This window comes from Lissotriton vulgaris, chromosome 9 (assembly GCF_964263255.1).
Source record: "Lissotriton vulgaris chromosome 9, aLisVul1.2, whole genome shotgun sequence".
NCBI lineage: Eukaryota > Metazoa > Chordata > Amphibia > Caudata > Salamandridae > Lissotriton > Lissotriton vulgaris.
In genome coordinates, this window is record NC_141697.1 from 130,044,098 (window position 1) to 130,116,186 (window position 72,089).

Consider the following 72,089-nt stretch of genomic DNA (forward strand, 5'->3'; position numbering starts at 1 on the left):
CCTCTGCACCCGAGGTGTCCATAGAATCTTCACAGGAGAGTCCTGGCTGTGAGGGGGCGACTGGTTCTGGCGGTTGCTGGTTTCGCCTGTCAAGTTGCGATCACCTGAGGGACAAGAATTTAAGAATCAATGCTGTGGACATGACAGGTTTGTTGTTGTTACATTAGAAATTTCTAGGGAATCAGGACATGGTTGTTGGTGTCATCATGTTGGTGTGGTAGACAGCACTGGGCATTATGGTGGTGTGGAGGTAGGGATACAATACTTGGATATGTGTGGTCCGGTCCTGCTATTGGATGGTGCCCCTGTGAAGATGGCTAACTACCTGTAAGTTTGAAGGGGGAGATGCACTGGTCAGCAAATGGTGGGCGGACTCCATCTTGCTCTGGGATGGGACATGGGGGTCTGTTGGGAGTTTTAGTGCTGGACCCATCCACCCTCCCTGTAGACATGGGGGCCTGTTGGGAGTTGTAGTGCTGAACTCTCACCCACCCACCCCCACCCTCCTTGTGGACATGGGGGCCTGTTGGGAGTTGTAGTGCAGGACTCTCACCCAACCACCCCCACCCTTCCTGTGGACATGGGGGCCTGTTGGGAGTTGTAATGCTGGACTCTCACCCACCCACCCCCTCCCTCCCTGTGGACATGGGGGCCTGTTGGGAGTTGTAGTGCTGGAACCACCACCCCCACCCACACCCACCCTCCCTGTGGACATGGGGGCCTGTTGGGAGTTGTAGTGCTGAACTCTCACCCACCCACCCCCACCCTCCTTGTGGACATGGGGGCCTGTTGGGAGTTGTAGTGCAGGGCTCTCACCCAACCACCCCCACCCTTCCTGTGGACATGGGGGCCTGTTGGGAGTTGTAATGCTGGACTCTCACCCACCCCCCCCCTCCCTCCCTGTGGACATGGGGGCCTGTTGGGAGTTGTAGTGCTGGAACCACCACCCCCACCCACACCCACCCTCCCTGTAGACATGGGAGCCTGTTGGGAGTTGTAGTGCTGGACTCTCACCCCCCCACCCCCACCCTCCCTGTGGACATGGGGGCCTGTTGGGAGATTTAGTGCTGGACTCTCACCCACCCTCCATGTGGACATGGGGGCCTGTTGGGTGTTGTAATGCTGGACTCTCACCCACCCACCCCCACCCTCCCTGTGGACATGGGGGCCTGTTGGGAGTTGTAGTGCTGGACTCTCACCCACCCACCCACACCCTCCCTGTGGACATGGGGGCCTGTTGGGAGTTGTAGTACTGGAACCACCCGTTCCAACCAACTCCACACTCCCTGTGGACATGGGGGCTTGTTGGGAGTTGTAGTGCTGGACTCTCACCCACCCTCCCTGTGGACATGGGGGCCTGTTGGGAGTTTTAGTGCTGGACCCATCCACCCTCCCTGTAGACATGGGGGCCTGTTAGGAGTTGTAGTGCTAAACTCTCACCCACCTACCCCCACCCTCCCTGTGGACATGGGGGCCTGTTGGGAGTTGTAGTGCAGGACTCTCACCCAACCACCCCCACCCTTCCTGTGGACATGGGGGCCTGTTGGAAGTTGTAGTACTGGAACCACCCCCCCCCCACCCACCCCCACCCTCCCTGTGGACATGGGGGCTTGTTGGGAGTTGTAGTGCTGGACTCTCACCCACCCTCCCTGTGGACATGGGGGCCTGTTGGGAGTTTTAGTGCTGGACCCATCCACCCTCCCTGTAGACATGGGGGCCTGTTAGGAGTTGTAGTGCTAAACTCTCACCCACCTACCCCCACCCTCCCTGTGGACATGGGGGCCTGTTGGGAGTTGTAGTGCAGGACTCTCACCCAACCACCCCCACCCTTCCTGTGGACATGGGGGCCTGTTGGGAGTTGTGGTGTTAGCTGCTTTGACAACATGTAAGCCTGGGAACGTAGGAGGCAACATTTGTGTTTGATCATGGTGGGTGCATTTGAGCCCTGGACTTCACATTTGGGTGACTGTGTGGTCCACATGCATGGATTGGAGCCTGGGAGATGTGTCTTGGCAGTTGTGCAAGGCAGACCATGACAGTGTGATAGTGGTCATTGGTTTGTACTTACCAGCCTCAAGTCCCTCTTCTATTCCTTCCAGGCTCTCAGGGTGCAGTATGCCCAGCACCTTCTCCTCCCATTCGGAAAATGGTATAGGCTCCGGGGGAGTGCCGCCGCCAGTGTGTTGTGCCCGCAGGGGGTTCTCAGCCCTGATGCCTTTCACCCTTGCCTTGAGGTCGTGCCACCGCCTCTGGATCTCGTGTTTGGTGCGTGGCACGGTCCCTGAAGCATTCACTCTGGTCACTATCCTGTCCCTCATGGTGGTTTTAGTTGCCAAGGTGGTCTGCTGGACTAGGATACCGAACAGATGTGGTTCGACACGGATGATTTCATCCACCATGACCTTCAACTCACTCTCTGAAAACTTGGGGTTTTTCTTGGGTGCCATGGTGTGTGATGTGCAAGGTGTTGGTGGGGTGGGGTGGGGTATGCAGGTGTGTGGTATGTAGGGATGGTGTTGTGGGGGTTTGTGAGGTGGGTGTGTTGGTGTGAAAGTTGTATGTGTGTTTGTGTGTGTCTGCTGTTTGTGCTATTCTGCCTCTTTCTTCCAACTGTGCTGTGATGCAAAGGATTGTGGTAATGAGAGGGATTCATTTTATACTCTGTGTGGTGGTTGTGTCCCAATAGTTGTTGCCAGTCAGATGTTCTGTGGGTGTGGTGACTTGGGTGCTCTTGTTTGTGGTGGGTGGGGGTGTCATTGGGGCATGTAGTTGTTTGGGGTGGGTGTTTCAGGTGGGTGTGTGTCCTGTTTTTTTTGTTTTCTATTTACTTCCGTCTGTCATTTTTTAATCGGTTTGACGGCAGGGGTGATGTTCGTTTGGTCCTTCCACAGTCATGCTCCGTTTGTCGGTGCTTTTTTTCCCCGGCGGTCGAGGAAGGTGGTGAGTTCCGTTGGGATGGCGGGGTTATCCTAATCGTGCGGCCGGACCCTCCGCAGGTCTGGCGGCGGTTGGGCCTGTTTCCGCGTTCAATGCGTCCGCGGCGGACGGTGTTCCTGCGGTACCGTCCGCTTGCGGCGGTCTTTGATGTGATCCATCCGCCGCGGTCGGTGTGTGATGACAGAAATATCCTAATCGCTACCGCGTATTATCAACGGTGCGGTTGGGAGTATTTTTGCCGTGACCATGGCGGACGGAACCCGTTTCCGTCCGCCATCCTAATAGGCCTCTTAGTTTGGGATTTTTCTTGCATTGAGTTTTCACTTTATTACCGGTTATGAGTGATGCATAAATATTTTACACATTTTACACATTGCCTTAGTCAAGCCTGGCTGCTTTTGTACCCAGCTACCAGAGGGTTAAGCACAGGTATATTTAGAGACTGTGGTGATTTAACCTAACAAGGATTGTTATCATTATGTGAGGTGAGTTCTCACACCACTCAACTAATGCTCAAATTTCTTACAGGGAGGATCGAATTAACTATGCTCACTCCAATCCTAAAACGAAAACAGGTAAAAACGCATAAAGCTGGCAGGCGTCAGATGAATTATTCTAACTCCACCTCAACTAACACTGGGGGGAAAGCATACAGGTAGGGAGGTCAGATTTACTATTTTAACTCTTATCAAACAAACATTGAAATTAAATTGGATAATATAGAAAAAGCCTACAGTCCAAATAACAAAACCCAGAACCAGGTATATTAAATTATAAAAAACAATACTGAACACTTAATATAAATAGAAAAAACAAACATTAAATATTTAAAAAGCTTTAAAATTATATGTAATATATAAATAAAAATATACATAGAGATATGTATATGTATATATTTAAATCTCTATTTATTACAATTTCTTTTAACCTATATTCAATGAAAAATTTTATATTAATAAAAATATTACATTCAATATTTTCTTTGTATAATCATTGTTTTAAAATATTTGAAAACAATCAGTTATTATATGTATAAAAGCAAAAAATATTTTCAAAGTTTAAAAAAATACTACATAAACCAAAATAAATGTAACCAATTAATTTATTTTAAAATGCATGCACAGCCTATTTCCCAATAAAACCCACAACCCCTTAAAAACAAACATTAAAATAATATTAGAATAACTTGAAATATAAGTAAATAATTTAAAAATTAAAATAAAGAAATGTCAAAAATATATATTTCAAAAATACTACCCACACAGCAAAGATTCCTACACAATCCAAAAACCTGAACAAAATGTAATAATAATTATTTTATAATAATTATTTTTTACAATAAAAATGTAATTAAAACATTTTATAATTATCAATTTTATATATTTAAAAAGAATTATAATTTTGAAATATTTTTACAACACTACCCACCCGAAATTCCTATAAAATCAAACAACCCAATTAAATTCGAACTTTATTACAAGACTTCAAAATATAATTATAACAGTTCAGAATTTTTTAACAAACTTCAACATCTAAAAATAATAAAACACAAATATTTTAAAGCACTACCCTAAAATTCTTTAAAGTACTTATACTAATATAACAAAAACATCACACAACTGATATTAAATACAGTGAAATTTGAGTAAACAATATTTAAAACTCAGATATTAATCTTAAAAAAGCAACATACTAGCTCTTGAATTCCACTCATAAATATTCTTGTTAGCCACAATATGTGACATTAATTATAAAGTGCCATTAAAATTCTGGATTCGATAATTGGATCTGCACACCATAATTTAATTTCAGTCCCTTCCTTGCACAATGTCTGCATGCCACTTAGTTTATCTCAGTGCAATTATTGAATAAGGCATGATTTGTATGTGTCCAGGTACAACCACAACTTCCATTTACCAAAACGTTAATACAGTTAAGTAGGATTGAGAAGGCTAGGGATTGGCACTGCAATCCCAGCTGCCTGTACCTTCCCAGTGTCCAATAGGTAGGGCCCCTCGGAGAAGAACAACAATTGACCTGCAGCATAGATGGACTGTGCCAAGTATCAAGACCAGTCGAGTACCATTCTGGAGAGAGCCAGAACAGTATAACTCAGGCAGTGACCTGGACTAATGCAACAGTACATCCAAGTAGTAAAACGACTCATTGGCTGCAGTAGCTCATCTTCTGTGTTTCTTACAGTTCGAGGACTTCCAGACCATGGAGCCCAATGAGATGTTCATTGATTGTCCTTTGATTGATTGTCCAATTGGTCTTTCCTTCAGTCTTGAGGTCGCTGTGTTTTCTTGTGGGAGCCTAGATCCCTGCTCTCCCTACATACACCAGAGCGTATACATTTTCAAAATCTTTGGGTAAGTAAATTAATTTGTGTATTGATGACATCAGAGGAAGTGATGTTGTGCAACCTACAGCCCTCCACCCCAGGCCTCCCCTACAAGTCCGCAGTACCTGATGTCACTTTTCAGACCTTTTGTCATAAGACAAGTTCAGATGCTGTGCCAAGGCTACATTAGGCCACACACACACACTTCAAGGGAGACATGCAGCATCATCTTGGAATGCCATTATATGAGAATGGACTGCTGCGGCCAATGAGGCCATACGAAACTCCACCCTGCTGGCCGGCACTGGCACTGCTCCTCAAGTAAGTCCTGCGCATCACGATTTATGTGGACGACCAAATAGTGGAATTTCTGGGACGCCACAGGGACAGACACATCACCGAACCGCAATGTTGGGCCCATGTGAGTGGCATAAAACTGGAAGGCGCAGGATTTGTCGACATTGATGTGGAGCCCGGAAAGTGTCCCAAAAGAAGTCAGTATTTGTGCTAACCCCTCCATTCTTGTTCGGAGGTCCATGAGGTACAGGATCAGAGTGGAACATAGAACCCGCCGCCTTTTCTCAATCTTGGACTCTTGACGAATACTTTGTGCTAGAGGCTCTATGGCCAGTGCAAATAAAAAAGGTGATAGGGGGCATCCCGGACAGCAAATGGGTATTGATGCCAGGCCTCGTCCATGATGTGAAATAGACTACGAATATTCAATAAGGTATTGCGTAGGGGGCATAAACGCATTAGTCCCCATGTAGCAATCTTGGGAGCAATTGAAGGAGATTTTACTCAAAATCTTAAATTCTGTATTTAGTAGCAATTGAGGGCTATACGAGGTAAGCTCTACAGTGGCTTTCCAGGCTTTATCAGGGAGATTACCAGTGCCTCTCTGCTAGAGGGAGGAAGCAAACCTTCCTATAAGGAGGAATTATATAACTTTTCTAGCCTTGGCACTAATCTGGTGGCGAATGTAAAGTAAAACTCTCATGGAATCCCTCTGAAATCGGTATTTATGTTCCTAGCAAGCTCTTTATCGGCTCCACGTATCGCCCCTGGGGATAGGGAGGCATCCAGTGCCTCTCTATCCTCCACCAGCACTCTAGGCAAAGTTACTTGATGCAAGAATGAGGCAATAGGCACTGTATAGGGAGTAGTCGCGGCGATGTACAAAAGGGCATAGAAGCCGCAAAAGCCCCGGTTAGTTTCCAGCTGTGTATCTACCATACCCCGGGTCTGCACATTTATACACAGAATAGCTGTCATCACTGTGTAAAATAATGAAATAATGCTATTGCACTGTGCAATTTTACTACGCTGCCTAATTTGCTTTTTCTTGCTGCATAATATTGTCCACCCTGCTGCATAATTGTGTCCTCCACTGCCCCATAATTCCAGAGGCCCTGCCTATGATGTCCCTAAAAAGCACCAGATTTGTAGTATGAGGGGTCCCTGTGGCTTAGGCACTGCGCAAGCTCTGCTTAAATGCAAAGATCCAATAGTGCATATGGGCAAGACAAAATGACATAGATGGTGTAGTCGCTCTGCTGATTCAGGACCTTTGTCCCTCCAATCCTCTTTTGATGTACAAGCATTACTATGGCAGGGAGAGCGAAAGCTGTGTTCAGACACAGCTACATGAGCATCAACCAGAGCCCATACCCAGCTGTCTCCTGCAATCATCTGCATGTGTGCATAGAGTCTATTTCATTACTGGCAGAGTTAACAAGCTCTTTAGACAGACTTAAAAAGAAAAAGACTCGGGCCGCAAAATGACAATCAGCACTGGAGGCACCCAGAGACTTCTAAGGAATGGGCAAAGTGAGCATTTGCCCAGGACCCCAGCCTCCCATGGGGCTTCATGGGAAAGTGAACTTTCTCTCTATCCCACATCTGTCTATTTCTCCATCTCATTGTATCATGTATTATTCAATATTGTTTGGCCTCATGGGGCTTGAATTAGCATAAAATGGGGTGTGAAGTACAAACCTGTTCTGAACAGGAGCCCCTGAAGTATATCTTGCCCTAGCCCCCCAAAATCCTACAGGTGATACTGGAGGCAATCCAAGCGAAAGAATAAGATCCAACCTCTTGCTGTACTGGGAGCTACTTTACACGTTTGCTCTATGTATTGTAGCAGGAGCTGCAGTTCAGCAGCAGATGCTCAGTTTTGCAAGATTGTGTGGTTCCCATCATTCCATTTATTTTTTATTTTTTTTAATTCTTTTTATTAAACACAAACAAAAAATAACACATTTACAATAAACGCACAGGGCTGCCACTCTGCGCAGTAAATCTGATCACATCCTCTTAGTGAATAAAGATCAACAATGATGTCTGTATTCGGGTTCAGGGATCCTCCTGCACTTCCATTGCCACCGGGGGAGTGCAGATTTCACCCCTATAAACATTCCAGGGTCCTCAAATCTTCCCCCATTTCTTGGGCCTACCTCTTGCATTTGTGTTTTATTTAATCTTAAACCGTCACATGGAGAATGGATTGGCACAATAAGGTAGGAAAACACTTCTAAGTATGACTAAAACTCCAAATTATCTCTTATACTCTATTCTGTTACTGACATCCACCATTCAACACTGGTTCACCTTTCCAGCATGCACTGTTTTCTGTATATCTACTTTATTTACTACAGCAGAACTGCTCTGGCCACTGGAAAAATAAATGGAGCAATGTAGCATTCTCTCACAGCATGTAAAACGGTGCAAATGGCACATCGATGAAAACTGGCACCTTCTGAAAACTGCAGTCTATCATCACCAGTGACTTTGTCTCTGATTGCGGCCACAGCCAGACTATTTACAGAAACAATCAATCATTGTCGAAACCAATAGGTTTGGCTTTGCCAATGCTTGTTTTGTTTTCTCATGGTTTTGAAAAAAAATTGGGGGGGGGGGGAGCTGCAGGGACTTCGTCAAGCTGAAAAAAGGAAAAGTATTTGCTGAAAGCAAAAGGAATCTTTTTGGTCTAAAAAAACACACACACTGCCATAGTAGTCTGGCTCTTAAGGGAAATGCTTTGTGTGCGGATGTGCTCCTTGTGGAAGGGCTAATGTTGTCACTCACATGAAGTTAGCCAATGGAAAACGTGGGCTGATCCACTGTCCCATGCTATGATGGGCGAGGAAAAATGTAACACAATAAAAGACAAATAGATGAAGCCGGTTGGCTGAAAGCCCTATCAGAAACTATGTTATATGTATCATTTTAGTAAAAATCTAAAGGTCTTGGCTAGCTTCGGACCTACAAATAATTACGTAGGACAGCACACATAAACTAGGCAGATAGTTGTAAGACGCTGAGCTAACACATGCTTTACTAGAAGAGCGGATTTCAAGCGTTTTTATCCCCTTACATAAAAAACATACGAGTTTCAGGACAATGAAGAACTTGCCGCTGTGGAAGGCTACATGGCTGCTGTAGGGCTCAGGGCCTACTCAACAACCCTGGGTGCCAATTATTAATCTCACTGACACTTTACCGACTCAGCATTACTTTCACTTCTGGGAACAGAAGGTGCAAGAAAGCTGCACTCCAGCGGCTGGGGTTTACTCATGTTTGTCCCCACAGGCGGTAATGATAGGAATGATGGAGCAGGTGAGTACATATGTACTTAGCTTTGCAAAATTCCAGGAGAATTGGAGAGAACCTGGGTTCACTGGGACTCGATGCATGATTTGTTTGTGTGTGTGTGTGTGTGTGCCTGTGTGTGTGTTAGCATTGCTGTTCCTTGTGAATCACAAAGGGCCATTCAATCTTTCTTTGCAATTCACAATCAACTGAATCAATGGTTTGCAACTTCTTCTGAGATCACAAACCATTCAACGTTTGAGTGCATTTGTAGGTCGGTGTGCATGAACGACTGCCCCCTGCCCCCTGCCCCCTGCCACCGTGCTAGTGGCAGAGTCTAGCACCAGTACAAGGACCACAATATACTTCCCCATTTGTCTTTCACAGTGCACCACCATTCATAGGTCAGGCCTTTGAAAAGCTTCACTTGTTTACTCACACTATTGTCTTTACAACAAATATCATACATAATACGCATACACAAGGGTAGGTAGGTCATTTATTGTTTAGTTAGTTAAAACCGTAACAAAAATAGACAAGATACAACAAATTTCTTGATTAAAAGAGATTTGAATAACATCACATCGCATTAGTTCCTTATGTGAAAACAGTCTGAACAGTTTACATTATTTAAGTACTCATAGTGTTTGAAACAAGCCGAAACTAGAAACGCAGACTTCATTTTAAATGTCGTACAAAATAGATATTTCATAGACGCGCGAGCGCGTCAATCAAGATGGCCGCCGCCACCGGAGCTCCGTAATTTCCAGGAGCTTTAAGCTCATTTAAACGACGATTTCCTGCACAAATCTCGGCGAAATTGCCAGCGCTAGCCTGCTGAAGCCTTCCCTCACCTGTGAGTCTTTTTTCCAGCGATTTTGTTCGATCGAACTTTTCTCCTCATGCCCCATGCTCCTGCTCCACTCTGCTCATTAACTTCCTGCCGAGATAGTGAACCTGGGGGCGGAGAGTTCATTAAGACAGAGGCTGGCTTGGGGCCTAGCTCCGCCTACAGCTGTGTTTAGCTGCTGCACCTGGGTTTTTTTTGATGCTTTTTACTGCATTGGTCCATATTCACAACAATTCTTCATCTTTTTTTGAGGAATTTTTGCATTAATCTGTTTTATTCATAATAAAGAGCATTTATTCTCCTCAGAATGGATTTGAAAAATGCTCCTACAAATAAAAGGAAGCAGCAGGTTTCCCCTCCTCCCACAAAATCTAAAGTGGTGGAATCGTCGGAACCTTCTTTGGCTCTGATTTTGGAGGAAATTAAAGCCTTGCGTTTAAATACTGACTCCATTGCCTCAGAAGTTAAAAATGTGCGTAAAGATATGGCTTCTATGTCCATGAAGGTGTCAGATAATACCATCAAAATCCAAGATAATAAGAATAAATTGGATGCTTTTACACCTTTAATGGCCAGAATTATTCCAATGCATTCCCAGCTGCTGGACTTGGAAAATCGCAATCGGCAATACAATCTGCGCATCTTTAATTTGCCTGAAGAAATTGAAGGGACCAATTGTCGGCTTTATCTTGAATCTCTTTTGCCTGGTCTCCTAAATATTAAATTTGCAGAAAAATTTGAAATTGATAAAGCTCATAGAGTTCCGTCACATCGTAATCCTCGTCATTCAAAACCAAGGCAGATGATATTTAAGGTCCTACGTCACCATCATCTGGTTCTTATTCGGAAAGCTGTTCGTGAAATACCGTCATTACTGGTGAATGGAACCAAAATCTTCATTCATCAGGATTTTGCTAAAGAGACTGTGGCTATCCGTAAAGAGTTCTCTTCTCTTCGTCCACAACTGAGAAGCCTTGGCTTCAAATATGGCCTATTTGATCCCTCTACAATGCGAGTCTGGAAAGACAATGTCTCTAAATCTTTTCAGCGCCCAGAAGACCTTCGTCTTTTCCTCGAGCAGCAGGTTCCTCCAGCAATGGATACACAGGACCCTAATTCTTGACTGCTTCTCGCTGATCTTTTGTTGCAGGTTCCTAACTAATTCTCTTTATGGGCTCCAACGGTAACTGGCCATGCTTGAGGAACGGGTGTGCGTTTCCATGTCTTTATTTATGTTGTATGTTTGTGCTTTACTCTCTCCTTTTTATTTCTCCATTTCCTATTTTTCAGTCAGAGTTACTCTCTTAACCTGTCTTCACTCACCTTCTTCTTGTTCTCATCTCTCTCTTTTCTTTCTATTTTATCCTAATGGCTAATGTTCATAATATTAAAATTGTTTCTCTTAATGTCAAAGGTTTAAGACATCCAGTAAAACGTTTAAAAATTTTAGATTATTTAGGTAATTCTAAGGCAGACATCTGTTTTGTCCAAGAGACACATGTTGATGATAAAGTTTTGAGTTACATGAACAAAAAATGGGTGGACTCTATTGTCTCTTCACCTGCTGCAGGTAAAAAGAATGGGGTCGCTATTTTCTTTGCCAAAAAGTTGCATTGTCAGGTATTGCATAAGATCTCAGACTCTGATGGAAGATATATTATAGCTAAAGTTAAAATTCATGACTCCGTCTTCTTTTTGATTAATGTTTATGGCCCCACGTCAGAGGATCCTGTTTTTTGGTCCACTGTCACGTCGGAAGTTTTAAAGCTGGGAAATGCTCTGTTGATTTTTGGGGGTGATTTCAATATGTTTGTGGACCCCTTATTGGATAGAATGTCCTCATCTAGATTTCGACCATCCAAAACTTTTTATGCCTTTAAGACTTTTCTTCAAACCACCAAGTTAGCTGACATTTGGCGCTTGCACCACCCAACTGGTAAAGAATTTTCCTTTTTCTCCAATCCTCATAATTCCCATTCCAGAATAGACTATTTTTTCCTTTCCCCTTCCCTTATTCAATTTGCTACTGACCCCTCCATTGGTACTATCGACATTTCAGACCATGCTATGATTTCTTTTGTTTTAAATGTATCCTCTTCATTTACTAAACAGTCCAGATGGCGTATGAATTCTGACATTGTCCTTAATGACACTCATAAGCCCAAAATACTCCAGGCAATTCAGGATTATTTCACTTTCAATCCAGAAGGGTCTACATCTATCATCACTCGATGGGATGCATTTAAAGCCTATATTAGAGGTACCACCATTTCTATCATGGCTCATGAAAATAAGAAATTTAATTCACAGGTTAAATCCTTAGAGAAACAAATAGCTCATTTTGAACGTTTATTTATTACTTCTCATGATCCCCAATATAAAGAAAAATTGCAAAAGCTGAGGTATGAATTCAATGCTATTCTCAGCACTAGAGCAGGGATACAACTCTCTAAATCTAATGCTAAATTTCGTTTTAACTCTAATAAGTCTGGTAGACTTTTAGCCAATTATTTACGTATTAAACGAGATAAAACTCAAATCACTTCCATTAAATGCCCTCAGGGTAACATTGCTTTTTCCCATAATGAGATTGCTAATGAATTTTTGAATTTCTATTCCACTTTATATAATAAACCAGATTATTGTGATGATTCTTTAATTGAGTCCTTCTTACAATATTCTGATTTGCCTCACATCTCATCCTCTGATAAAACTAAGTTAGATTTACCCATTAATACTGAAGAAATTCTTTTGGCCATTAAATCACTTCCCAAGAAAAAATCCCCTGGTCCTGATGGTATCCCTGCCGAATTTTATAAAGAGTTTCAACATCATCTTTTACCTTTTTTGGCTCAGATTTTTTCTCATTTTTCCTCATCAGGTACCATTTCTGGTTCTTTCGCTGAGGCCTTAATTGTTGTTCTTCCCAAACCTGACAAAGACCCTACCCTAGTTGCTAATTATCGACCCATTTCATTGATTAATCAAGATTGTAAATTATATGCTAAAATTATTGCTTCTAGGTTAGCTCCTATCCTTCACTCAATTATCCACCCAGACCAGTCTGGTTTTATGAAAAATCGATACTCTGCTAACAACACGAGAACGTTATTACATGTTATTGAGCAAAGCCCCTCTATCTTTAGCCCTGCTGGTGTTATGGCATTAGATGCTGAAAAAGCTTTTGATAAAATCCATTGGCAATTTCTATTTAAAACTTTGTTATCTTTTAATTTTGGCCCCTCCTTTATTCGTATGATTTCTGCCTTATACTACGCTCCCACAGCTAGATTATTTATTAATGGCCAGATTACTAACCAATTTTCCCTTTTCAGAGGAACTCGTCAGGGTTGTCCCCTCTCCCCTCTTTTATTTTTACTTGGTATAGAGCCATTTCTTAATTACATTCGGAAATGTGATAATATTCATGGAATTACTATCAATGACATTACTGTTAAGACTTTAGCATATGCTGATGATGTGTTATTATTTATTAGTAATCCGGTTTCTTCTGTTCCTTTTTTACTTGATATTATTTCTAAGTATTCTACTGTATCTGGTTATAAGTTAAATGTTACTAAAACTGAATTTTTTCCACTAAATATGCTGTGTACTCCTGATATGCTACCCTCATCAGATATAGTTTGGCAAAAGAGCAAATTGAAATACCTTGGAATATTATTTTCATCGTCCCTTCCTGCTACTTTAAAATTGAATTCTGATTTCCTTCTAGAATATGTTAAACAAAAAACATCCAAATGGTCCTCCCTTCACCTTTCTTGGTGGGGGCGAATGGAATCTATTAAAATGACTATAGCCCCTAAAATATTTTATTCTCTTGCAATGATTCCGACTCAATTTCCACTCAAATTTTATAAAGATATTGACAAGCTCTTATCGAAATTTTTATGGAATAATAAACCTCCACGTATTGCTTATAAAAAATTAAAAATCCCCAAATGTCATATTGGTTTTGCACTACCTGATTTTCTTCTGTATCATAAAGCGTTTATTCTTAAACAAAGTTCGTTATGGTTTAATATATCTCCTATGCTTACTACCCCTATCTGGTTTCATATTGAGACTTCCCTTGTCAAACCTTTTCCTTTATTATCCCTATTAACCATGTCCCCCGTATCTAAAATTGTACATTCTTCTGCCATAATTAAATCATCAAGATTCATTTTTAATGATATAGATTCCAATTTTGAATCCCCCTTACTTTCTACAGTACACTTGTCCTTGTGGCATAGTGCCTTGCTCAAATTAAATAGAAACATTTCCTTTTGGTCTTCCTGGATTGCTAAAGGTATTTTTTACCTTGGAGATGTTTTCAAAGATGATGAATTTATTCCATTTATACAACTCCAAAAGAAATATAATCTGCCTATGTCCGAGCTGTCAAAATATCAATACCTCTGTAATTCTATTTTAGATTCCTTTCCCAATGGCATCCCTTCAAAAATGACAACTGATTTACTGCTTTATGTTAATACTGTTTCTTTATCCTCTAAAGCGGTGTCTGTATTTTATAAAAAACTTACCGTATCCTTAGGTTCCAATGTTGATACCATTTCTAGTTTCTGGAACAATGAGTTATCCCTATCATTGCCAAATGATTCCTGGTCTTCAATATGGTCCCTTTCTATTTCTGGATGTTTACCAGTATCTATTTATCAAACTAATGCTTATATTTTATTTAACTCCTTATGGACACCATTGCGTTTATTTAAAGCTCACTTATTACCATCTAATATATGCTGGCATTGTAATTTACATCCTGGTTCCTTACGTCATATGTTATTTGATTGTCCGACTATTTTGAAATTTTGGTCTGAAGTATGGAACGTGATACAGAAAATTTTGCCTGTTTCTGATTTACCCTCTTATAATTTAGTTATATGTAAATCTGTTGCTCTGAGTGTACCCCTTGATGATATTGAAGCAAAATTATTTAATTTTCTTGTATCAGCTGCGTTAAAATCCATCACCTTTTGTTGGAAGGATGCTTCCTCTCTTTCAGTCCATGCTTGGTGGTCCTGGATTGTCTTTACAAGAAGAGGTGCACAATTGTCATTACAAGGTGTTCACCATAATTCTTCGACTTTTCAATCTTTTTGGTCTCCTATAGATTCATATGTACAGGTTTAATTATTGTTGTTGTATTGCTCATGTAGTATTTGTAACTCTACTTATTTAAGTATTTATGCTATGAATTGTATATTTCCATTCCCTTCTCCCTTCCCCTCCCTTCCTCTCCCTTTCCCTTCTTCTGTTTTCCTTTGAATGACAAATTTTGTTATGTTGCGATACATTTTATTGACGACTGTATTTTTATGATTATTCTTTTTCGCTTCTTTGTATTTTAATGAATTTTCATCGCTTTTTTGTATGTCTTTATCTACTACTTCCTTCTTAAAAAATTCAATAAAAACTTACTGAACTAAAAAAAAATAGATATTTCATCTAAGATTAATGTGCAATGTGCAAAAGTAAGAAAGCTGGTTCTGTGTGCAAATATGCAAAGTATGCTCTGACCTGATTTGCTGGGAGTATAAAGTGCATTTAGCTAACTCGAACTATCGCACATATTTATTTCTTACATGGCAGCTTAATAAATATGTCCCTTCTTTTAAACTATAGTAAGTGTGCAAAATGGGCGTGGTAACATTGCACTCCATTGTTAGTCTTAGGTGTTCCTAAATTATATGCAATTGCTTTGCCTGTGAAGTGTATTGCACCCTCAAGGTCTTTATTGTTTGGTTAGTCAAAACAATTACCAATTTTTTAAAACCATTGTACGGTTTTGCCTAGTTTTCTGAGTGCATTTTGAGTTTTTGCGATGTCCAATATGAGACAATTGATATTTAACTGTGTTAAAATAATAAAAACAGTGCAATTATAAAATGTTTTACGTTCAATGAGACCACTAGCTCAAAAGTTTATCTTTTAAAACATCAAGAGCATGATAGTAAAAAATGTTTAAACAATACCCTCTACCCCTACTGCGTTTGTAACTGTTTGTTTACTTGTTGGAGAATCTTTGTTGCCCTGCAAGAAAGCTGCACCGCCTGGCTATTCAGCAGAGCCATCCCGGCGGTTCGGCAAGATCTTATCTGAAGCGACCGAAGTGCCAGAACTAGGAATTGTCGTCTCAATTGACTGACGACTAAGCATGGGCGGAAAATCCGTTCCGCTCGCGGATTTTGTGGATTTTCGGTAAATTCGCAATCCACGAGATTCGCGAATTTCCCGCAAAATCCGCAAATTCACACGCAGCGGATTTTTTTTCTTGGTGATACAATTTTGCGGTGTGCGGCGTTCACTTACCGTCATTCAGCGTTTGCCGAGTTGTTTTTCTCGATATTTTTGCGAGTGCTGCGCCATTTTGGATCTTGCTGCGGGATCCCGCGGGAGTTTGGCGACGCATCGCGAGAGTTCGCAATTGCGAACATGTAGGTGCGGCGGGCAGCAACAATCTTGCGCTCGCGAAATTACAAAATTTGCAATTCTGCACAAGAAATCCACTAGCAAGCAGCATAGACCTTCTGAAAATGATGATTTTTATCAGAATAACTCCTCAGGTTGACATTTGCCTGCACTTTTTGGATTTGAGGCCTTTTGACTCTCTTTGGATCACTTTTGGATTAGAAATCAACTTTCATAAGTAAGTTTGTTTGGGGCATTACAGTTGCTGTTCTGCAGAAAGCACTCAGCAGGTGCAAAAGTTCACTCATCATTAGTAACCATTCCCTGTAGTACTTCCTGAGGGCCCCCTCCAGAGTTCAGTTGCCTATGTTTGTTTGGGGCATTACAGGTGCTGTTCTGCAGAAAAACGAATTTTCAAAAATGAAAGCACTCAGCAGGTGCAAAAGTTCAAACTCATCAATAGTAATAGTAACCATTCCTTGTAGTGCTTCCTGACTGGGGCCCCTCCAGAGTTCATTTGCTAGTTGCAACAATTGTATGACCCTGCTCTGACCCTCACAGCAGGCTCATAGAATAGCTACAAGTAGGCCACAAACGTCCTGCAAAAAAAAAGTTGCACTGCAACAGAAAGCAAATTACAGATAAGGAAGCAGGTGCCAGACTGGAATTTTAAAACAGTGACACATTAATAAACCAACCCCAAATTAATTCATGTCAGTTGAAGCAGGGCAGGTGTGCTTGCTTTTCCCCCCAATAATCTACAGTGATGATGAACCAGAGGGTGGCATTGATGTACCAGAGGGTGGCATGGGTGAAACAGAGGGTGGCAGTGGTTAAACAGAGGGTGCTGGGAACCTGTGATGATGAACCAGACGTAGAAACAACATAGTCGCGACCGTTGCGAGCCGACAAGTAAGTTCGCAATTGCGAACTGGTACCAAACCCTCGCGAACTGGCAGAAACCCTTGCGAACACACAAAAAAAAAATCCGCAAATTTGCGAGAATTCGCGGATTTTGCGGATTGCGAGTTCGCAAATACGCAAATTCGCGAACGCCAGATTCTCAAAATTCACCCATGCTTACTGACGACGGGACAAATGCACAGAAAATTTAGAACTGTCTCTTCCGTGCTCCCGCACCGTCGACAACGGTTATTTAGCCAAGTTTGTTTCCACGATGGAACCTGATCTTTTGAGGAAAAGTCTCCCAGTCCAATGAGAAGGAGGGAGTGCTTTGTTGTTGGCGATATGTGATTTACAAGGTACGTCTGCCCAGTTGAATTCGGGGAAGCTGATGTCAGACCCCATGCTTCGTTCAAATTGAGCGCGGTTAATGCTTGCTTGAGCACTGTTGGTCAGTCATACTTGGTTTGGGGCTGATTCTTTAATTCTGACCAGTAGAGTGCTGCCAGGGACTCTGGGGTTGCCCCTCTCGTTCTCCAACACAGTTTGATTATTGATGCTGACCTAACTGGCAATTGGTGAAATAGCCCAAATCCAGGCGGACCTTGCAAACCTGCAAGGGGCTTTTGGTTAGTGGGCTTCGTACATTGGTCTGTTTAATTGTCATTCACAATATATTTCCACCAACCGCCGCCTACTGCCTGGGGTAATGGGGCAGCCCATTTTACCCATTGGATCCCTTCATCTGAGTGACAACATAAAGAATATTTATTTTTCAATATACATTTAAATACTGTTTGTTTATTTAGTCTGTGCTTCGAGTGCCCAGTCATGTTATTTATTTTCCATCTCTTTTTTAGGTCTCGCGCCTAGCGTTGCAGTGCGCTGAAGTGCTCGCGCAGTGCGAGACCTCTTGTACGGGCTTCAGACAGCTACCCAGACGCTTGTGCGTGTGGTTTTGCTTTCCCCGTCGGCACGTGATTGGGCAAAGGCGGGTGCATGTCCCGCCTTTGCTCCGCCCATTCCCTTCTGTGTCTGAGACGCGCATTAGCTCGCAGCACAGACGACAGGCTCCCTCGCCCCCGCTCCTCTGTGGTGCACGTGCACCACTAGTTTCGATTTCCCCCCTCGCTCCTCTGCGCACCACTGGTTTAAATAGGGCACCTACTTCTGTGAGGTGAAAGGAGAGGTTTACCTCAGCGTGCATGGACATGAACTCCAGAGCCCCCGAACGCACTCAGCAAAAAGAAACTAATCACTGCTGGATAATCCCTCCAGCCTCACAAGCTCGATGGCAATGCCTGCCCACAGTATACAATAAACCGACAACATGTGAAAACTTACAGCAACAAAAACTTATCTCGAATTTGCTGAGGAATAATGTTTTTTAAAATTATTTGCACAAGTTCGAGCATCTAATGTAGACACGAGGGAACACCCCCTGCTTGCCTGGTAGGCAGAGACAAGCTGCTGAGGATCACGGAACACTGGACTTCTTGGCGCACGGAGCTTAAGTGCGTCAGGAATAGAGACTGTGACGCCAGGGATTGCCAGGTTGGATACTTTTCTCATGATAAAAGGCCTGACAAGTGCCGCATTCCTCGCAGCGCCCTCCGCCTTCCCCAAAGAAAGATATGAAAGCCTCCGTAGAATGCCCTCTGCTCCATGATGTAAGCGCTGAGGTATCTCAGCATATTTAAGGATTTCTGGCTGGGGCAGGAGGGTGTTTAGCTGCACTGACGGACCACCTTGGCTGCTGCCGGGCCTCCCCCTACTGGTATGCCATATTGTCCATGATATAACAGCGATACTATTATCATACCTATGTCGTCAGAGCAGTATGGCTTCAATAATAGCAGTGGCATCAGGTCACAGTACCCTCCAGCTGCCCTTGCCGCATAATCCTGCTAACACCATTCACAGTAATTCAATTTAACATGAAAAATGTTAACATTTTGGGATAAATGGAAATGGAGTAAAGCAGAAACTGTTAAGGTATATTCAATTTTTTTTAAAGGTACAGAACAATGTAATTACTAATTACTGGATATCAGATATGTATCATACAAGTTAATTTTTGTGGCGATGACTTCCTCTAACAATCTTTTTCCAGTTCAGAGCTCAGGGGAAAATGTCAAAGTCTGTGAGTCGAAAGGGTTGAGCAACAACACTTCTTTACCTACCGTATGGCCAACATTTTCTGTGTGAGGCCACCGAGTCATCCACACCAGCCTCAAACAGTGAGCCAAAGGAGGTGTCTTGAAAGTAATGGAGCAGTGCTCTGAAATAATGTATAACACTCCCACGAGGGCTAACAACCCCAACGGCTGGCCTAAAAATGCAGTGATCTTTAAGGGAGTGAGGTGCATTGTGCACACCTCAGGGTGGAATAATGTACGACCTAGGCAACAACGTGCTGTTTGCAGAATATCCCCCAACCCCCGAATCACACCAACAAGGAGCTATGCCAGCCAAAGAGGGTTACAAAAGCATGAAGAGGAACACCCCATTATAGTTTATTTCCTGCCCTGTAACCCTGTGAATGTGGTACACTTCTTTCATTATTGCATTATATTTATGTTTTCTCTTTCTACAGAATTTCCATACATCCTGATCCAAATAGATCTTTCCGCCCCACAACTTTGGCTGCTTAAGCGTCACAAAGAACATGGCCTGCCTAGTGATGTAATGCAAAAGGATGAGCCCCCTGCAGAATGTGATGAGGGGCCTCTGAGTCTCCCATATCTCACAGATATTTATTGGAATTAGCCTGAATAGAGCCCCTGACGTTTTGTGGCCTCTGAACGGTTCCTCCCCCCTCCCTGCAAAGGCCTGTGTTACGCCCCTGGCCATTTGCCACATTATGCGTTTGAACAATCAGTGTCATGAATTATTGTGATCACAGAATTTGAGGCTTGCATTCAGTGTATGAATACCCACCCCTGTTGCGTCTGTAAACACAATTTTTGGGAGGGGCACACAATGAGGTACAAAAGAGGGTGGTGATGGACGGCTCATCTGAACCAATCAAACACTCACACCCAGTCAATAGATCTGGGTTTAATCCACCACCGTTCTTTAGCCTACTCTGCCACCCCAGTTCAGACATGGCCGTATGCAAATCAGTCTGACCCTGTGCCTCATGGGAACACTTCAGCCCAAACTGCCAAGCCATGCCTTCGCTGGACCGGATCAAGCTTCCGAGGTCCGGTTTCTGGCATTTCAGCCGTCTTCAGCCCGGCTTTCTTGAATCCAGTGGCAAAGTGAGCAAGGGACACAAAATGAGCCTCAGATAAAACTTGGGGGAACATCTGCAAAAGGCACTCATGAAATGAGAGCGTGTATGTGACGTGCATGTATTTATATATATGTGTGCTGAAATGTTTAAATATGGCTTTGTACACCTACTACCTCAAGAGTCGTAGTATCTGCCCAAAAGCACAGCCATTTGTGCTCTGCAGGAGTTGCGCCTTCTAACATATGGGGCATTCTTTCTTCAGAAGCTATGTGCTTAAGCACTGATCTTTCATCGTGCCCAGAGACAAGGAACCATCAACCACGCAAGGTGACTGACAGCCAGGATCAGGCAATGTCAAGGGCTGATGCAATTTTTCTAAAAGAAGGTCAGCACGGGTCACCAGAGGCAGTGCCTATCCATCTCTGGTCTCAGAAATGAAGAAAGCAGTAGTACGAACAAGCAGTAAAGCAGGATACTAAGACAGCAGTTTACTTTTTGTCATTTCTACTCCTTTCCCTTTAAGTAGCTCCAATGCTGTGATGTCAAGGGTAACACACAGCCAGAGTCTGCCGTGACTAACCTGTTGGGCCTACACTTTACTGAAATGGCTTGTGTTCGGCTGAGTTACAATTTTTTTCTTATTATAGTTGATATTTTTGCATATTGCACATGCTCGCAAAAACACACAGAACGCTTGCATAGGCCAGACCTATTGTCTATGCCAATTCTTTCTCTTTCTGTATTCCCCACGCACCTTCTCCAGTACGCCACAAAGTCTAGTCTACAGCATGCTCTAATCCAGTATCCAAATCCTGATTAATTAGCCTAAATTTGATTCAACACTTCTGTGTCTTATTCGTCGTTGGAAACCTTCACACAGCTCTACCCCTGCACCAGAGCTCTGCCCAGCCTGCTTCATCCTCATATCCAGACAACTATGCCGAAGCACACTAATCCTAAAAACAGCACCGCCAGCTTTTCTAGCCTTGGGTCCCTGTCCACTTCAGTCGGAATAGGACTGGGCAAGGGTGGACCCTAGGTACATAAATACTAAAAGGAAATACCTCCCTAGTATATTTGACAACAATAACCAAAAAGCCACCGAATCAACGAGTAGTTCCAAATGAAATAATCATAACTTTGCTTTAGTTCTTGATCATTCTATAAAAGTAGTCTATTTAGTTCAATCTCGAAAGATAACCGGTAAAAACATTTTTTCCAGAGAAAACATAACATCTCAGCTGTGCCATACACATAAGATAGAAGGGAGAAAACCATAACGTGTGGAAACAGTGTGCTTGATTGCTGTCTAACTGACACGCTTAAGTGTGGGACACTGCTCTGTAGTGGTTGGGTCCTTCAATCGGCCGGCGTTGTGGTAACTGAGTCGTTATCCACCCCCATCTGGAGCTAGTCAGCACAGGACATCATGTGATGACCGGATATGCATTGCGGCAACTGAATCACTATCCAACAGCTCCTGAGCCAACTCAGTGTTCTTACAACGAATTCCGTTGCAACGCATGCCTTTACCACGCATGCGTTACAACGGAATGGGTTTTCTTTGCATAGCTTTTTCCTCTAATACTTCCGTGGTGACGTCGTACTTCGTTAAGAGGAAGCGGAAGTTTCTTTCCGTTTCCTTTTAAAGGACGCCGTTTGCCTGCACATCTTGACGTTTTTTGAGGTGAGTTTCTTTTTTTGGGGAGGAGACCCCCCCAAACCCCCCCTTTTTTTTGTTACCCTTTACAACACATGCCTTTACTACGTACCTCATAGTAATGGTATGCGTGGTAAAGGCTTTCGTGGTAACCACGCTTGCGTTGTAATGCATGCGTGGTTAATGTTTCCGTGGAAACGGCCGCGTTGTAGTGGCCGTTTCCCGCACCGACTAGGCTCAGAAGCAGGTGGATAATGTCTCAGCTACCAGGACGCTGACCAGTCGGAGGAACCTACTTCTGCAGAGCAATGTCCTGTACTGACGAGTTTCAGTCAGACAACGATAGGCAACAAGGAACTGAACACTGTGTGATGATGTCTCACACTATCTAAGCTTAGACACGAGAGGGAAATTACTCAGTTACGACGACACCTGCTGCCATCAAACGAACCTTTGGCAGATGAACTGCTAGAATTTGCTTTTTTATTTAAAGATGATACATCAACCCTTCCTGAGGAGGCCCTAAAGTCAACAACAGCCAAAAGGAGTCTACATCTCTTCATGGAGGTCAAGGTCACCAGTGATGAACAGACAGAGGTACAATATGAACTTTTGTAGATAGTATTGCTTCTAAGGATTTCTTTCGCCACCTTCCCCTGGTATTCAACATGATACAGTAAACAGCACAAACAAGCACCAAAATATTCAGTTGCATTGTTACCAAGCTGATTGACTGGTGTTCTGTACAAAACATTTTTGAATAATTTCGTTGAAGATGTGCATAGATGAAAATGTAATGGAAATTGGTTTAAAAACCAACCACTCACACTGCTCATCCGTTTGGTGAAGCGCTGTGACCATCCTGACTTGCTCAGAAGCGGTCGCTCCACCCGCTCCCTGGTCAACTTGGTATCGTAGCGCAATATTGCTCATTGCTGTTAATAATTAATTGTGCCTGATTGTGCCTGTGCCATTACTTATATCATAGAGATATTGCTCGCATTGCTTGTAAGAATTATTTGTGCCTGATTGTGCCGGTGCCACTGCCCATATCGTAGCGATATTGCTCTCCTTCCTTTTAATACCACTTTTGCCTACTTGTGCCTGTGCCACTGCCCATAATCGTATTAGTGCCAGATTGTGCCCCAATCTCGTCCAGTTTCGCGTTTGTTTTTGCTGCCATTTTGTTGTTGTGCCTCCTAGCCCGTCTCTCCACCCCGCTCCCGCCTCCCAGCTGCTCCTCCCTCCCACTGAAAGTTAAGGAACGACCCGTTTGGTGAAGCGATGTGACCGTCCTGACTTGCTCAGAAGCGGTCGCTCCACCCGCTCCCTGGTCAACTTGGTATCGTAGCGCGATATTGCTCATTGCTGTTAATAATTAATTGTGCCTGATTGTGCCTGTGCCATTACTTATATCATAGAGATATTGCTTGCATTGCTTGTAAGAATTATTTGTGCCTGATTGTGCTGGTGCCACTGCCCATATCGTAGAAATATTGCTCTCCTTCCTTTTAATACCACTTTTGCCTGATTGTGCCTGTGCCACTGCCCATAATCGTATTAGTGCCAGATTGTGCCCTAATCTCATCCAGTTTCGCTTTTGTTTTTGCTGCCATTTTGTTGTTGTGCCTCCTAGCCCGTCTCTCCACCCCGCTCCCGCCTCCCAGCTGCTCCTCCCTCGCTCCGCCCCCCCCTCCACCATCCACTTATGACAGATGTACCTGCGCGCAGCGTTCACGCACAGCGGGCGCGCCCTATGTGCGCTGAAGGCGCGCCAAAGGTAAGCCCGTCTACGCTCGTCCGCGACCGGACCACGCCCAGCTCCAGACCCCCTGGTCCCCGCAAAATCCACTCCACCCGCATAACGTACGACGCCGCAACCCTCTCTGCACTCAACACCGGCCGTCTCCCTAACTGCCACCAAGCCGCCCCAGGACGCACCCATGGTCCCTTCACCTGCCACACCTGCAAGTTCGACTGCATCAGGACCCACACTAAATCCACAAACGCCAAACAGAGCTCCGACACAAACCACCAGAAGTGCATCCTTCTCAACACCCGCTCGGTCCACAAACACGCCATTGAACTATGAAACCTACTAGACACCACAACGCCGGACGTAGCCTTTCTTACAGAAACCTGGATGAACGCCTCATCAGCGCCCGACATCGCCATAGCCATCCCGGACGGTTACAAGATCATCCGAAAAGACCGCATCAACCAAACAGGAGGAGGCATCGCCACCGTCCATAAGAACACCATCCGCATCACGACCAGTTCCGACGACAACCTCACAGCCGCCGAACACCTTCACTTCCAGATTCACACCGACCCTAAGACCACACTCAGAGGCACCCTCATCTACAGACCACCAGGACCCCGCACATAATTCAGCGAAGACATCACTGACTTCATCAGTCCACACGCCCTCCCCTCCGAGAACTACATTCTCCTAGGAGACCTCAACTTCCACCTCGAAAAGAACAACGACAGCAACACCACCACCCTTCTGGACAACCTCGCCAATCTCGGACTCAAACAACTGGTAAACACCCCCACCCACTATGCCGGACACACACTCGACCCAATCTTCTCCTCCAGCAAGCACATCTCCTTCAATCACACCATAGGACTCCATTGGATGGACCACAGCTGCGTCCACTTCAACTACAGAAAGATCACGACCCACCACCACCCACAACAAGTCCCCCGCAGAAACTGGAACAAAATTACCATCGACCAGCTCACCACATCGCTATACCAAAACCCTCCCGCCAAATCATCGGACCCACATCAAGCAGCCATCAACCTCAGACAATGGATCACCCACAGCGCTGTCGAATTAGCACCCTTGAAAAACCATCAAAACAAGCCAGGTGGCAAAAAAGCCCCCTGGTTCCATGACGACCTTAAGAACTCCAAAAAGAACTGCCGCACCCTCGAGAAAGCCTGGCGAAAAAACCCAACCACAGACAATATGACCGCCCTCAAGAATGCCACCCGCAAACACCACCAGCTGATCCGATCCACCAAGAAATCAGCATTTAAGGATCGACTCGACAACAACGCCCACAACAGCAAGGAGCTCTTCAGCATCATCAAAGAGCTTACCAATCCCAGCGCCGGCACCAACGGCATCATCCCCTCTCAAGTCCTCTGCGACTCTCTCGCCTCGTTCTTCCACAGCAAAATCGCTGACATACATAACAGCTTCGGCGACCAGTCCACCCCCCCTACCACCAAACTGAAGCCCCCCACCACCAACCTTTGCGCCTGGAACCCAATCAGCACTGAAGACACCATCCGCTTGATGAACTCCATCCACTCCGGATCGCCAACCGACCTATGCCCCCACCACATCTTCAACAAAGCCGACTCCATCATCGCACCCCATCTCCGGGATATCATCAACTGCTCCCTCAACACCGCTACCTTTCCGGAAAGCTGGAAACATGCCGAACTCAGTGCCCTCCTGAAGAAACCCACAGCAGACCCCACTGAACTTAAGAACTACCGCCCCATCTCGCTCCTCCCTTTCCCTGCCAAAGTCAGCTCGCCGCCTTCCTCGAGTCTAACGGATCCCTAACGGCACGCAACCTGGGCTTCATCCTGGACTCCTCCCTCTCCATGACCAGGCAAGTCAACAACGTCTCCTCGGCATGCTTCAACATCCTACGCATGCTACGGAAGATCTTCTGGTGGATCCCCACCGAGACCAGGAAGACCGTCACCCAGGCCCTCGTCACCAGCCGACTGGACTACGGCAACGCCCTCTACGCCGGGACCACCGCCAAGCTCCAGAAGAGACTCCAGCGGATCCAGAACACCTCAGCCAGACTCATCCTCGACATCCCACGAACCAGCCACATCTCCGGACATCTGCGAGACCTTCACTGGCTCCCCGTCAACAAAAGAATCACCTTCCGCCTCCTCACCCACGCACACAAAGCCCTACACGACCAAGGCCCGAGCTACCTCAACAGCCGAGTCAACTTCTACGCTCCCAACCGCCACCTCCGATCAGCCAACCACGCCCTCGCCGCCGTCCCCCGCATCCGAAGAGCGACTACAGGAGGAAGGTCCTTCTCCCACCTGGCCGCCAAGACCTGGAACTCCCTCCCGACCGACCTACGCCTGACCCAAGACCACCTCTCCTTCAGGAAGAAGCTGAAGACCTGGCTGTTCGAGCAGTAGCGGCTCCCCCCCCCCCAGCGCCTTGAGACCCCACGGGTATGTAGCGCGCTTTATAAGTGTCACTGATTGATTGATTGATTGATCCCTCGATCCTTCACAGTCCGGCTTCCGAGCCAAACACAGCACGAGACCGCCCTCATCGCAGCCACAGACTACATTCGAACACTACTTGACTACGGGGAAACAGCTGCCCTCATCCTACTGGACCTCTCCGCAGCGTTCTACACGGTCTGTCATAGCACCCTTGTACAACGCCTCTGCAACGTCGGGATACAAGGACAAGCATTGGACTGCATCATCTCGTTCCTCGCCGGAAGAACCCAGAGGGTCCGACTCCCCCCTTTCAGATCAGAGGCCACCGAAGTCATCTGCGGCGTACCACAAGGATCATCGCTCAGCCCCACCCTCTTCAACGTCTACATGAGCCCCCTCACATCCATCGCGCGCCAACACAACCTCAACATCATTTCCTACGCAGACAACACCCAGCTGATCCTTTCCCTCAGCAAAGACCCAAACACCGCCAAAACCAACCTACACGAAGGGATGAAAGACGTAGCCGAATGGATGAAGAACAGCCGTTTAAAATTGAATTCAGACAAAACGGAAGTCCTCATCCTAGGATCATCCCCCTCTGCTTGGAACGACTCAATGTGGCCACCGGCCCTGGGCAGCGCACCTAAACCAACGGACCACTCACGCAACCTGGGCTTATTCCTGGACTCCTCCCTCTCAATGACCAGACAAGTCAACGCCATCTCATCATCATGCTTTAACATCTTACGTATGCTCAAAAAGATCTTCTGATGGATCCCCACCGAAACAAGAAAGACGGTCACCCAAGCACTTGTCACAAGCCGACTGGACTACGGAAACACCCTCTACGCCGGAACCACAGCCAAATTACAGAATAAACTCCAACGCATTCAGAACGCCTCCGCCCGACTCATCCTAGACATCCCCCGCCACATTCACATATCCGGTCACCTGAGAGACCTTCACTGGCTCCCCGTCAACAAGAGAATAACGTTCCGTCTCCTCACCCATGCACACAAAGCCCTCTTCGACCTAGGACCCAAATACCTCAACACGCGCCTGACCTTTTACACCCCCACCGCAAACTACGATCGTCCAATTAAGCCCTCGCCGCGATTCCATGCACCCGAAGGACCACCATGGGAGGAAGATCTTTCTCCAACTTAGCGGCCAAAACCTGGAATTCTCTCCCCACCCACCTCCGCCTTACACAGAACCACCTCTCCTTCAGAAAACAACTCAAAACTTAGTTATTTGATAAGTAACGAACCCCCCCTCCCTCAAGCGCCTTGAGACCCTCTGGGTGAGTAGTGCGCTATACACATTTTAACTTGAACTTGAACTTGAACTTCCATGCGTGCCGACGTTTTTCTCCCTTCTATTATATGCATGTGAAATAGTTGAGTTATCTTTTCTCTGTAAAAATAGTTTTCTCACTAATTAATATTTAAGCTTGAAGTAAATAGACTCATTTTACAGAATGCTCAAGATGTTTAGCAGCTTTGTGATTTTTTTCACTTGGAATTACTGATTGAGTGTTTGATTACTGTTCGAAACGATACTCGTGAGGTATTTCAATGTTACTATGTCAGTAAATAAGTATTTAAGCCTACTCCTTGATGTCATTTCTCCTTTTACCCTCACTCTTTATCACACTCTGTCTCCAGCACCTAAAGCCTTTGACTTGCCAGGACCCTTTAAATATTTTAAATTGACAGCTGGTATGCCTTTTCTCGTTCGGGTATTATGTGCTGCGAGCGATCTCCTCCACAAATACCTCTCCAGAAGAATCAGTCATCCACCCTCACCCCACCTACAGATATCAGAACCTCCAGATAATACGTTTTTAAGGCCCTGTGGTAAACTCCCTCTTTGTCAATCATAAAAACACACCGGACTACTTTTACCTTAAAACATTGGTTTAAATGTTGACAGACGTGTAACCACAGATCATGTTTATTAATTTCCCAATTTTATCACAGAGAAATAAAAAAAATGGATTTTTATGGCTGCCTCCTGTTTAGAGCTTCTCTCCATACAATAATTTCTAACTCTACCAAACTCCAATTCTTCTGGTAGTCCCCTCTCACTATCTCCTGAAGTATTCCCTCCTGTCATTTGCTCCACTCTTACATCTTCTGCTTTCTACCAATTTACTGATCCACCCAAGGCCATTACAATCAACGCGTTATTGCTCCGTCCATCTAGACAAGCGTGGATTGGGAATGACCACAAGCATCCACGCTCATGCTCTATATCTTGCCCTAGACAACCCTAGGCAGCACTTGTGCTCTCTCTTCGAGACATGCTGTATTCAGGATATGGGCATAAAGCTCTGCCCACTTTCCGCCCATCTTTTTAATTGGCTCCTGTCCCGGTTCTTTGTAAATGGTGGCTTTACATTGGTCAATAGGCTTAGTAGTCCCTCCTTAGTACCGTCTTCTCTCTGCTTGTAACCTCCCATGAGGACACCCTGTTACACGTGTTTTGTTCTCCCTAGGTTTTAATTACAGCCTCAGAGCACAATTTTCTTAAAGGGCTTCAGTCAGGACACATGCATGGTCCTAAGCAAGGCTGGCAGTGGTTACTTTACTCGCTAGCACATCTCACATTTATATCAAACCTTCTATACATTTCTCTACATCAGCACCACACAGAGTACAACCTAATCTGGAATTGATATAATAATTCTTTTGTCACAATTCAGAGCTACTAATTGCATATATGGACATAGCTATTTGAATGTACTCGTGGTGCTGTCTGGCATGCAATGCATTATGGGTTGGGTGGATTTACCATATTTTCTGCAGGGCGCAGTACCATATGTGACCAAAAGAGGTTCCATGGGATGTCTTTTGGTCACATATAGTACTGCACCCTGCAACATCGCTAGGTAAAAAACATTGGTGTTTATAATGCCAATAACTCCAACTTTGCAAGGTGTAGTACTATATGTGGCCAAAGAGGCCCCAGGGGACCTCTTTTGGAAACATATGGTACTGCACCGTGCAACATGGCTCGGCAGGAAAAACATTGGCGTTATATGCCAATAACTCCAACAAATGCGAGAACGTTTGCATTTCCAAAGCAGTAGGTCTCGCATTTATTAAAGTTAGAGTTGCTGGTGATAAAAATGACAATGTTTTTTTACTTTGGCGTTTTTATACCATTGGCAATAGTGCTATGCAAATATAATACCTCCACTGCAAATAAAAAAAAACTAAAGTAAAAAACATTGTTATTTTCAAAGCCAAAAGCTCTAACTTTAACAAATGTGAGACCTATTGCATTGCAAATGCTAGTTAGGTTTGGTGCTATAAAGTGACACTGTAACTTTATAGCTGTCTGCGATTTGAGTGCTTCATTAGGTGCTGATTTTTTTTGTCTCTTCACAATATAATAATAAAATATATGTCAAAATAGAAAGAGTTGTCATTTATAAAAGTAAACAAGCAAAATAGCCAGTAAATGTTTTTTTAAATTTAAAACATTTATTGCAAATATGTAGGAGCCACATTTATATGATTGGCATATTGTTTTTCATTTTGTTGTTACATGCTTGCTATAAAAAAATGCAATGCAAAATAATACAACTAAAATTAAGCGTCACAAACCTTGCCAGACATGTGGACTTTGCCAGTGCATGTTTGGCCTGACTCTCTCAGTGCATCCAGGGGATATTTTTTGCAGTATAGCTTGCTGCTTCACCTTGCAGACCTTTATCTTTGCATTAGCATCCGTTTGCAAGTAATTGCAGACTGTTCGTCATCAGTACAAATGAGGCAGCGTTGGAGTGTTTGAGAATGACCTCTTTGCTCTGTACCTTAATGATACATCCTGCACAACACAAAAGGTAACTGAGTCATATCCAAGACATTATATACACGGGGCACTGCAATGTGACCCAGCCAGCTGTACCTTTGACCTCTCCGTTTTAGGGAATCATAATTAATTGCTTATGTTTAACCTTAAAAAGGGAGTTTTTTTGGTTGGTTTTCGGTTCAGGTTAAGATGCAAAAGAGCTTAAAATGTTTTATTTCTGTTTAACATCTTGAAACATCCCTTAAAAAAAAATGAATTAAAATTGGGACTCCTGCTCCCAGTTTATACATTTGCGTTGACAAGGAAGGTGAGGAAATTGGTTTGAAAAGTCACCAATTTATGACTTTAAGGGAGACCCCTGTTGGCGCCGAACCCCATTAATCATCTGAACGTCAATATTTGATCCCCCCAATATTTACCACAATAATTTGGATACAGAGAATCCAATTGACCTAGCGGTTAGAAACTGTACTCCTCATCAGGATATACACAATTTAGCAGAGTTGTAAAGATCAAAAATATTAGACGCAAAAAGGACTGAGTTCTAGATCAAAAATAAGCAGAAATGATTTTATCATGGCAAAAATTATAAGCAGTACAAGGGAGAATAGAATACCTGACGTCATATAGGCCCAGCGGAAGTATATAATAAATGCATATTCATTAAACCTCTAGTTAGGCTTTTGCTCTAAGAAATATTGTAAAAGTCAGACTCTTAAAGAGTACCAACATCACAACAGGACATCTACAAGGAAAATGGCAAAGTATCCCCGTTAATTGAAAAAAAGGTAAATAATCCCACAAAACACAAAAATCCAGAGGTTTAATAGCAAAATCACACAAACTATTAATATAGTCTGCAAATTCATCGTGGTCTGATCATGGTTAGGGTCATATTTGGCAAACCAGGAACAGCAACTTATTAATTAAAAATCACGCAATTATATAAGCACTAACCCATTTCTTAAGATAAAAGGTATCTTCTATCGCGTCCTCAGCAACTGCACTCCGGAAATGAAGCAGTTCTTCAACAATGGCTCATAGAACTCACATGCCTTCAGCGGACCTTCCAATGGGAGTCCTTAAAAATGATACTTAGAGTACATCATTGAAACCTCATTCACAATACACACTTTCTTTTTCTTTTTTTTATTTCAACATGTTTTATAAATTTTTTATACAAGAACATATTCTAACAAGATATTACACAATACTAATTTATTGACTTCATCTGCTCGATTCTCTGTGGGGCAAGAGAATTCAGGCGCTTTACAAATGACATAAATAAGAGGTGATTTGTCTGCAGAACGTTGATGTGGGGGAGGGGAATGAGCAGGAGAGACTGAACAGAACACAAGAAATAGCATCCATGTTAAAAATAATGGTGCACCACACAAAAATGTGACATAAATATGTATGGTGTTTATCTAGACTTCTATGTAACTCATTCTGTGTGCAACTTCAATTCATCAGTTACGGCTCTATGTATGATTAATACAAAAGCATTTAAAAAATCATTTTCACACGTTATTTTCACATTTAGCACATTTCGAAAAACGCTTTCGCACCACCACATTCCTAAAAGCCACCCATTTTACTGTCCCCCTGCCATACTCAAGATCCCTGTCCAGTACGATCAGTTTTCTGCTGTCCTTAATGTAATTTGGGCTCAGATTAATTAAAGAGAAATCTGGCCCTGCACCCATATTTTGATTTTTGTGAATTTAATTTACAAAATATTTTGTGAAAGATGTCAATGCTGCACAGGCAGTTCCCTGATGTATAACTGCATGTGGGCTGTTCAGGGGGAGGGATAAAAGAGAATGACTTCACGCCTCTCAGAGCAAAGCCCAAGAAGGTGAGGAATCGTTTGAAATGTCTGCACATTTGTTTTTACAGCACTAATCAACCCGTGGTTGGAGGCAAGGTGTCCTCCTCAAGCAGAGGGAAGCAGTCCACTCATGACTGCTATCCTGCTCTAGTCCCACCCGACCTGCTCTCACCACTCACTCCTATCTCTTCTGGGCCGCCTTCTTCTCCTTGCCCTCTTCCAGCCCTCTCTTTATTATACTGCGGTTTGCCATGAAGCAGGGAAAATCCTCGGATGCTCCCCTTCCTGTGCTCCTAGTTTCCAATTGGTGTCCACACTCTCCCAGCGTGGTCTGCACATTGCTGATGTGGTTGCCCTCAAACAACCACTAGTTCTTTTCCTTACCTTTGGGAATAACATGGAATGAATTTGGGAAGGAAACTGAAATACACAAATCATGACTCCCCTTTAATCCACCCAGGTCATATTTATCCCATTTTTTCTTCAACAGGCTCCACACTCCCCCTAAGGTCCAAAAGCCTCATGCACACAATGTTTTGTGCCTCTGTTTTCCCTATTCCTCTTGCCATGAGCTCATAGGAGACTCTCTGAAGTATGAACTCATGTTACCTCCCTCCTCATAGTACCAGTGAGCTATATGCTTCATTTGGTTGACCAATTATTGATTCTACTACCTCTGGGTAAGAGCAAGGGAGAGCGTTAGAACACACATCAACAGACTCCTGGAACAGCTGAGGTTTGTCGGATGCCTTTGCCTTGCTTTTCCAGGAGGGGAAAATCTAATTTTCCCTAGCCTTTCAGTAAGTTGGAACTACCTGAGTAATATTCAGGCTACGGTTCTCCCTTTTAATGCTTTTCTGGCCCTATCATTCCTGCCCGTCACCGCCCTGTCCCCTTGTAAATGTTGAGGTTGGTAGGAAGGTTTATTTTGTACCCTCATCCATGGACCTGATGCCCCAGCTCTCCTAATTCACTCTCCCAGTGACACGACAGTTCGACACTGCAATCCTGAACGCTCACAGCAACTTTCCACTGCTGCACAGTTGACAGCCTAAATGCTACTAACGTATGTTGGCCAACTTTCAAAACCCAAAGCAAGATAGGATCTACTCAAAATTCAAAGCCAGGAAACACCCTAATGTTATCATCATATTACCTTACGGCTGATGAAGAAATCACAAGAAACTATAACCAAATACAGGTAACTCAGATCAGAGGAGATAACTGTGTCTTCATGCCCAAATAACTTCATGGGAAATACATAGTTCATCATAAACAAGTGACCTTAGAGACTAAGGTCAGCTATTAACTGCATTAGGACATCTTGTCACCAGGAACATGCTAATGCAGTGTAGTACTGTCAATTTGTTATTGAAGCAGTTTCAGGCATGCATCTCAGAGTTCTGGCTAAACCTTTTCTGGCTACAAAAGGAGGTGTTGGCCTTTTTACAAACTATAAGAAGTACACATCAGTGCAGAACTCATTTGAAAAGAGTGTGTGGGGGGTCTTAAGTCATTACTGGCAATACAATTACAGATAATAAGTCACATTACCACTCTACAATAAACTTCAAAGTTACCATTACTTGGTCTGCCATATCCTCATCCAAACCACTAGGCCCCATCTCTATTTTAGGACTAACCTTTGACCTAAACCCTCCCTACGACCCTATGATAAACCTAAACATATCCCTTGCCGTGACCACTAACCTAACAGTAAACATAACCATTCCATAATGTAACTCTTTTTCTTACTTTAACTACAACAACTAATGACCTCAACGGTAACATCATGCACATACTTTTCTTTGCAATGACTTCAATGTGGGGGGTTTGTGGAATCGTTTTTTCCTTTGTTCTGGATACATTGACAAAACATAAACTCTAGGATGTTGTCTACACAAGAGCAAGGGATATGATCCGTGCTCAATTTACTGGGCTTGGTATCCCAACAGGCCTTATTCGCAATCAATACCCGGGTTGTTTCAGAGACCAGGCTCCCTCTAGGGGAGAAATATCGCCTGCCATAAATATTGTGACGCAAATATGAATGGGTGTAGATTTTCTATTATCAACACCACTGGTCTGATATTTTTGTAAGTGATATTAAGGACAGTATATTTTTGCCGGACAATATATAGTCCATGATATTCCAGTACCTCAAATCTTCAGCGTTTCTGATGTAGTAGGTGTGGCTGTTCCCCTCGCCTCCGTTAACTCAAGGGGTATAAGGCTTCCCCTGGTGCCAAAAATGTACCACAGTTCTTCCATTGTAGCCTGCATCTGTGCCTGTAGCTCAGGCCTTTCAGGGCCCCCATGCAAAGTCCAGATCCCGAGGCAGGCGTTTGATCAGATGCCAACAATATAGAACCTCATCAATCTTCAGGTTCCTCGTTTCAAAGAGACTGTCATCTGGCAATTGATCAAACGTTACTGCATCTGTCCACTTGATTACAATGTAATGCATCACCTGAATGTAATATTAAGTATTGCATCAACTGCTGAAACCTCATTTGTAATATGTATAATCATAGAAACCCAAAATGATAGAACACCTTTTGTGAGAAACCAAATGACAGAAAGCCTCTGCGTAGTGGATAAACAATCTAAGAGCAATACAGTTTGGCCAAAAAATACAAGAAAAAAACCCAAGAGCAGCAAAAAATGGTATTCATTTACTAAAACAATCTGGGATAAGGAACATACAGGGTCATTTAGACCAGGACTGCAGAAGCTCTGGCCTCCCCCTTCCCTTCCATAGAGAAACACCCATCATATCTAAGAATCCCTGCCTGCTAGTAGCGGATCACTGTGGCAGAAAGGCATCTGACGGTGCAGTGTTCATTGTATCCCCATTTTCTCAGACATTAATAAACAAAAACTGGTTTCCAGTGACGCGGTGAGGGAATGGAAAGACAGAGCGAAGAAAAAAAGGATCTATGCAATCCTTGTAGAAAAACCAACAAAGATAACACATTTTCAAGGTTTCCAAGATAAATGACTTTTGTACCTTAAAAATGACATGTCAAAGGGAATTACAAAATAAAATAACTTTCTGTGAATTGATTTCTACAACATGGTAAATGCTATTTATCTGGAAAATATCGATTAAAAATATTAAAATGGTAAAATGTTTTGTCTGTATTTCTATTACTGAATTAATTTATCAATTTAATCAAATACAACCCTAGGGTGGAGAGCATCACGTACTAACTACATAGCTATGGTGCTGTATTGTATGCGGGAGGATGTGGGATGTCTTTAAGGTAGTTATAGTTGGAGGTATTTAAGTGTTGTGGGAGTGGGCTCAGCTGTTGAGCGCGGAGTAGTCCAACTTTGGTTCTCAAGCGTGGAACACTGATTGTATCACACACCTGCATGCTGACAATACTGCAGCATAGCTATATAGATAGTAATATGCCCATGTAATACATCCCAGTTGTTGGACAACCACGACGATTATTGAATGAGAAATACATAACAAACTCCTACGCTCACCCACACAAACACAAATTCAACACTCCAGCCTCAAAATATTAGAAATTCAGTTGTACCCTGTCCTTGCATCAATTCCAAGGGAAATTTCAAAAGCCAACAAGCACTACACACAAGTATATAATACAATCACACAGCGACCCATCACACACTATCAAAAGTTGAAGTATTGCTGCTCACCTCTTCGTGCAATGCTTACTCCAGTTACCACGAAAGCCAAATAGATGTGTGAAACACATTCTCTTGACAACCCCGCGTCCTATGATGCCATTTCAGAAGGAAGCCAGGCAAATGCTTATAAAATAACAAACCATGACAAAGCTTAAGTCTAAGATAACCTAACTTCAAACAAAACATTGCTAGGATTTGCAGTTATACAATTTTGCACACGACCTGCATGGGGATAATTCTATTGTGTGCTCTAAGTTAACACGGTTAGAAACGAGTAGGGAATTCAGAATAAAAATTACAATTCCTTGATAAATATTTTTCTTTCGCCTTTGCTCTGTCTTCAGTATGAAACATTAGTGCACAACGCTGCACGTTAGTCTGATACACAATATTCCTTCCCTTGGGCATGCATAGAGCCGTTTATATTTGCAGCTGTAATTGGTTCGGCCACATAACTGGAACCACGTGCTCTCTTCTGAAGCTAGATTATAGACTCAGAAGCCAGTGGGTGTCTTTAAAGTGTGCAGATGGAGCTCTCAGTGTAAATACAGGAGAGCAGCCTTGCCCCTATACATTACTGGCATCTAAGAGTCTGAGGTGGCTTTGAGGTGGCTTGTCGTCCCAGCTCTTCTAAATGTCAAACCGAGAAAATACTGAGTACAAATCATCATAGGCGGTGTGTGGGGCTGTTTTTAGTTTTAAATTGGAGGATTTAAACACGACTTGGCACCCCTTTCAACTTTGCACAGCCTGTACTTTCAATTTCAGCAGCTATAAGAACTATGACGACGACTACATCTGTAAAGGGTTTTTTCTATGTTAATGTTTTTCATCTTAATTCAATAAAACAGGGAAATTCATCAAAAGTACTGTTTCAGATGTTGAACAATTACCTTGACACATATGGAAATATAAAATAATCGAATTAATGGTATTGCAGCATTTAATTGTCAATAGTATGGAGGCATTGTAAACAGTTGCAAATCTATATGAATATTTTCAGGTGTGAACAATCATAAAGCAGGTGTATTGTAAAATAACACATAATAACTATTTGCTATAAACAAACTTTACAATTAGATCCAATCTTAAAAGGACCATCCAGTAAATGTTGTCATTATATGTCTTAAAAGCCAAAGAGATGCCATCAAGCAACGCAACGTTCTACTTCATTCTTGGTAATTGTTCAATCAATCAATCAAGGACTTATGAAGCACGACTGTGGAAACGTGTAAATTCTAAGTTAGCATAAGCGGCAGCCATTTTGACTGTCGCATCCATTTCATTTCTATCCTGTTCATTTTACTCTCTGCTGTTCGCCTTTTCACCCAGCCTGTCTCCTCAACTTTAGCTGACCTCTCTAGCATGGTCAATCTGATGTACGTGCTGGGGGGTGGGCTGCAGCTGCCGGTCCACCTGGTCTCAGATGTTATCAATTGATTGCTTATTGCTGCCATAAACATTACTTACTCCCCCTCCTCATCTCCTGACCACCTGGTCACCCATCTGCTTTTTTTTGCCTGTAGCTATTTCCGTGCTTAAACCTGTTTCCTCCAGTTTTCCTTCCCATGCAATTACACTGCAACAAACTGTATATAAGTGTGATGGTTTTTGTGTTCAATGTACTTCCTCCCACAACACTTCAGAGTGTTGTTCGGACAGGGTCCCACTCATGAGTGTTTAATAAACTTGGTTTGTTTTACTTCAACTCCGGTGCTGATCTCTCTTTGTTAGTCTTCTGACCCATGGATGACAGGGTGACCCTGCACCAGTATGCCCTAACGGGGTACATTTCCTCCCGACTACTCACCCGTAAGGGTCTCAAGGCACCGGGGGGAGGTTCAGTCAAAGAGCAAGGTCTTGAGGTCCTTCCTGAATTGCAGCAGGGGTGCAGAGGCAGATATTCGCTGCGAGGTAGGAGAAGGTTCTTCCTCCAGCTGTGGTCTTGAAGACCCATGGGACCATGGCCAGGGCCGCGGCCAGGGCCGGTTGGGCTCAGAGGAGATGTTTGGTGAGGGTGTAGAAGGAGAGGCGGCGGTTGAGGTATGCAGGTCCAGCATTGTGGAGGGCTTTGTAGGCATGCGTGAGAAGCTTGAAGGTGATTCTCTTGTTCACAGGGTGCCAGTGAAGGTCTCTCATGTAGCTGGTGATGTGGTACTGGCGTGAGATGTTTAGGATGAGTCTGGCAGAGGCATTCAGGATGATCTGCAGGTGGATTGCCGAAGGCGCGCCAAAAGGCATGCCCGTCCGCGCCTGGCTGCTGACGGCCGCCGGGACCCCTGCTCATTTTCCCCTTGCCTCCTTCTCAACACATATCCACCATCATCAACCTTTTCATCTGCATTTAATTCATACTAATGGCAGTCCAACGCTACTCGCGCGAAGAGTTCAAGGCATTAAACAAACAGCACTCGGCCAACCCCTCAGAGAATTTCGTGGGAACCTCCTCACTATCACCTCCTTTCAAAGCAGACACGGAAAACGTTCAAATCGAACCCCTCCCTCATCCCATACTGCAAACGACAAACACAGTATATTGCAACATGGCTGAACAATTTAAACAATTAACAGGGCTCTATTGTAATGCATGTTCATTCCCAAAACATGCTCTTGAAATACGGAGCTTGCTAGACATTGAAAAGTCATATCTATGTTTTGTCACCGAAATCCTTGCTTTATGAGTCTGCCCTCCCTGACGTGGCAACCGCTTTCCCCTCGGAGTATCAGTTGAACAGACTCGACAGGAATAATAAAAGAGGAAGTGGCTTAGCAATTGCCTCTAGGGTCGGTTCAAAGATTAGTATACATGAAACTTTTCTCCTGGAATGGGTTGAACTTTGCATCTTTAAAATTGAAAATCATACTAAGGGAACTGGGGGAGGTGCCGTAGTTTACAGACTCCCCGGCACTAAAACTAATTTTACTGATCATCTGATTGAGACTATTGCCCCTCATGTATTAGCAGCTGACAACTTTCTCCTCATAGGTGATTTTAATTTTCATGCAGAACTTCTTTCAGACACTGACACACGCCAACTGATTTCTAGTCGAAACACCGTAGGCCTATGACAATTGGCTATCGGACCCACCCACTCGGCAGGCCATACTCTTGACCTCCTGTTCACTAATACATCTAATATTAAAGTGGAGTCCCCTATCCCTGTGCTCTGGTCAGACCACTGCTTATAAAAATGTCCTTACAACTTGTCTCTACTTACAGAAACCCCACCAGTGAACAGAAATGCAGTAGATGCCTTTGAGAAGGCAATCTCTCAGGCCCTCCACATTGTCGCACCCCGACAATGATCAAACGTAAGCCCAAAGTGTCACTTGGCTAGCTGAAGCCCTAAAATCCGGTAAACTGGCCAGTAGAAAAGCCAAACGAAAATTGAGGAACTCCAAAAGCATTGAGGACAGGTAGGCATGCACATATATCTACAGACGCTACCTTGATAACATCAAATCAGCAAAAAAAAAAACATACAGAATTAACAAGACCGCCAACTCAAACGAAGAACTTTATAAAATACTAAAGGAAATCACTAGTCCCTCTTATTGCCAGTCTGAAAATCCTACCTCAATAGACTGGGTGGACACACTATCCACCTTCTTTGAGGAGACGATGAACACTATTCATAACCTCTTTCCTAAGCAGATAACGGAATACCATTATAATGAGCCCGGTAGCAATCAGACACCTACCGTAAGTCCTATAAAAGAGTTTACTAAATTGACTCAAGAGGATGTTAGTATTGTCCTTAATAAGGTCAAATCAGGTTCTCCTGCGGACTCAGTTTCACCACACTTTCTGTCCTGCATTGCCCCAGCACTCCTTAAAAGTCTCACTGACCTCTTTAATTTATCCCTAAATCGTGCAACTGTCCCTATAAAATGGAAAGCAGCCAGGGTCAAACCTACCTTGAAAAAGCCTTCCACAGACCTTAAAGAACCTAGTAACTATCTTCCCATCTCTCTTCTCCCCTACTTTGGGAAAGTACTCACATCCTTGGTTAATAAGCAACTCACAACATTTTTAGAAAGCCATAAATTCTTGGACGTTCTCAATCAGGGTATGGGTAGCCCACACCACTGAAACATCGCTGATAGAGGTAGTCGATAATATAAGACTTGCCCAGGACAACGGGCAGTCAGCTATGCTTGTCCTACTAGATCTGTCAGCCGCTTTTGACACCAGGACTTTAGTGCAACAACTGTGGGAGATGGGAGTCAGAGGAACTGCCCTAAACTGGCTTAGGAGCTATTTAATAGATCGAACCTCGATGTACAACTTGGTATTCTAATAGCCGAACGGTTGATAAGGGAATACCCCTAGGGATCCATTCTAAGTCCCATGCATTTTAACCTCTATGTGGCACCCCTAGCCAGGGTGCTCAATCTCATGGGTTCAATACAGTGTCATATGCAGACAACAGACAACTATTGACCACTCTTGGCCCAATCCTACTGACACTAGACTTAGGTTCATAAACTGCATGACCCACATTAACATCTGGATGCAAACCAACCACCTTCAACTCAATGCCAGTAAGACCGAGATACTTTTCTTCGGGAAGGCCCATGAATTCTGATCCAGTGACTGGTGGCCTCAGAATCTTGCCCCCTTTCCTTCCCCTTAACCCATGGTTCATAACCTTGGAGTGAAGATCGACAACAAATTGTTCCTGAGAGACCATGTTAACCATGTAACAAGCACTATGGATTAATGCAAAGCTTTCGTAAGATCTTCCAATGGATCCCAGTTAAAACAAGAAAGCCGCTTGTCCAGGGTCTAATCATAAGTCAGCTTGACCACGGAAATGCCATGATGGCCTCCATCAATGAAGAGCTTCTTATGAAACTTCAAGTCCCACAGAACACACCTTCACAGTAGCCCCAGGAAGACCTTTGTCACCGGATCAGCATCCTCAGCATCCTTCAGTATCTTCAGCATCCTGTATCCCTTGCAAAAGAACCACTCCATTAAAGTCCATGCTCACAACAGCATTAAAGTTCTGCAGTGCATGCCAGCTGCACCCACTTTCTGCTTGATTCTAACACCACCCTTCTTCAGGGAACCTGCAGTGTACTGTCTTCTCTGTTCCTGTTTAGTGTAATCTGACCTTCTCTCTTCCCCACCATGCTCCCATTAAGGGCCTCATTCAGAGGGCTCATCTATTTCATATACCAATGCTGCACCTGGTAAAAAAGAACTATTGCAGGTTGGGGGATAACACATTAATGTTGTAACTTTTCCTGCATTCCAAGTTGCAAAACTCCTACACACCAATTTGTGCAACAAAAAATGAAAAAATTGAGCACTTCTTATAATCTGGATTGGGGCCAACCTGAGACTAGTTCAAGATTAACACGGAACACAGCTGACTATCTGCACCATGCTAGGTATTGCCACCAAGCTGTCCCTGATCTGCTGCATCAAAATCTAAATAAACAATATCATCAACCTCAGAAACATGACAAGGTATAATTAACCAGGCCAATGCATGGAAGTCAATTCACCAAAATGCGTGGGTAGTGGAAGTGAGATAGCACACCCTTTGACCTTAATGACATCATAGTATGACCCTGAATAATTCCAGAAAGTGATGTCACATGACCCAGCATCACAGTAATTGACATTGCTGAAATTCCATAATAACTGCATTATTAATATAATAACACAACATAGACAAAAGTCTGTTTTAGAAACCGCCTGTATAGGGAGCTGACATAATCTATGAGTGTGGTGGGGTATTATACTTGTCCTGATTTGTAGTAAATGAGCAAAGCAAGCGAGCTCAACCTCTTCTAGATGGGCTCAAGGTATCCCTGAGAACAATAAGATGAAATTGGGGTCATATTATCTCTTTTAAAGCATAATTTGAACATAAATATGCTAAATAGCTATAGAATCTGAAAGGGTACTTACATAACCAACTCCGTTCATGGTGTTGTTTTTCAAAATGTGCGCTGGGTGCTCCCATATGTAAACAGTTACCTTCATAGAGCCATCGTTTTGTAATGGGTGCCCCTCATATGCCATGGGTGCCCATTATGCCAAAAATTGCATCAATATGTCTGTGGCAGCAGTTTACCATAATGCCATCCAAATGCAATGGGTGACCCTTATTTCAAAAATGATCTCTACTATGCCAGGGAAGCATTTTGTAATGATTGCCCCCACCTACATACCACATCCCTTATGACAAGAATTACTTCCAGTCTGCCAACACCCGCATTTTCCACAGGTGCCGCTCATGGCAAGAATTTCCTCTAATATGCCAGTACCTGTATTTTTCCATGGGTACCCGTTATGCCAAGTATTATCTCTAGTATATCAGTATAAGTATTTTGTCACAGGTGCCTGTCATGCTAAGAATTGCATCCGGTACACCAGTACGAGTATTTCGACGTGGGTATCTCTGTAAGTCAAGAATGAGATTCAGTAAACCATGGCCAATGGCCGACTCACAAGCTTATACCACATTCATACTCATGCTCACTTGCATTCCCTCATTCACGCTGATTTGTATTCATCTGCTCTCACTTGCACTCATTTGTTCTTACTCACTATCTTGCACTCACTCTTACTCTCACTCATTCACACTCACTCATTTTAACTCTAACTCACTGATACGTTTTCATTCCCACACACTGTCATACTCTCATTCCATCGTTTGTCAATCACCACCACTTAGTCTTTCTCGGACTCATTCCCACTCCTTTATTCCCACTCGCTCACTCACATTCACTCTTACTCTCGCTCACTCATATTTTCTCTTTTACTCACACTCAATTGCAATCGCTTTTATTCATTCTCACTCACTTTGGATCACTCATTGTCACTCACAGTTACACTCCCTCGCTATTGCTCACTCATTCACTCCCCCAACACTCCCTCACAATCATTCTAACTCATTATTTCTCACTCATCCTCTCTCACTCAATTGCAGTCAATCTTACACTCACTCCCTCATTTTCACTTGCTTATACTCATATATTGACTTTCAGTCTCACTCCTTGTCACTCATTGACGGCCACTGTCTCTCACCCAATCACTTTCACTCACACACACACATGCTCACATACTCATGCTGTCTTTCTCACACAAACTCCCCCACAAGCATGCAGACAACATACATTTGGAAGTATTTTTCGACTTACCTCATTTATCAGCGAAAGTCTCCAGCTCCTGGTGCTCCATTTTCCATAACACTAATAGTGAATTATAGACCAATATTTATTATTAGTGTAATATAAAAATGGACAGATAGCTAAGAGAGCAAGGTCCATGCAAATATGCTGCCCCTGTGTCCCTGGCACTAATTCTGTCACCTCTGAGGCCAGGGGTCACAAAAGTAGTGCCAGGGTTCGCACCTCTTAATAAGGTGGTTGGCAATTTCCTGAAGATCACTTGCAACATAAAAGAAACAAACATTGACAAAACCAATCAGGTTTCTTTTGTTTTGTCGATGCAAACCCGTAGAGATACAAACAGCATTGATACAGATGACATATACTTTCTTATATCAGCTTGTTTTTTCTTACTTGAGACCCTGAGGAAAATCTTCCCTTTCATTCCCCTGGCACTTCAGGAAACAGTTATGGCTGCCCTGTTTATGTCCAGAGTGGATTATTGCAATGCGATGTTCTTGGGCATCGATAGGTACCATATTAGCAAACTTCAATCACTGCAGAATGCTGCCGTTCGTTTGATTCTAAAGCTTCCGAACCGCCATCCCACGACTCAGGGCAGAAGAACATTACACTGGCTCCCTGTCCATCAGAGAATTGAGTTCAAAGCACTCTGCTTGGTGCATAAAGCACGGTACGGGGGAGGCTCGAATGACTGTCAGAACAGGCTCAGGCTTTACACACCTTCGCGTGACCTACGCTCAGCCAATCACGGCCTGATCTGTGTACCTAGGTACAGGCGAGCCAGATGGGGGGACCGTCTATTTTCCTGTTGCGCGTCCCAGCTGTGGAACAAACTACCAGTTGCCCTGAGACTGCAGCCGAACCTTCTATCATACAGGAAAATCCTAAAATCTCGGCTGTTTAATGCCGGTTAGTGCCAGTCCTTCCCCACGCCCTGCCTCATTTACACAACCCAGCGCCAAGACGCCTCGGCATTCAAGCGCTTTATAAGCATTTCTATAACATATAACATAACATATGTACAAGAGAAACATACTATCTCAAGACATACATATGTACACATTCCAACACACCTTTAGCCACCAATCTCATAAACTAAAAGGCAAATTGGCACCTATATACACCAGTAACCCAGCAGGATTGAGACATGTGTTGTCTTTTATTGTATAATGCCCTCTCAAAGTACTAGATGTGACCAGAGCGTGGAAGGGACCGTACAAGAGAGAGGTAATAAAGAAAGAGCTTTGTGAAGGGAATTAAGTTTTCCCAAACAAGTAGAAAAATCAAACCCCTGGTCCAGTCCACTTGCGATTATCACACAATGGAGGAAAAGGGAGTATTTAAAGGTCCACAATAGAGCCTCCCTACGGCCTCACAACAAACACAGTTGAGCAAACCTATAACGAGAAAATATCATAGAAAGTCTAATCATTCACTCCTGGTTAGTCATTATTAAGGACGTGGGACCCTCATCCATCGATAGTCTCCAAGTGATTTAAGCGCGTATGGGCAGCATTTCCGCCCTTTTTTCCTGCAAGGAGAATTTGTTATGGGGAACAAAAGTGGGGTCCAACCACTTATGAATGTGGAGTTAAAGTATCTGAAGGTGTACAAAAGAAACTTTTATTAAAGTTGCCCTTGTAAGATTTAAAACAAAAAAAATAGGGCAAATGGGAAAATGGAAAAATTATCAGTCCCTACATTTGTTGGTCGACATGTTTTGGCCATGCATAGTTTACTCTTCACAGGTCTCTGGCCTTTGTCAGGAACTGAGGATCACTAATTTCTGTCCCCTGCAGTCAAACATTCATCAAGGTTCGGTTCCCAATCGCATGCCAACAGTCACCTTACCCCTGCACCTGCCACAGCCACATTATGATGAGTTAAGATCCTGTATCAACCAAAGGGAGACATCAGATGCCTTCAACAATCAATCACTGGAAGTGGGAAATGAGACATATATGTCTCTCTGTGGCCGGTGTGAGAGCAGTGTGCAGAGTAGGTATGACAGGACACACTGCATACTTGCTACTGCTCTAAGGGAATGCTACTATAATCAGGTCAACTAGAATTACCGTCAGGAGTTGGCCAACTTATGTGGTAGGGTTGTGTAAATTATGTGGCAAGAAAAGGCAAATTTTGTGGCATAATGTGGAACATTTTATAATAGAATGACTTCATTATTTTGTAATTTTTAAACTTGGTTGCACTATCTGGGTATTGATTGCACCTCATTAGTGCCAGATTAATGCCCAAATATAGCAATAAGCGAGAGAAAGTTGAACAGCCAAGTTTAGAAAAGGGACTTCTACCATGCAGGAATGTGTGGCACTGCATTTCTAGTAACTTGGGAACTGTTTAAGCTAGAAACAAATTTTTCTTTGTTCAAATCTGCAGATTAGGCAACAGATAATTGATTACGTGGCAAACAGTAGCGACCAGTGTTTACTACAAGTGGCGAGGCGGGCGGGGTTGTAGCGAAGGGAGAGGGGATATGTAAAATATTAATAATAAAAAAATAAAACTTACCTTCATCCAGGCGCGCCCCGTGTCGCGCTGCTCCGCTTCTCTTCTTCAGGCACAGCCTTCCAGTCTGCCCTGCGGCCAATCCTGAAGCTTCTCTGCATGAGAGCAACTTCAGGATTGGACAGAGCAACCTCAAGGAGCTCTTCAGGACAGACTAGGAGTCTGTGTCTGCTCTCTCCAACCTCAGCAAGGTAGCTGAGGTTGGAGGTTCACTGCATAGGATGCACAGGATGGTTTGGCCGACCTCTGACGGCCGTCCAAACCATCATGCACAGTGAAGGGAGTGCATTACCACTCCCCTCAGTGCTGTCAACCCCAGGCCCGCCCCTAAGACACAGGAAAGGAGAAATAAAACGAGTGTCTTTTTTTCTCCTTTCCTGCCGTTTTTTGGGGGAACAACGCTCCTCCGCCATAGCGGAAGACCCGCCCCTGGGGGAAAATGCACCAAAACTATAATTATGCAAAAATCGTCTCACAATCGCATAATTTCAGTGGCCCTGACTATAATAAGCAAGCTTAATGAGTAAATTACTATCTCTGAGATCAACCACACTGAATGCTAGTCACACTAATAAGACCAGCAGCCTCACCAAATAACAATGGTACATTAAAGACATGAAAAGTACATGAGTGGTGCACTGAAACATTTTAGTGTGACAAAGAGGCATGTGGGTGGAGAAGGTTATCAATACTTATGGGTTTGTCACATAAACTAAATCACACTAGATGCCCTCACAATACTTACCACTATAATGTCATTACCGGCTCCGGTGGACAGAGATAGAAATGAGACGCAAGCAAATGTGAACAAATGTAAACAAATTGATCCTAGTTTAGTCTGGAAGACAGATCATTTGCTGAGCTCCCAGGGAGATGGCAGTGACAAAGTGCAGCTCGGTGCTAGAGACCACCACAGATGCTTCTCAATGCTGTTGACCATGAATAATGATGCAGCTGCTCTCTGTGCACTGGGCCACAGTGCTGCTTCCAGCCTCACAACATGTAATGCTCAGAGTTTGTGTGCACTGCACGGTGGCGGTGGCTGCAGAGGGTCTGTCGGTGCTCACCCCTCCCTAACCGGACTCAGACAGCAAAGCAGCAAAAGGGTTTCTATCAGACACAAAAACTGGCACTTTTAACACCACATTGCTTTCCTGTGGGCTGATCTTCCTTTCACAAGGCCTAAGGCTGCTAAAGTTGTCTTCACGTCACATTTAATATAGTTCAGGAAACCTTCTGCTCAAAGCAGACCACCATTAACAGCATCAATCAACTACATGTTCCCCCCACTGGGACACAACTTAGAGCACTGATTTTGAATTAAAAACACTTGTTTACTTTTATTCAGGGCAGGAGTAAGTGCGTTTGGTGATAGTAGAGGGTGTATAACACCCAGATTGCCTGAGGGTCATTCGTAAGGAGTTTCTCCACAGTCAGTAACATGTTCCTCTTTAAAGTTAAGAACAATTCCAAAAAACTATATATGTTAATGCTCATTTGCAATACATCCAGCATGCAGAGTTGTAGACCTAGACACAATGCCACATGGGTAAATACTTACACATTTCAGGACCCCTAGAAATCTGCATTTGTTGTATACTTCAAAATACTTCCAGTATCTTCCATGTTAGCTACTGGGTGCCTAGCTTCCTATTGAAAAACATTTTCACTTGACAGACTCAGTGTTAGTTTTTGAGGAATTTTCCCATGTTTCCATGTTTATAAACACACATACTATTACAAATTGGACCACTGTTCAGAACAAATGGGACCTTATAGTGACCTACAAGAACTTCTGCTCTTGTGTTTTTTATATGCCCCCTTCGACTCATACATATGTGACAAGTCTCCAATTGCTGCATTTTCTTTTTCCAGACTTTCTGATTTTGCTGTACATGCAGTCCTAAAATGATGAAACTTTCTGCATTTCCGACACGGTTGTCGTGAAGCTGGATACATTTCCATATTCTCTATCATACCATACAATCCACACTTGTGACATTGTTTCTTTCCTTTCTTCGACTCTCACATTTTTCTGTCATACTTTCAAAGTTGTTTGACAATTGTCTTACTTGCTCTATAAGTGCAATTCACCCTTGCCCCTTATTAACCGCATGTGTCTTTGCTCTTGTTTCCGCTCAAGATATTTTTAGAATAGTTGTTAAATCATACGTTTTTTCCAACAATTTCTTATGAACTCTACAGAGCTAGAACCTTCAATTATTTGGAATCTCATAGCTTCCTCATTACTACATTTTATAAACAAGCAAAATGTTGCAAGTTTCCTTAATTTTGCCACAAAATCATCCATAGCTTCTTCCTCTCCTTAAAATGTCATGTTGAAGGTATACCTTTCAAAATCAATATTTCTCTGTGGGTCTCATCTTTCATGAAGTCATTTTATGTGGCTTCTATATGTGTTTGTCTCCTGTTCAGGTATTGTCACAATTAGATCTTTTACCTAATTTCCTACTAGTTTGAGCAGCAAGTCCATTGCTTGCTCATCCAAATGTTATTGCGTATGGCTTTCAAAACATTTAGAAATTTCCTTTTCCATTTCTCCCAACTTGGTGCACTAATTTATTGTTCCATCACGTCAAATGCCATTGAACAGAGAAATATTGCGCTAGAAATATGTTTTCCTCTTTTATTAAACAATGTGCTCCATTTCTGTTATTTCTGTCGATCTAGTTCCACTTTCTAGTGGCATTTTTTTATTTATTTACTTTTCTTTGTTTTACACTTATATATATATATATATATATATATATATATATATATATATATATATATATATATATATATATATATATTCCAATAGAAAACAGGTTAACGTTGCGCTCTCAGGAAAAAGACAAAGCGAATCCAAAGTGTAATAATAGCAGTTTATTACACAACGCGTTTCAGCATAGAAGCCTTGTTCACGTGTAACTTCAACACAAGTGACTCCGGTATTTAAACATGAGTTTTCGCGCAAAAACAAACCAACAACATAAGCATAGGACTAATCCCCAAATGAGGAAGTGGAATGGCAGACATGTTGGAAAGGTGTAAAGGTGCACTAGACATCTGGGAGTTATCTACAGATCTCACTTATATGAAGATAAAAATAATTATACAACATAATCACAGTGTTTTGCAGCCCGGTCAAATAATGGGCAACAGAGTTCTTAGGCAAAAACGTATACGTGCGTTATCAAACAAAAAGTGACAGTTTTACAATATTGTAACTCCACTAGATTATGGAACATATGGCGGACATGTTAAGATGGTACTGTCGCCTTCGCGCTTCTTACGTACATGAAAATATTGTACAAGAAAATCACAGAAAATGCTGTGCATAACAATCAATGTAAAATACATGATATCGGTTCCGGTTATTAATATAATCATCACGTCATGGTATGAGGTAGATATGTGACTCAGGCTGACCATGCACAGCTATCACAGAAAAAATATAAAGTTGCACAGTAAAAGCTAGAATGAAGCATAACAATCTATGTAAAATACACAGTTCAGAGTCACCCTTTTGTAGCGAGTGGCAAGAAAACAGTGTCGTGGAACCACAGTATCAAGTTAGTCCAAAATATGTCGCCAAGATATATATATATATATATATATATATATATATATATATATATGCGAGGACTATATATATGCGAGTGTTTGTGGAGGGTTGCGACCTCATCTTGAGCTCGCCGCCACAAAGAGGCTAGGAGACCCGCGACTGGTGTTGGTGATAAGATATATATATATATATATATATATATATATATATATATATATATATATATATATATATATATATATATATATATATATCTTATCACCAACACCAGTCGCGGGTCTCCTAGCCTCTTTGTGGCGGCGAGCTCAAGATGAGGTCGCAACCCTCCACAAACACTCGCAAAGATTTCTCCGTACTAACAGAACAAAATCCACTCGAGCCCAAGTTTTCTTGAAGCGTGTGATTTATTTAATCATGCAGCAAGTAAACGCCCAACGCGTTTCGGGGCCAGAGAACCTTGGTCACGGGTCAGGGAACCGTTTGCAAAATAACAATACATATAGTGCAAGTTCATAATAATAGAAGTAGGACTACCTTGTGAATGACCACGTTCGTGGCCTTCCTCTGGTCAGGCGGGAGTATCCCCATTTGCCTCGCCTCAAGGAACATGCAGAAAAGGGGGTGGTGATGGACAGAGTATCTGAATTAAGCAGAACACTCGTACCCAGTCAAGAGATCAGGGCTTGATCCATCATCGTTTTTTAGCTCACTGCACCATCCCAGCTCAGAACCTGGCTACATGCAAATTAGTCTGTCCCTGGCCCAGTGCATCATGGGAACAGGGCAGACCAAACTACCAAGCCAATTCTTTTACTGGGAAGGAAACAAGCATCACCACCCCCTTTTCTGAATCATTTTTGTCCACCATAAGCGTGGAAGGGTATACTCAGATGTGAGTCCCTAGCTCATTGCACCATCAGGATTCAAGCAAGCCGGGCCGAAGACGGCTGAAATGCCAGAAACCGGTCCCCGGTAGCTTGTTTCCTTCCCAGTATAAGAATTGGCTTGGTAGTTTGGTCTGCCCTGTTCCCATGATGCACTGGGCCAGGGTCAGACTAATTTGCATATAGCCAAGTTCTGAGCTGGGATGGTGCAGTGAGCTAAAAAACGGTGATGGATCAAGCCCTGATCTTTGGACTGGGTAAGAGTGGTCTGCTTAATTCAGACACTCTGTTCATCACCACCCCCTTTTCTGAATCATTTTTGTCCACCATAAGCGTGGAAGGGTATACTCAGATGTGAGTCCCTAGCTCATTGCACCATCAGGATTCAAGCAAGCCGGGCCGAAGACGGCTGAAATGCCAGAAACCGGTCCCCGGTAGCTTGTTTCCTTCCCAGTATAAGAATTGGCTTGGTAGTTTGGTCCCCTCCCCCGCAGTCCTAGGGACCGCCACCTCCCTGGGGCTTAATTTAATATGCATGAGGCACGCGGCCCCCGCAGCCCCAGGGACCACCACCTCCCAGGGTTTTCTTCATAAATGGGGGGCTTGTGGGCCCCCCAAGCCCTGGGGACCACCACTTCCCCGGGGCTTTCTTCATTTTTGAGGGGGGCCTCTCGGGCCCCTCAAGCCCTGGGGATCACCACCTTCCCTCTTGTTTGTACGTGAAGGGAGGGGGTACCTGCCCCCCTCCTGGAGCCCTCTATGGCCCTCGGAAATGCCACCCCCAGGGGCGGCTCCTGCAATGTCTTGGGGTGCCCATCCCCGGGACATTGCCATTTGCTATGTCAGGGCGGGAGCACGGCTCCGGCCCTGCCATAGCAAACACTGCTTTACTTCTTGGAAGCAAGAGCAGGAAACCTGCTCTTGCTTCCAAGAAGCAAAGCAGAATTGCTTTTGGACAAGTGGAGCTGCAGCTCCCCTTGTACAAAAGAAATGCCGGCTCCCGCAGGAGGCGGAGAGCCGGCTGGGACCACGGGGCATTGAGGCTTCCCCTGGTCCCCTCCATTTTAATTTGTTAAAAAAACAGAATGCCGGCCCAAAAAGTAAAGGCTAGCCAGGCCCGGTGGATGGGGTCCCCAGGGCCCCAAAAATATTAAGACAAGGGGGGCCACACAGCCCCCCTTCTAACAAAAACAAAAATAAAGAAAAGCGGCATCTTGCCGAAGGCCCTGCCCCTCCCTGCACCACTCTGCAAACATGCCTCCTGGCATGTTCTAAGTTGGGGGATTAAGTCCCCATGAATCCTGAGGGTCCCTGGGGGCCAACTAGCCCACCAGGTACCTCCAGTAAGCCCCACACAGTGGGATTGCTGAGAGGTGTTCCGAGGCCATGCCCCTTTTGACACCACTCTGCAAACGCACCTCTTGGAGCACTGCTGGTGAGGCGATGAGGTCCTATTGTGTCCTGAGGACCTCAGGACTAAAGTGAACTTCATCCCCCAAGCAGCAATGCATCAGGAGGCGCGTTTGCAGAGTGGTGTGAGAAGGGGGCGTGGCTTCAGACCACTCTAAGCAATCCAGGTGTATGGGGCTTACTAGAGATAACAGGAGGGCTAGTTGGCCCCCAGGGACCCTCAGGAGGCAAGGGGGCTTCATTCCATAACACCAACAAAAATTAGCAGTGAGTCAAAGGCTAGAACAGTCATGTATCCAACTGAAAATGAGAAAAGCTAATACTGTGAGCGAGTTCCCATCAGTCCACCATCGAGACCGCCCTTCATCATCTGGGATCTCTTACTCTGGATAACACATGGTGACCCATAAACTACCGACTGCAGATGTTACATAGCCAGGTAGAAAGGGTCCCAAATACATCAACTCAGATGTGACTAGGGTGTGTCACAATGTGGGAACTGAATAGCAGTGCTAGAATGAAAAAAGTGCAAGTGATGAAAGAAAAGAGAAAGCTCTAAAATTAGGTAGTGAGAGGAGAAACAACTTTAATAGATATCCTTCCACTCCTAAACTAATAAAAAACAGTGCAAGGTGTAGTATAAAATATTGACTACTCCCTGAGATGATAGGTCGACATGTTTCTGCAGTCACCGGAGCCAATAGGTCTCCTGCTGCTTCTTCAGGACCTTGACAATTATCCTTTGTCAGAACTTCTTTGTCTACACTCGTTGTTACCTTTAAAGAACAACATTGTGATGCGAGCACGTCATTACTATTATTTTTATTGATTGTGCCTTATGTTTGCTTTTTCTTTCATGTATCCATATTATTTCCCGGCTGAATATTGGGACTTACAGTTGGGGAGACGCACTTATCAGGTGATATCTTCACTTTTTATATAGCAGTAGCACTTTCAAGGTCCTGAAGAAGCAGCAGGAGACCTATTGGCTCCGGTGACTGCAGAAACATGTCGACCTATCATCTCAGGGAGTAGTCAATATTTTATACTACACCTTGCACTGTTTTTTATTAGTTTAGGAGTGGAAGGATATCTATTAAAGTTGTTTCTCCTCTCACTACCTAATTTTAGAGCTTTCTCTTTTCTTTCATCACTTGCACTTTTTTCATTCTAGCACTGCTATTCAGTTCCCACATTGTGACACACCCTAGTCACATCTGAGTTGATGTATTTGGGACCCTTTCTACCTGGCTATGTAACATCTGCAGTCGGTAGTTTATGGGTCACCATGTGTTATCCAGAGTAAGAGATCCCAGATGATGAAGGGCGGTCTCGATGGTGGACTGATGGGAACTCGCTCACAGTATTAGCTTTTCTCATTTTCAGTTGGATACATGACTGTTCTAGCCTTTGACTCACTGCTAATTTTTGTTGGTGTTATTGATAGTTAGGGGGTTTAGCAGATGGGTCATTAAAATACTCCCCTAGGACCTCCTTTTGTGTGTTAAGGCTTCATTCCATAACCAAGAGCACGCCAGGAGGCACATTTGCAGAGTGGTGGAGAAAGAGGGAATGTCCTGTGTCTACCTCCTAGCAATCCCACTATCTGGGGTTATCAGGAAGGTTAGTTGGCCCCTAAGAACCCCCAGCAGCTAAGGGGACTTTAATCTCCATCAAAGAGCGGGTCAGGGAGCGCGTTTGCAGACTGGTGGTCAAAGGGGGCATGGCCTGCTATGAGTACTTACCAATGCTGCTTTGTGGGACTTACTGGAGGTAATATGAGGAGTAGTTGGCCCCAAGGTTGTCATTGGGGGCCAACTACCCCTCCTGTTACCTACAGTAAGTTCCACACATTGGGATTGCTAAGAGGTCTTTGGAGGCTACTCCCTCCCTCCCTTTCTCCACCACTCTGCAAACGGTCCTCCTGGCACACTATGGGTTGGAGCATGAAGTCCACTTTACTCTAGAGGGACTTTGGGGGCCAAGAAGCCCCCCCTGGTACCTCCTGTAAGTCCTACGCAGCGGAATTCCTGAGCGCCGGTTGGAGGCCCAGTCCCCTTGTTCCACCACTCTGCAAACACGACTACCAGCCTTTTTCTGCACCCCTCTTCCCTCTTTCTGCAAATCTCTTGCCTCTGTCTGCACCCCTGTTCCCTCCTTCTGCACCTCTTTTGCCTGTTTCTGCAAGTCTCTTGCCTCTCTGTGCAGTTCTCTTCCCTCTATCAGTACCCCTCTTGCCTCTTTGTGCACCTCTGTTCCTTCTTTCTGCACTTCTCTTGCCTGTTTCTGTACCCCTATTGCCTCTTTCTGCACCTCTCCAACTTCTTTCTGCACTTTCTTGCCTCTTTCTGCACATCTTGTGGTTCTTTCTGCACTGCTCTTGCCTCTTTCTGCACCCCTCTTGCCTCTTTCTGCAATTCTCTTGCCTTTGTCTGCACCCCTGTTGCATCCTTCTGCGCCTCTTTTGTCTGTTTCTGCAACTCTCTTGCCTCTTTGTGCAGTTCTCATCCCTCCTTCTGCACCTCTGTTGCCTCTTTCTGTACCTATCCTACCTCCCTCTGCACTCTCTTGCCTCTTTTTGCACCTCTGTTGGTTATTTGTGCACTGCTCTCTTCCCTCTATCTATACCCCTCTTGCCTCTTTGTGCACCTCTGTTCCTTCTTTCTGCACTTCTCTTATCTCTTTCTACACCCCTCTTGCCTCTGTCTGCACCCCTGTTCCCCCTTTCTTCACCTCTTTTACCTGTTTATGCAACTTTCTCGCATCTTTCTGCAGTTCCCTTGCCTCCTTCTGCACCTCTGTTGCTTCTTTCTGAACTTCTTTCGCCTCTTTCTGCACCTCCCTTGCTTCTTTCTGCACTCCTGTTGCTTCTTTATGCACTTGTCTTCCCTATTTCCACACCTCTTTTGCTTCTTTCTGCACCCTTCTTCCCTTTTTGGCACCCCTCTTGCCTCTTTCTGCAGTTCTCTTGTCATTTTCTGCACCTCTCTTGCCTCTTTCTGCACCTCACTTGCTTCTTTCTGCATTTGTTTTGCTTCTTTCTATACCTCTGTTACCTCTATCTGCACCTCTCCTATCTCTTTCTGCACACTCTTACCTCATTTTGCACCTCTGTTGGTTCTTTGTGCACTGCTCTTACTTCTTTCTGTAATTATCTTGCCTCTTTCTGTACCCCTCTTCCATCTTTCTGCAATTATCTTGCCTCTGTCTGCACCCCTGTTCCCTCCTTCTGCACCTCTTTTGTCTGTTTCTACAACTCTCATGCCTCTTTGTGCAGTTCTCTTCCCTCTATCTATATCCCTCTTGCCTCTTTGTGCACCTCTGTTACTTCTTTCTGCACTGCTCTTGTCTCTTTCTACACCCCTCTTGCTCTTTCTGCACTTCTGTTGGTTCTTTTTCACTGCTCTTGCTTCTTTCTGCACCTCTCTTGCAAATTTCTGCACCCCTCTTGCCTCTTTCTGTACCTATCTTCCCACTTTCTGCACCTCTCTTGCCTCTGTCTGCACCCCTGTTCAACTCTTTCTGCACCTCTTTTACCAGTTTCTGCAACTTTCTTGCCTCTTTCTACAGTTCTTTTGCCTCCTTCTGTACCTCTGTTGCTTCTTTCTTCACTGCTTTTGCCTCTTTCTGTACTTCTCTTGCTTCTTTCTGCACCCCTGTTGTTTCTTTCTGCACTCGTATTCCCTCTCTCTGCACCTCTTTTGCCTCTTTCTGTACCCTTCTTCCCTTTTTTGCACCCCTCTTGCCTCTTTCTGTAGTTCTCTTGTCATTTCCTGCACCTCTCTTGCCTCTTTCTGCACCTCACTTGCTTCTTTCTGCACTTCTCTTGCTTCTTTCTACACCTCTGTTAATTCTTTCAGCAATTCTCTTGCCTCTTTTTGCACTTCTCTTGCTTGTTTCTGCACCTCTCTTGCGTCTTTCTGCAACTCTGTTGCCTCTTTCTGCACGTTACTTGCTTCTTTCTGCACCCCCTGCCTCTTTCTGTACCCCCTGCCTCTTTCTGCACCCCTCTTTCCTCTTTCTGAACCTTTGTTGCCTCTTTCTGCACCCATGTTCCGTCTTTCTGCTCCTTTCCTGCCTTTTTCTGCATATCTCTTGCTTCTTTATGTACCTCTGTTGCTTCTTTCTGCACTTCTCTTGCCTCTTTCCGCACCCTTCGTGCCTCTTTGGCACCTCTCTTGCCTGTTTCTGTAAGAGAACCTATACATCACCTAACCCGTGTCTCATTCCTTTGTCCCCCCCGAACTGTATAAGTCAAGAACTCAATGTGTTTCTTTGTTACTCTTTATGTCTAAACTGTACTGATCACGAATCAATATGTTCTATTGACACACGGTCACAACATAAGACACAGGGCATCCCAGTTCTATACCCCAAGGTTGTTCAAGGTTAGAATACGGCTGACATTCCATAACCCCTACGAGAATACGTGCGGGGGGAAATACACCGCACATCCCCAGCGTGGCACAGCGATCACCCTGCATGAACGTTAAATGTATTTTGACATAGGCCTCTAAGGGTCATTACCAATCAATAGACTGAGCGGGAGTGATCTAAAACCTTGAAATTACACGCTCTTATGTCAATATATGATACACCTGTGCGATATCACTTGTATGCCAATACCATCGGCAATGATAGATGTGATGTATGTAATCATTTTAAATGCCAATAAAAATGTTTTACAAAAAAAAAGAGCCCATCAAATATACAATTGAATACCCATGTGCCCTTTATTGTGAGCAGAAAGAAATGCATACACCTTTTTTTACACAACTTTACAGAGTATGCTGTTTAAAACACAAATATTCAAGTGTTTGTATGTTTATTTTCATTCAACATGTCACTAGTTAAAAGCATAGACGCGCATGCATACCTTCACAAACTTGGTCAGACTTACAACAGTGATATGCTTAGGATTGCAGTTTTATATTTGGTAGGGCTAACATTCTGAGCAGTCGATTAAAAGTGAACCTTCAAGAGAAAAGTGAGGTTTAATACATCTTCGGAGAAGGATTAGTGATTGGGGTACTTTGTATGAGTCTGTTGTAAGGTACAGTCAAAGTAGGCCTCTTTCTGCACCTCTGTTGGTTCTTCCTGCACATCTCTTGCTTCTTTCTTCACCTTTCTTCCTCTTTCTGGACTTCTGTTGTCTCTTTCGGTATTTCTTTTTCTTCTTTCTGCACCTTTCTTCCTCTTTCTGCACTTCTCGTGCTTCTTTCTGCACCTTTCTTCCTCTTTCTGCACATGTCCTAAAAGTAGGCATAGTTAGAAATTAGCATTTAAAAAACCATAGAAATTCACTGAAAAACCATAGGTTTCAGGGGTATTATAGTTAGAAATTAGCAGTCAAAAAAGCATAGAAATCCACTGAAAAAAACCAGTCAATGACCATGTCATGAGTGATGTAATATGTTATGTTATGTTATGTTATGTTATGTTATGTTATACCGGGGTTTTATATAGCGTGCGGCTACTCGAAAGAGTGTCCCGACGCTTTGAATTGCACACTAATCTCATAACACAACAGGGAAAGTAAATAAAAGACAGAAAAAAAGGAAAGCTAATAGGGCCCGAAACTAAGAGGTAAAAATCCAGGTTTTGAGCCCCTTCCTAAAAGCCAACAAGTTAGGAGTGCTGCGCAGGGGCACAGGCAGTTTATTCCACAACTGAGGCGCTAGTAATTTAAAAGAGCGGCCACCAATGCAAGCTCTCTTCACACGAGGAACCGCAGCAAGAAACAAGGCTTCGGACCTGAGCGACCTGGCAGGAAGGTAAAAGGTCAGCCTTTTCTGAAGGTATTTTGCTCCGGAGGCGTGCAAGGCTTTGTGTGCCAGAGTAAGAGTCTTAAAAATTATCCGCTTCCGGACAGGAAGCCAGTGCAGAGCCTCCAGGAGACCCGAGGCTCTGGCACGGCGAGATAGTCCAAAGATGGCACGTGCTGCCGAATTCTGGACAACCTGTAACCGTTGGAGCAGGTATTCTGGCAGGCCGAGATAGAGGACGTTGGAGTAGTCAATTCTCGAGCCTATAATCGCCTGCACCGTGATCTTCCTGTGTTCCTCCGATAACAGGGGAAGAAACTTGCGTAGCATCCGGAGCAGGCCAAAGCAGGTGCCAGTGAGACCGATTACCTGTGAGCGTAGTGTGAGGCCATTGTCGATCTTAATCCCAAGGTTTTTTACCACCTGGGACGAACTTGCTGGTGGAAACATGTTCTCAGGCCACCACATATGTGATCTCATCAGAAGTGCATTACGGGAGCGTGAGTTATACTTAGCTCATCTAACTATAATGGTTCAATTTCTGTGGTTTTGTATGAGAGAAATGTCCAACTAACTGTAACGTCCCTGAAACCTGTGGTTTTTTCAGTGAATTTCTATGGTTTTTTAAATGCTAATTTCTAACTATAACGCCCCTGAAACTTATGTTTTTTCAGTGAATATATATATATAAATGACATTGTAGTTAGGTGAACTTATCAGTTTAAATGCAATGTTTTAAAGTAAATAAAACAGTGAAATTCCACAGATATTGTCATGGCCACTGGAATAATGCAGCAGGCGAGTACTAAATTATGCGGCAGGTTTGACCAAATTATGCGGTTTAAAAGGCAAGTTATGCAGTATAATGCAGTCCATTTTTTGTCAGTATTACTACATTATTTTGTAATTTCTACACGTGGAATTACTGTCTGAGTAACGAACTATAAAGTAGAACTCACTCCCCCTCCACGCACAGTGCTGTGGTCAGTGGTCAGAACAGTTGTCATCAGTAATGTTATCATTAATGTCACAGAACATGTAATTTGTTGTAAGATATGAGGTCATAAGCAGTGCATGGCGAAGGTGCGAGTTATAGTTATTTGAAATAACTATAACTGTTGAATTTAGTGTCTTTTTTAGTTTAAAACATTGCATTTAAACTGACATTTTCACCTAACTGTAATGTCACTATAACATTTGTTTTTTTCTGTGAATTTGTTTTAGCAAGCAAAGTACGATATTATTACCATACCTAACTATGATTTCACTTTAACCTTTGATTTTTTCAGTGAATTCCTAGGGCTTTTTGAAAATAAAGTAATATTTTATTATCATATGTAATAGCAACTCCTAGTCGAACACAGCCAGGCCAACCACTTTGGCCACCCAACCTGCCCTCTCCCACATGTGAACCCTGGTCCCAACATTCTGTTGCTCCTCATAGCTGACTATAAACAATGTAATGGGTCCAATTTTAGGTAAGGCAGGCCTACTGGCTTTGCCAAAGGGGCAAAATACAAAAAAGCTGTAGGCCTGTTGGTTTTATAAATGGGTAAGTACATCAAAATATATAAATCAGACCTTTTGACTTTGTCAAAAAGTCAGCAATAACTACATTCAAGTGTATAGTTCATGAACACTTTTGCAATGTTTAATAATAGTGTTTGTCTCAAATTATGTTTAATAAAGCACTTTTAATAAAACAATTAAACAAGTGTTTATCTTTTTTACCTTTTTGAAGCTACAAGTGCAGCTATTGAACCAACCACAAGTAAGCAATGCACTTCAGCTGAAGAACAAATGGCTCCAGCTCAGAGTGGTTTAAAACATATTGTAAGCTCTCCTGGGATCATGAATTCCCTGACCGAGGAGACTTACTGTGTGCATTTTGATGTTAATGTTGCTGGGGGTCTGGTACACTACCTACAGATCCCTACAACTTGGAAAAAGGTTGTTGGTTCCCCTGCCCCGTCTAGGGGTGCCACCAAGAATAAATTCTATTAATTGAAAAAGCCTTAGGCTATAATAGGGCATTCCTTCATAGAGCAGAGAATAATACATGAGCAGCTCCTGTCATTCATTTATTATTCTTTTTTGCTGGGAGCTGGGATTTTCTTTCCAAATGTGTGTGCCCAGTGCCCACTCCTGGCACTCACATTACTAATATTGTCAGGAGCTGTAGAGGGGGATGTCTCCATTTCCCCTGCTAGCTCCCGTGAAAGCACTACACTGAATACATAAAGCAAAACTGAACAATAAAAACATGATGCAGTATGTGCCAGTGGGAAACAGGATGATATTCTAAAAAGTAAACAGCATTCTTAGTAACGTTCATATGTGAAATCATAAACCACAGGACAAGTTAATACAGAACAGCTTTACATTTTAGCATGCTGAAGCATACAGACAGCCACCACAAAGCACCTCTACACTAACAGCGTGCCATGGAATATTGACACTGAGGCTCTCACAGACAGAACTCTTAAAATACATTTGGCTTAATGTGTTTCAGTATGAATTTGAAGGATGTCCCTTTCTTTTGGAGATAGTAGAGAGGGTTAATTGTGGGCTGGTGTAACTAGGTGAGTGTGTACTATCAAAGATTTGTTTGGGCTTTTTTTTAATTACACGCAATAATGCAAAAGTTTGCAATATGAAATGAGTTACCCTGTGTGAAAATATATTGCAAGGACATATTAAGTGATCAAAGTCACACAAGAAACATGCAAGGAGAGTGGTTTGAGGAGAAAATGTTTCCTACAAGCCATTTTCTGCTCACACTAGTACCTCACTGAAAAATGTTGCTCAAACTTATGCAAACATTTGCCTCCACAAAATCTGTAGAAATTTATGAATTTTATTGATGTAATAAAACGTCTCCACAGGCTTAGTCATAATCTCCAGTTTTTTAAATTTAAAACAAAGAGGGACAACTCAGCTTTGTATCTTTTCAAAATCAAAGACAATTAGTACTGTTCAGTTTAGTAATGGTAACTGTGAGAAATTGAGTTATTTGTTGAGGGGGTGTTAGTCCTTCTCAAGCAACAATCACATTTCTTATCAGGGTGAAACACAAAAAGTCACTAATTTAACCTGTGCTTACCCCTCTAGTCGCTTGCCACAAAATCAGTCAGGCTTAAGTTAGGAGCAATGGGTAAAGTATCTATACCGACTCAAACAGCAGTAAAGTTAAAAGACAATACAAGATAAATTTCACACCAATTTAGAAAAATGAAGTACTTTTTAAGAAACTATTTGTCACCAAAACAACAAAAATCCAATCAGTAGAACCAAGCTATGTCGTTTTGAAGTTTAAAGTGAAAACTAAAGCCTAAAAGATCACAGGGCCAACAACGGACATCAAATCATGCAAGACCGGTGCAAAGTCAAAAGTTATGACAGACTGTGATAGAGCATGATGCGGACACTCAAAAGGGATTGGGCCAGGTCTTCGCTTATCTTCAGACTTAGTAGAAATTTCAAGGAAAAATGTCTGAGAAGGTAAAGTTTATTGGGGCGGGTTCTGCAGGTTCCAAGATCAGTTATAGAGGATGATGTACGCTACCAGTTTAACTGAGGCACTCTCCCACTAAGTAAAAGAATTGGTTCCAACAATCTGTAGAACACACTTGATGATTTATAGGTCTTAAAGGAATGACTGTGTTGCTAAAAAGTGACAGATGGGAAGTATTATCAGGTGGATAGGGGCTGTAAACACTTTTCATACTTCCCACATAAACATTAAAGAGATGGTATGCACTGTTTTTCTGTTCCTCTCCCTACTCCAGTCCTCACAAGCACTAGAGCTGAGGAGTACCCAGAAGCACGTGGATATTTCTTTCAATGAACCCTGCTCCATTATGCGCAAAGTCATTTTAACATTCCACACCTGTGAATCTTAAAGCATCTGATCAAACAATAAATAAGTGAAAGCTTCCTGCCTTAGAGCAGAAAGGGCAAAACGCATAGTTTTATGTTTAGATTTCTTTATTGGTTTCAAGACAACAAAACAAGCATAGTTTTATAGCATGCAATGTGTGTCTGACTTCTGTATCTGAGCACTGAGTTGTATCTCAGAGCATGCTAATCACTTTCTTTGTGTTCTAGTTCAGAGAGGGACAGGGACTAGGGCGGGTAATTATCCATTATCACTTCCCAGGACACTTTGAATGCATGGTAGCTTTTGCCATCAGAATCACTGTCACACCAGCTGTGGTCTATTGGAATAGCTGAAAACATAGAACTAGGAGATATGATTTTTAACTCAAACCTCCTCTTTGGCCCAGTTGTGGGTTCTTGAGCAATCACTGCGTGAATGCATTACTCTCCTGCCTTTTTAGCAAAATTGGTAGTATTTAGAATCAATGTATAATTTTCTAGTAAGTGTGTGGATAAAAAATGGACTGAATAGTTCCTGGAGGAGGCAAGAAGAGCACAGTCTCATTGTATATTAACCAAAATGCAATATGGCAGTGAATTTATCGCTTTTGTGGATAGCAGCAGTGTGCTGCAGTTTTGAGTCTACTTTAACAAATTTTTGATCTTGGGAAAATTACACTCTCTCTATGCCTCTGTCATTTAATTTGACAATAACAGAGCACTCTAAAACAAGTTTAATAGAATAAATAAATATCCAAGAGAGTTCCTTGACACAGTATTCATTTACACATTCAGGAATGTTTATGTGAAAATGACTGGATTTGCATCTCATTAGCTGAATGTGTTTCTGAGCTGCATTGTGCCGAATCCCCCTGTACTGCAGCTCCTCCTTCTCAGCCCATAACAGAGATCATAAAGAAGAAAAAGAGTGAGAGTTGCTTGTCCTTTCAAGGGATTTGGGGCCAGATGTAGGTAATCCCAGATTACCGATTCTTAAATACCGGTATTTAAGAACAGACAAATGGGATGTAGGTAATTTTTCCGAAGAAATTAGCGAATTGGTAAGTTTCGGTAGCCCATAGGAATGAATGTCAATTACTGAATCGTTAAATACCGATTCGGTAATTGGGGGACACATTGAAGGGTGGTAGGGTGTCACTTTGACACCCTATTGCACCCCTCAATTGTGTATGGGTGCACATGTTGCAGACATACATGCCCTAAGGGCATGTATGTCTGCAACATGGCACTGTTGGAAAAGCAAAAATAATGCTTTTTCAAGGGTTTTCATTATTTACTAAATAACGAATCCTTAACTGAGGAATGCACTAACTTGAGTGCTTCCTACATCCTGGATTCGGTATTTTACCGAATCGATATGTTGAGAATTCGGTATTTTACTGAATCCTTAAATTACCGATTCAGTAAAATACCGAATCCTTAAAAAATGCCACCTACATCTGGAAAGCCCAATACCGGTTGGTAACAGCCGAAATTCGGTAATTTCGGCCGTTTCCAACCGGTATTGGGCGACATACATCTGTCCCTAAATGTGTCGGGGAACCAAAATGCAGCACAATGGGTGTCCGCCATCCCTCTGTGAGAGCAGTGGGACAGAACCCCCGATTACAAGAAAAGCCTGAAGAATACGGGACGGTTGGCCACCCTAGTGGAGATGTTTAAAATAAGGGCTCTGGGATCATGCTCTTACATCTTGAATGCTGCTAAATACTTCCTCAACAGGTGATGGACCGAATGTGGATCAATGTCACACACTCAACCCAGTCCAACGATCTGGGCCCAAATCCATCGTTTTTTTGCACTCCACACCACCCTGGGTTAGACAATGCCGATATGCAAATCAGCTCTGACCCTGTGCCCCATGGGAACAGTCCAGTCCGAACTACAAAAGCCATGTCCTTCGCAGAACGGAATCAAGCATCCGAGGACCGGGCCGGTTTCGAGGTAACACCTCTCATCAGCCCGGCTAGCTTGACTCCAGTGGTGTGGAGTGCCTGGGACCCACATCTGGGCATCCCCAGCGTACTTAGGGCGGAATATGCAAACACAACAGGTGATGGACCGAATGTGGATCAATGTCACACACTCAACCCAGTCCAAAGATCTGGGCCCAAATCCATCGTTTTTTTTGCACTCCACACCACCCAGGGTTAGACAATGGCGATATGCAAATCAGCTCTGACCCTGTGCCCCATGGGAACAGTCCAGTCCGAACTACAAAAGCCATGTCCTTCCCAGAACGGAGTCAAGCATCCGAGGACCAGACCGGTTTCGAGGTAACACCTCTTATCAGCCCGGCTAGCTTGACTCCAGTGGTGTGGAGTGCCTGGGACCCACGTCTGGGCATCCCCAGCGCACTTAGGGCGGAATATGCAAACACAACAGGTGATGGACCGAATGTGGATCAATGTCACACACTCAACCCAGTCCAAAGATCTGGGCCCAAATCCATCTTTTTTTGCACTCCACACCACCCTGGGTTAGACAATGGCGATATGCAAATCAGCTCTGACCATGTGCCCCATGGGAACAGTCCAGTCCGAACTACAAAAGCCATGTCCTTCCCAGAACGGAATCAAGCATCCGAGGACCGGACCGGTTTCGAGGTAACACCTCTCATCAGCCCGGCTAGCTTGACTCCAGTGGTGTGGAGTGCCTGGGACCCACGTCTGGGCATCCCCAGCGCACTTAGGGCGGAATATGCAAACACAACAGGTGATGGACCGAATGTGGATCAATGTCACACACTCAACCCAGTCCAAAGATCTGGGCCCAAATCCATCGTTTTTTTGCACTCCACACCACCCTGGGTTAGACAATGGCGATATGCAAATCAGCTCTGACCCTGTGCCCCATGGGAAAAGTCCAGTCCGAACTACAAAAGCCATGTCCTTCCCAGAACGGAATCAAGCATCCGAGGACCGGACCGGTTTCGAGGTAACACCTCTCATCAGCCCGGCTAGCTTGACTCCAGTGGTGTGGAGTGCCTGGGACCCACGTCTGGGCATCTCCAGCGCACTTAGGGCGGAATATGCAAACACAACAGGTGATGGACCGAATGTGGATCAATGTCACACACTCAACCCAGTCCAAAGATCTGGGCCCAAATCCATCGTTTTTTTGCACTCCACACCACCCTGGGTTAGACAATGGCGATATGCAAATCAGCTCTGACCCTGTGCCCCATGGGAACAGTCCAGTCCGAACTACAAAAGCCATGTCCTTCCCAGAACGGAATCAAGCATCCGAGGACCGGACCGGTTTGACTGGGGGAGTGTGTGACATTGATCCACATTCAGTCCATCACTTGTTGTTTTTGCAATTGCCGCCCTAAGTGCGCTGGGGATGCCCAGACGTGGGTCCCAGGCACTCCACACCACTTGGAGTCAAGCTAGCCGGGCTGATGAGAGGTGTTACCTCGAAACCGATCCGGTCCTCGGATGCTTGATTCCGTTCTGGGAAGGACATGGCTTTTGTAGTTCGAACTGGACTGTTCCCATGGGGCAACAGGGTCAGAGCTGATTTGCATATCGCCATTGTCTAACCCAGGGTGGTGTGGAGTGCCAAAAAAACGATGGATTTGGGCCCAGATCTTTTGACTGGGGTAGTGTGTGACATTGATCCACATTCAGTCCATCACTTGTTGTTTTTGCAATTGCCGCCCTAAGTGCGCTGGGGATGCCCAGACGTGGGTCCCAGGCACTCCACACCACTTGGAGTCAAGCTAGCCGGGCTGATGAGAGGTGTTACCTCGAAACCGGTCCGGTCCTCGGATGCTTGATTCTGTTCTGGGAAGAACATGGCTTTTGTAGTTCGGACTGGACTGTTCCCATGGGGCAACAGGGTCAGAGCTGATTTGCATATCGCCATTGTCTAACCCAGGGTGGTGTGGAGTGCAAAAAAAGATGGATTTGGGCCCAGATCTTTTGACTGGGGGAGTGTGTGACATTGATCCACATTCAGTCCATCACTTGTTGTTTTTGCAATTGCCGCCCTAAGTGCGCTGGGGATGCCCAGACGTGGGTCCCAGGCACTCCACACCACTTGGAGTCAAGCTAGCCGGGCTGATGAGAGGTGTTACCTCGAAACCGGTCCGGTCCTCGGATGCTTGATTCCGTTCTGGGAAGGACATGGCTTTTGTAGTTCGGACTGGACTGTTCCCATGGGGCAACAGGGTCAGAGCTGATTTGCATATCGCCATTGTCTAACCCAGGGTGGTGTGGAGTGCAAAAAAACGATGGATTTGGGCCCAGATCTTTTGACTGGGGGAGTGTGTGACATTGATCCACATTCAGTCCATCACTTGTTGTTTTTGCAATTGCCGCCCTAAGTGCCCTGGGGATGCCCAGACGTGGGTCCCAGGCACTCCACACCACTTGGAGTCAAGCTAGCCGGGCTGATGAGAGGTGTTACCTCGAAACCGGTCCGGTCCTCGGATGCTTGATTCCGTTCTGGGAAGGACATGGCCTTTGTAGTTCGGACTGGACTGTTCCCATGGGGCAACAGGGTCAGAGCTGATTTGCATATCGCCATTGTCTAACCCAGGGTGGTGTGGAGTGCAAAAAAACGATGGATTTGGGCCCAGATCTTTTGACTGGGGGAGTGTGTGACATTGATCCACATTCAGTCCATCACTTGTTGTTTTTGCAATTGCCGCCCTAAGTGCGCTGGGGATGCCCAGACGTGGGTCCCAGGCACTCTAAACCACTTGGAGTCAAGCTAGCCTGGCTGATGAGAGGTGTTACCTCGAAACCGGTCCGGTCCTCGGATGCTTGATTCCGTTCTGGGAAGGACATGGCTTTTGTAGTTCGGACTGGACTGTTCCCATGGGGCAACAGGGTCAGAGCTGATTTGCATATCGCCATTGTCTAACCCAGGGTGGTGTGGAGTGCAAAAAAACGATGGATTTGGACTCAGATCATTTGACTGGGGGAGTGTGTGACATTGATCCACATTCAGTCCATCACTTGTTGTTTTTGTAAATACTTCCTGGCACGTTTTCAGATCATCATCCAGTCTTCGGGTTTCAATCCATGCCATAATAATCTTTTGTTATTTCTTCAGCCACATTCACCTGATGAGAAGCAGACTTCACAACTTCAGTCAGACCTTTGCCATAATCTAGCTGATGTTTTGACAACACAAGGGACCAAGGGTAGTGTTATGTTAAAAGGAACAAAGGGTCCCTTAGCGAAAATGTATAATTATATAATGCACAGGGAATATAATTATAACACAGAAAACTTTCAATCAACTTTTAAAATGTCTTTTATTAATACAAAAAGTCAAGAGTAATATTTAGGGGTGGTATCCCTATGGGGGGGATGAACTTATACAGGTAAGAAACACACAAACACGCACATAGTTTATTTTATATTACAGCTTGGTTTGATACATAATTCATACTCATTTTCTTCAGTGTACCTGCGCTTACAAACTTTATCTGGAATCGGAAGCAGTGTTTCTGGGTTAAGCAAATTGTATCTTTAAATCAAAATATTCTCTGCTCCAAGGATGACTTGCACATATCTTTTCAGTTGAAAGTTTGTTATGCGCTAAGCTCTTATACGTGTAAATAGGATTGCCACTGAGTGTAAAACATATACAAATAAATTTTGACCCATCACTATTCCTTCACTTTGTTCAATTGCAATACTAATGGCAGTAACCAATTTCAGACAACCAGAAAGACTTACAGCTACTAGATCCAATACATCTAAAAGATAGGCTACTGGTCTCGTCACTTCACCATGTATTTGGAAGACCTCTGAAAATTCTTTGTCAAATTGCACCAGATCTTTCATGTCACTGAAAGTCAATTTTATTAAAAGACTTGCAATCAAGGAAACGTTTGGAATCCACTGACGACAATAACCAACAATTGTCAGGGACATTCTCATCTACCTCTGGGTAGTAGGAGGAATAATTTTCAGAACTGCAGAAACATATTTTTGTAGACTTTCCTTGCACCTTTCTCAAAATAGTGACCAAGATAGGTTACTTACTTTTTACAATACTGCATTTTTGCTGGGAAAAGATTATGACCACTCCCAGCTGGAATCAGCAAAGCAAGTGTGTCACGTTTACAGTCCCCTTGTGTTCATTGATGTGACCAATAAACCATTGATATTCTTTACGAAAACTGAGTTACAGGGCAACATCACATTTTCTCAATATTTCTTCAGGATTTGGCTAAACATTGAAGAACTTTCAGTATACTCTTGTGGGATTCTACACCACACAAGAACTTTGTTTTATAATTGAAAGGAACTGGCTTTACTCATGTCACGCGACTATCTAGAACGCTTTGTATAAGTCAATGACTGTCTATCATGCCGCTTCTGAAGGAATTTGGACCAAAATAAGTTTTGGATTCTGTAAGATCAAGCAACATGAGATGACAATGTTATACATTTTTAGACGATCCTGCATGATGCTTCATTTTCTATTGGGTTTATTAATCCCTATAACATGAGAATTGCAAGGGCTAGCTACAAAGCACTTCATAAATGTTTACCCGGCTCAATCATTTTTCGATAACTGGTTTCCTACCTTCTTCTGTTTCTCTTGAAAGTTTATATTGCTTAATTCTTGGAAAAATGGCATCAGGTTTTATTTTAATTATAACTTATTCAGCAGTTTTTATCAGCCCTATCTTTTTACCAGAGAATCCCACACCTCTTCTTTCACAGCATGTCTTTAATCGAGAGTCAGGCCATCTTATGTTAAAGCTGTAAACAATTAAAGCCTCGAGTCTTGTGTTTTGATATTCAACACTGAATTCCCATCTTGTGTTTCAGGTGTGCAGTAATCATATAGTACATTTTGCAAAAGCAAGTCTTTGCCCAAAACGTTTACAGGGCCTGAATCAAACAAAATGAACCATGTTTGTTCTCTATTTGTCCAATTTTAACTAGGACATTTCTGCAACCTCATCAACAATTTGTTTATTACTGAATGAACTCTAGCATGGATAGCTCCAGTATCCATTAAAAATGAAGGGGGCTGGCCAATGACTTCACCATCAATCTATGGCCACTTTGATCTAACTCCAGGACTGCTCCAGGTAAGCAATCTTCCATCCCGCTCAGGCACCATCATTGTGAACTACTCCCTGAAGAAAACTGAGAAAAATCATTACCCAGAGTTGGTGGGGCCTCATTTACAAAGCCATTGCGGCGCTGGTGCGCTACTTTTTTTGACACACCAGTGGTGTCTGTCCACGTTTACAAGGCCACGTAAAGTCATCCCTGTGTCGTTTTTCATGGCCTTGTAAATATGGGCCCCTTTCACGTATTCCCTTTGTGTGAAAGGTCCGTTCAGTCGGGGTTGCTGTGACTATTTCCACACAACATCCATGGAACCTAACACATTCACAGATTCACATAGGTTTGTAAAGCTGGGAATGCGTCAGAATCCTACGACTCTGCAGGGCAGGTGTAGGAGTTGCGCAACTAGGAGAATACGGTATTTCCTCTTTCTATATTTGCTGCAGAAATCAGCACGCATACAAAGAGGAAAATGCCATCAATCATTTGTTTTTGTGCAGGAAGGTGGTCCTTCCTGCACAAAGCAATCATCTCTGCAATTCAGGCACCCTTGCCACATGCCTGCACTGGTGCATGGCAGCCAATTGTGCGCCAGCAATGGGAAAAGCATACTGATGCATTGTATTGTTGTTAATACGATGGATCCCTGTGCTTTTTAAATGACTCAGCTCGGTGCCGGGAAATGGCTTACAGGCCGGGCTGAGTCCGTTTTTTGTAAATGAGGCCCATAGACTCTATAGGTATTCTGAACTATATGGCATTTTCTTCTTCAAGTTTTACTGCATTCTTAGGTTGAAGGCATTGTCATGTGGAACTGATCTGATCATGTGTACTCTGCATAGAAGTCGAACCGGTTGGGACCATGGACAATGTATTTTTCTGCCGCTGAGAAATAAATTAATTCTGGATTTTATCTGGATTTTGTCTGCACCCCCACTTCCTGTGTTCAATTTTTTCCATTGAAGTAACAAGCAGTGCTCCTCTTCACCACCTCAACATTTGAATCCATTCCGGGATTGTTCCTTTTTCCATCACCTTGCATTTGCCCATTTCCCGTTCCACCACCTTACATCTGAGTCATTCCATTCACACCAGCATTTACAGATTGAACATTACCCTGGTCTGTACTCAACAACTGATTTCGGGCATTCCTTTCTTGCTTTGTCTTGGCAACCATCAGCTTCGCTTTGATCCTCTTCTGCTTCATGTTAAACTAACCACTACTGTATTTGGACAGCTTCAAGATCTCATCTATGCAACCTAATTCTGGACGCAAACCCATAACAAAAGCAGAAATGAAACCACTGATGCTGTCTTTCTCTGGATCATCAGCTCCGCTGCGCCTTTAGAAAAATCTGGGTGAGCCTCTCATAATAAGCATGCACTGATTATTTCAGCTCCTGTGAATTTCTCAAATTCTTTGACCAAATAATATCCTTTACTGGCACCTTCTTCTTCAAACATTCAATCACCTGCCTGTTTTATTAGCTACCTACTCACAAAGAGCATTGTTAGAAGAAACTTTTGCTGGTTCTTCAGTTGGCCAAGCAACAGCCACCTTACATTTGGAACGGAACACAAATCAGTAGGGATTAAAATCTCAAATAATGAATTCAAGTCAGTCCACATCATTTGTGAAATCGTCATCAGCCTATAAACCTCCTTGTAGCACCTCTCTGGCTCTTCTCTCTGTTTAGGAAAATTTGTAGTGAAAGCATAAAGATCAGATATTGTCCATGGCACATGTACTCAATTTCCACCATGTATTTTCTCTCAATGGAAATTCCCATACAGTTCATGATCCCATTTCCGAATAGCCTTTACTTTGCTTTCTAATTTCTTGACTTTCTTTTTACCTGTTGTTACCCTCTTCTATCTTTCTCTGTATTTTTTCAAATTACTCAATTCCCTTGTTTTTTCAATAAAATAAGCTCTCAAAGTCATCAAACCCAAGTCTTTTATTTCATCATATGTTAATTCAATTATACACATTTTTCCTCACTTTCTTCATATTACTGATGTTGACCTCACAACCATCAGCTAATTCTTCTAATGTATCATGTGCTTCATTTGCACATCTGGCTGCTTCTTTGATGAAATATGTCAATTCATCAAAGTGTATGTAAATAACTTATGTCAATCAATTGTCCCTTGTAACATTTCTCCAAATTAAATTTTCAAAAGGCCAACATTTATAGTCCTTTGATTTTGAGTCACTTCAACACAAATGCAATAACAGGTGGATGGATTTGAGTTTGAAAAACATCTGGGGTTTCTCTATTAGTACTCGGTAATGCTGTCATTGCAATTTCAGATGGGGCGCTTGCTACTGTACTGCAACCACAGCTGTAGATGGGGTCGGCATCTGTACCACTGCACTATCTTCTGCCGTAGCCATATTTGGTACATCACTAGCTCAAGCACCAGTTTCCTGTGCCCTGTCAGTATATGAAGGAGGTATGGAATTCAAAAGATCATTTAAAAATGTATCCTCCTCTTCTGAATCATGATTTTGGGGCATATGTATCAAACGATTTTTCATTCGCAAATGCTGCGATTCGCAAAAATACAGCGTTTGCGAATGAAAAATCGCTAAACGCGATGTATGAGCTGTTTTCTCATTGCAAAATTAAGGAATCGCAGAATTTGTGATTCTTTAATTTTGCGTAAGCATTTAAGGACTCGCAAATTGCGATTCCTTAAATGCTATGTATCAAGCACCCAAGTTGTGCGATTTCTCATTAAGAAATCGCAAATTACCACCAACTTCAAGTTGGTGGTAATTTGCGATTTCTTTCACAAATGCACTTTTTTGCATTTGTAAAGGTGCTATGTGGCGCACATACATGCCCTTAGGGCATGTATGTGCACCATATGCGCACACATGTTCATTTTAGGGGTGCATCAGGGTGTCCTTATGACACCCTTGAAATTATTCTCAATTTGTGATTCTCAAATTGCGAATCGCAAATTGAGAATGACTTCCCATTCATTCCCATGGGCCTCCTGGCCCATAGAAATGAATTGCGATTTCGCTATTTGCTAATCGCAATTAAGGAATACTAAGAATCTGCAAAACAATTGTGATTATTTTAATACATCCTGTTTTGCAATTCTCAACTAGCGATTTTTCAGAAATCGCTATTTGAGAATTGCAAATAAAGATGTTGATACATATGGCCTTTGTTCCTTTCCCTCCTTATTTTTTGTCATCATTTCTTTAATTATTGCAGGAAAAAACTCTCTCACCTTTCATCATATCTTTCCTCTAACATTTCTCCTATCGATCCCACTTGTTCTCTAACCACAGTCTAAATGAATCCTTCACATGCTTTGTCATTCTCTTTCTTTCCTTCTCTATGGCCATTCAGTCTCATTCCCTCAAACTGAATGAGTATAGACAACAGCTTTCTCTCGTTCATTGTTTGTCTCAGGAAATCCAGCTTTCTAATGTTAAAAGTACCTACTAAAGGAAACTGTAAGACTTTATCAGAAGTGGTACAGTCATGCCATTTAGATATCCACCTACACGTATAGAACCTAATGTTCATCATCATTTCGTATGCAGGCATTTCCTCAGCAGGTAATTTCTGAAACTCAGTAAAAGGTACAACAGAAACCTTAGGCTTTTTCAATACAGCACCCATTATTTGTGTTCAAATTGATCTAAAAAATCACAGAAAACAAACTAGCAAACAACAACCAAGCCCAGTATCACTCTATCACAGTGCGGCTCTGCCAGAAATCAATCAATCTAGGCGCAGCTCCCCATCTGACCAACCAATCACAGCACAACTTCTCAGTGGAAAAGGAAAACAATTGCAAACCATTTTTCACGAAACTTTATACAAAATAAACCTTGTCTGCTAAACCTAAATAGATGAACATTTCCAGATTAAGGTAAAACAAATCTCACAATCAATAGAAATGAATAAGAACAGCACCATTTGCGATATACTTTTAACCACTATTCACACTATGCTGACTTCCATCCAGCGATGATCCACCCTGGCAAATGCAGGTACTCTTGTGCACTTAGGAGCAAAGCACATCAACCAAAATTAAGCACATAACCCTGTAAAGGAAATCGTGTTAATTCAGGAATCCCTCTCAGTGTGCATACAGTGCTTCACACTACACAATACCTTATGCAAACAAGTAAAAACACAATATCTTGAGATCTTGGATTTCAACATATCCAATAACCAAACCAAAATAATAAAAACACGATTATTTCTAAAACAAGATTCACAAATAAGAATAATACATAAGCACACAGGGCCCAAAATCAACATTGCATACCTAAATGTTCATAGCAATCTCTCTCA